At 41.6% G+C, this 55,465-nt stretch overlaps 4 protein-coding genes and 1 pseudogene across 4 annotated transcripts; 3 read left to right on the forward strand and 2 right to left on the reverse strand.

Annotated features, from left to right (window-relative positions):
- Nucleotides 1-559: 559 nt before the first annotated feature.
- On the forward strand, nucleotides 560-14,987 carry LOC113449066 (zinc finger protein RFP-like). Its single transcript, XM_026720011.2, has 7 exons — nucleotides 560-1,089; nucleotides 2,286-2,381; nucleotides 4,596-4,829; nucleotides 7,656-7,678; nucleotides 11,080-11,192; nucleotides 12,140-12,172; nucleotides 13,898-14,987. Exons 1-7 carry the CDS (start codon nucleotides 673-675, stop codon nucleotides 14,416-14,418), a joined length of 1,437 nt encoding a protein of 478 aa, XP_026575796.2. The 5' UTR covers nucleotides 560-672; the 3' UTR covers nucleotides 14,419-14,987.
- Nucleotides 9,639-10,161, reverse strand: LOC113449061 (small ribosomal subunit protein uS17 pseudogene; annotated as a pseudogene).
- Nucleotides 14,988-17,233: 2,246 nt separating the features above from the next.
- LOC113449065 (zinc finger protein RFP-like) lies at nucleotides 17,234-30,399 on the forward strand. Its single transcript, XM_087923333.1, has 8 exons — nucleotides 17,234-17,477; nucleotides 18,380-18,903; nucleotides 19,628-19,723; nucleotides 20,364-20,594; nucleotides 22,383-22,405; nucleotides 25,325-25,443; nucleotides 28,370-28,408; nucleotides 29,491-30,399. Exons 2-8 carry the CDS (start codon nucleotides 18,490-18,492, stop codon nucleotides 29,562-29,564), a joined length of 996 nt encoding a protein of 331 aa, XP_087779459.1. The 5' UTR covers nucleotides 17,234-17,477; nucleotides 18,380-18,489; the 3' UTR covers nucleotides 29,565-30,399.
- An 8,437-nt stretch (nucleotides 30,400-38,836) lies between these two features.
- On the forward strand, nucleotides 38,837-43,468 carry LOC148126755 (E3 ubiquitin-protein ligase TRIM7-like). Its single transcript, XM_087923138.1, is given in 4 exon segments — nucleotides 38,837-39,040; nucleotides 40,852-40,936; nucleotides 43,180-43,310; nucleotides 43,313-43,468. Coding segments are annotated over 4 exon segments (576 nt in total).
- Nucleotides 43,469-46,005: 2,537 nt separating this feature from the next.
- Nucleotides 46,006-51,007, reverse strand: LOC113449064 (vomeronasal type-2 receptor 26-like). The gene is made up of 3 exons (XM_026720009.2): nucleotides 50,705-51,007; nucleotides 47,271-47,397; nucleotides 46,006-46,916 (listed from the first exon to the last, which is right to left on the reverse strand). The coding sequence occupies exons 1-3, from the start codon at nucleotides 51,005-51,007 to the stop codon at nucleotides 46,006-46,008; spliced, it is 1,341 nt and encodes a 446-aa protein (XP_026575794.2).
- Between the last annotated feature and the right edge of the window lie 4,458 nt (nucleotides 51,008-55,465).

The raw sequence follows: 55,465 nt of genomic DNA on the forward strand, positions 1-55,465 counted from the left end.
CTGTAGAGAATCAAGTCCAAAACATGGTTAACAAAAACTGTAACTATAAGTCCAATCAACGCAAAATGTAGTCCAGCAGAGCAAGAGAAGCAATTCCAGATGTGAAGGAACAGCTGTGATTCAACCCAGTTGGGAGGATGCCAGGAACACAGATAACCAAAGTGAACACAAGATAAACTCACGTTTGTTCCCAGAAGATGCCACACTCAGCTTGCATTTCTTAAACTCATTCCCAGGTGTGGCTAATGAAGGGACTTAGGGCCCTTTCCTGCCCCGTAAGCCACATAACCTACATTGCTCTCTTTTCCATTCCATCCTGCATGTCCTAGGATGAAGAGAGGGTGGGCCTGAGTCTTCCTCTGAACTCCCTCTTCCTTGTTCTACCTCTCTCCTGCTCTGCCCAGCCAGACTTCGCCCTTCCCCAGCTTCCTCCACAGCCAAGGGAGCCACACTCCCACTCCCTGTCAGCTGTTCGTCTTCATCCTCAGATTCAGACTCTGACGGGGGCATGAGAGAGATTGTAATATGCTGATCTTAGTTCCTTTCTCTTCCATACCAGAATCTGTTCTTTTTCTGAAGCTCCAGAGCACAAGATACTGCTGTTAGCGCCTTCAGCTGTTGCCACCTGAGTGAAGAAATCAAACTAGCTTTTCCAATTTTGATAGAAGAGCCATGGAGCTGCAGCACATTGTACAGAAGCTGCGACGGGAACTAACCTGTTCCATCTGTTTCAAGAGTTTCTTCAATCCGATAACGCTTGCCTGCGGGCACAATTTCTGCCATGCCTGCCTTGTGAGTTACTGGGGCCAATTTCCCATCGAGACGGCTTGTCCTCGATGTCAGGTGAAAATTCCTCGGCTGAACTTTATACCCAACGTCCAGCTGGCGAATATTACAAAACTGGTTGAAGAGTTGAATGTGGATATCAAGAAAATCACAGCAGAGGGCCATGTGTGTCAGAAGCATCCTCCAACGCTCCAGGCTTTCTGCAGGAATGAGCTCGTCCTCTTCTGTTCGAGGTGTGATTTATCTCGGGAGCATCTGACTCACGATGTTGTCCCTGTGGCTGAAGCTGCCCAAGAGTACAAGGTGGGAATCTTTGATAGGCGCTGCCCATGTCAGTCATTGCAGGTCATCTAGACCAAGGGTCCCCAACCTTTGAACCGTGGCCCACTATCGGGCCTTTAGCCAGTCAGAACCGGTCCATGGAAGGGGCAAGCAAGCGCACATGGATGCATGCATCCCCTTCTCTGCCCCCCCCACCACTCCATCCGCAAAGCCAAAAAGGTTGAACTCTACTATAAGGTATTGAAGAGGTTGCTGTTCCCTAGGAAGTTTAAGTGAGCTCTGGGTCAGCTTTGGAAGCCATATTAGCACCAGAAGCTTCCACACCGCCACATTCTTGAGCCTGGGAAGATAGAATGAAGATTTTGATAAAGCTGGATAGCAAGAGCAAGAGCACTTAGACTTATATACCGCTTTACAGTGCTTTACAGCCCGCTCTAAGCGGTTTTTACAGAGTCAGCCTATTGCCCCCAACAATCTGGGTCCTCATTTTACCCACCTCAGAAGGATGGAAGGCCTAGTCGACCTTGAGTCTGGTGAGATTCGAACTGCCAAATTATAGGCAGCCAGCAGTCAGCAGAAGTAGCCTGCAGTACTGCACTCTAACCACTGTGCCATTGTGGCTTATATGATTGCACTTGTGTACAAAGTACACACAGATACACCCTACAAATGTGTGGAAGAGGTCAGTTTGTGAGTTTTGGTCTCCACAGGTAGGGATGATATTACAGTATATTTGCAAACACTGTGCCAGTGATTTGTGTTATAAAGCAACTATGGCTTATTTCACAAATAATATTTACCAGTTTCCCTACCTGTGCAACATTTAATAGAGTCTGAATCCGAAGGTGCTTTTTCAAGAGGCAACTGGATTTTGTTTTTCCTTGAAGACGTTTTGCTTCCTGTCTCAGAAGCTTCTTTGGACTGAAGAACTGAACTGAAGAAGCTTCTTGGATGAGAAGCGAAACACCTTCAAGGAAAAAACAAAAAAGTCCAATTGCTTCATGAAGAAAAACCTTTGGGACAACCGTGACCTGGATGACCGAGAATCTCCATAAACAGAACATAAAGAGGAGGTAAAGTTGGGTGGGTGAAAAAGAGTCAGAGAACTGGGACTGTTAGAATCTTTGATGATAGCCTCCTACTATTTGGCGATTATCTTGGGATGATATCCTCCTAGTATTCGATTATTATCTCAATATCTTTTTTTCTTCTTCTAGGGCCATTTGTTAAGTGTCATGGGGACTTTAGAGAATGAGAAAGAAAGGATTTCAAAACACCACACAGATGAAGAAACCCAAGCTGGGTCCCTGATTGTATGTGTTACTAAGAAATCGCTTTTCTTTTTAACGCTGTTTGAAATACTTGCCTAAAATAGTTCAGTCTTCTCCACGGATATTCTAAGGATCAGCATTTTGGAAATCTTGCAAAGTTTCCCTTGATTCCTGGAGACTAAATAGGCCAGTTCCATACTGTTTTCAACCATATGGAAATAATTTACCCTGGTTGTTTGCCAAGATGAGATTTTTTTAAAATGTTTATTTTCCTATCTACAACCGTTGGATTCTTTAGTGTTCTTCCATCCAAGTTTTCCCAAAGGTGTTTTTTCAAGAGGCGGCTGGATTTGCTTTGTCCTTGAAGATGTTACGCTTCTCATCCAAGAAGATTCCTCAGCTCAGTTCAGTTCTTCAGAACTAATGAAGCTTCTTAGACGAGAAGTAAAACGGCTTCAAGGAAGAACAAAGTCTAGTTGCCTCTTGAAAAAGCAAACATAAACATTCCATCCAAGTTCTCCGTAAACATTCCATCCAAGTTCTAACTAGGTCCAAACCTGTTTATTTTACTTTTTTAAGATTAGACAAGATTGACTTGGTGCTATTGTCTGCTGGGAAATGTTCTCTATAATGTGATGTGTTTGAAAAGCCACTAAGGTTAAACGAGGAATAGATAGCCTTTGGGTCTGGAAGGCAGGTAGCATATTAAGGATGTTGAATATACCATAGATGTCCCGTAAAAAGATTGCCATAAACTATGTTACCAACCTCTACTTCCTGAGTGCAAATATTCCATGCTGCTTGTCACCCTTGCAAGGTAGTCCAGACAGGAAGCATACCCAGATGTCCTAACTCTTCTTTATTTTTAAGTTTACATTAATAAAATCTTGCAAGTCTGAAAATACAATTATGCCCCATCACTTTCACAGCCTAAGAAAGGGGGTGAGAGGTCCCCTTCAGGATATATTTGCCGCACCCACATTCCTTCTGTGAGCTATGTTGCGTCTTTTGCAACTGTTCCATTGGGTGTACCATCAATCAATCAATCAATCAATCAGAACAGAGCTTGAAGGGACCTTGAAGGTCTTCTTAGTCCAGCCCCCTACTCAAGCAGGAGATTTTATAATCTATTCTATTCTATTCTTCCAGTCTCTTCTTAAAAATCTCTATTGATGAAGCCCTCACCACTTCTGAAGGCAAGCTATTCCATTGGTTACTTGTCCTCACCGTTAGGAAATTTCTTCTTAATCCCAGGTTGAATCTCTCCTTGATTAGTTTCCATCCATCGTTTCTTGTCCTGCCTTCAGTTGCTTTGGAAAATAAATTAACCCCCCTCCTCTTTGTGGCAGCCCTTCAAATACTAGAATACTGCTGTCATGTCACCCCCTAGTTCAGTAGTGGCTAACCTTTTGGGGCTCCAGTGCCAAAAATTGTGAGCGTGCCAGCGCGCCCGCACTCGCATGCCGGGACCCAGAATGCAATGCACCCCCCCTCCCCACACCCCCTGAGCATGCGTGTGCAATCCCCCACTCCCACCCCCTTACCTGCACTGCGTCTCACAGCTGATTTTTCAGCTGGTTTGAGGCCTTTTTCGGCCTCCCAGAGGCTTAGAAAAAGCCTCTGCAAGGCTTCTCAGGCTGAATTATAGGCTCGTTTCATCACTTCCGGTATTACAGGAAGTGACCAAACGGGCCTATAATTAGGCTTGAGAAGCCTTGCAGAAGCTTTTTCCAGCCTCTGGGAGGCCGAAAAGGCCTCAAACCAACCGGGAAAAAATCACCTGTGAGGCGCGGGCATGTGCCTGCGGCTCGTGTGCCAGCACAAATGGGTCTGCGTGCCACTTGTAACACACATGCCATAGGTTTGCCATCATGGCCCTAGTTGTTCTTTTCTCTAGACTAGCCAAACCCAAATCCTGCAACCGTTCTTCATATGTTGTTGTCTCCAGGCCTTTAATCATCTTAGGTGCTCTTCTTTCCACTTTTTCCAAAATTTCAAAATCTTTTTTATAATGTGGTGACCAAAATACCTGTCTCCCAAGGCCTTGTCCACATACCCTCAAATTGTGCCTCTTCTTTAATCGATGCTATGGTGACAAAATGCAAGACAACATCACAGAAATGTCACAAAGTACCTACTGTGCACTGTTTGTCATTGTGACATCTTACTGGTGTCTCTGTCTGTCGCTGAACGCCATTTCCAAGCTGATTTGGTTCCTGACCAAGATTTTTTCCTCTGTCCATCTGTTGCTTGCAGGAACTAATAGAAACAGAGAGGCAATTCGTTATCACTGAATTTAATGCAATACGCCAATTTTTGGAAGAACAAGAGAACTTTCTGCTGCTTAAAGTTTTGGAAAATTTAGAGAAGGGGATGCTGTGGAAAAAGGCTAAACATGCAGCCATCTTATTCCGGGAAGTCTCAGCTTTTGATGAAGTTATCCAGACAGTCAAGGAGAAGTGCCAACAATCGGCAGTTGAGCTTCTGCAGGTAAGAGATTCCAAAATTGGGACAAAGACACCTGAGAGAACAGCTTCCCCTAGATCAGGGCTGTCAAACTCGTGGCCCGCAGCCCAGATGCGTCACATGCTGGCCATGCCCACGTCCGGTTTAACAAAGGGGGAAAAAATCGTGATACGTCATGTGATACCGCCATGACAACGCAAGTTTGACACCCCTGCCCTAGATAGATCTGCATGACTGCTGCAATTCTCCTTGAAGGACTTCCTGATTCTGCAGTAGCCTTCTGATATTCATTTGCAATTCGCTGAGACATTTTTGTTTTGTTTTCATCATAAAACAATCTGGGTTGGTGGTCTCCTGAGTTCTTTTGCTCTATGAAATGTAATTACTGAAGTTATCCTGCTGTTACTGTTTCATTCTATATTGGCTTTTGATGGCTTTCTTTGATATTAAGACTAAGGGTTATGTTGTTGTTAGTCGCGAATTCATGTCTGACCCATTGTGACCCCATGGACAATGTTCCTCCAGGCCTTCCTGTCCTCTACCATCCTCAGGAGTCCATTTAAGCTCACTGCTTCAGTGACTCCATCCAGCCACCTCATTCTTCTATTGCCCTCAGTCTTTCCCAGCATTAGGCTCTTCTCCAGGGAGTCCTTCCTTCTCATTAGGTGACCAAAGTATTTGAGTTTCATCTTCAGGATCTGGCCTTCTAAAGAGCAGTCAGGGTTGATCTCTAGGACTGGCCGGTTTGGTCGCCTTGCAGTCCAAGGGACTCGCAGGAGTCTTCTCCAGCATCACAGCTCAAAGGCCTCAATTCTTTGGCGCCCCAGCGTTTCTTATGGTCCAATTTTCACGGCCATACATTGCAACTGGGAAAACCAATTTATAAAAGGTTTATAGCTTTGATAGAAAAAATAAATTATGTATTTTATATATAAAAATAAAGTATATATTTTATAGAAAAGGTTTATAGCTGGGTTTAAATCCATGATTCCCAACCTATGGTCCAAGAAATAAAGCTGTATGGGTAGGTGGTCCCTTAAACCCTTAACCATCCTTAGTGCAATCCAGTACATATGGAGGACGTTCAATTACGAAAAGCTACCGAGGCTTTCCCCCCACTTGGACCTAACTGTGGCACAACCATGCTCTAATACAGGGGTGTTCAGACTCACGGCCCATGAGCCAGATGTGTCACGTGCTGGCCCTGCCCCCTGCCCTGCTTAGCAAAGGGGAAAAAAGTCCGGATACGACATGTGATACCGCCGTGACAACACAAGTTTGACACCCCTGCTCTAATACCTTCTGTTCTTCCACTTTGTTCTCATGATGGTGCCTTCTCATTCTCAACCATTGGAGACACAGATACAGAGCATCCTTAGTTATACTGGTGTCAAAATAACATGCCTTATTCTGACACCATCTGTTCTGACCAAGGCTTCCTGAGACAGTAACAATCACACGCTATTCCCCAAAACCTTGTTTTTATTTCAACAGCTATGATTTATATGCAAACAGTTTTTGAATAATCCCACAGAAGTCTTCCACAGTCTTTCAGGATAAGGCTGATAAGCACCCACCTTTATCTCTCTTGAAATGCTGCCAGTGACTAAATTGCCAATTAGCTGTACAAGGCGAAACTGAGCACAAAGTCAACATAGAGCTTCAGATTTTAAACCAACCAGAACGAACAAAGTTGCTTCCTGCAAAGGCTCATGTCCCTTTTCTCCTCCTTTATGTCTTATGGGAGGGGCCAATCACCTCCAAGCCTTACTCCTAGGTCGCCCCTTTTGTCTTAACTGTTCTTGCCTTCTGGCAGCTCTGCGCAAGTGCGCACTGGGAACATGCTTCCCCTGTTCCTCTGCTTTGCTGCTGCCAGATTCTGGAGGCTCCGGAGTCAGCACATAACTCCCAGATGGCTCTGGCCCCATCTCTGTATCGGACACAGATCCCTCGTCCGAGTCCTCCCCAGCCTCCAGGACTGGCCCATGTTCCTCCCCACTGTCTGACTCTGACGCCAGCTCCTCAGGCCGCCAGTGGACCACAACACCATCCAAGAACAACCTCAAGGTGTGTAGAAAGTGCCACCTCAAGGTGTGTGGAATCTGCCAGGTTATTTCATTGATGATCTTGGAAGGGAGAAGCCTGGAATAAGGAGAGGATAGCCATCAGCAATGAGGGCAGTCCATTTCATGGGTATATAGTAGCTGTAGCTTTCTGCTGGAAGGCTGAATGGAAGGCCCTTCAATGTTTTGCCTGGGAAAAAGTCCATGGAAGTGGCTCAAACAATATTTCTTGGAGAAATATTGTAGAAGACTTCAGCATCTAAGATGGAACTATCTTAGCTTTGGACAGGATGCTCATTGACCATTCCAATGTGCCCCCTGTCCAACATGTAGATTAGGATACAGTCTAGCTTTGATGTTCTCAACTGGGCAGGAGATGAGTAGAGTTAAATGAGGAAGGCAGGTGCTAGAGTTGAGCAATAGTTCTTTCTGCAACTGAGACGTGAATGGAGAAGTTGACATCTTCATGTCCCTTCAAGCAGTCTGTATAATTGGGAGGACCTATAAATTGCTGATAAGTGCCTGTTTTGCATGCTGAACTGTCTTCTTTGATTTGGCCGCTTCAAGTTATGCGGATTCTCAGAATCCCCCAATCGGTATTGCTGATGCAGAGAATACTGGGGTGCGAAATTCCACATACCTGGAGAAGACAAAGGCTGGGGAAAGTTGATATAAAACAATACAATGGAAACATTTCCAAGTATTATTCCAGTCTGGGATTTGAAAGGCACTTTTAATATGAACAACCACCTAATTCCTTTCCACTTTAACTCTTTCTCTCTTCTAGGATGTGGGAAGCACTCTTAAGAGGTAAGCTGACTTCTCCCTAAATTGGAATTGTGGATGCAAGGAGAATGGCTAGGCACAGAGGACAGTCGATTTTGTTTTTATGTGTGTTATGCAAATTAGTGGAATAGTAGAAACCCATTTTTTTGGTTGATGCTCCAATTTGAGACCTTTAAAGAAATAAATTGTGAAATCATGGGATTCCATCATTTTTGTTTTGACATGTTAGAAATGAAAACAAGTGCATTTGATTATCACTATAAAAGTTTGCATAATTTGTTTAGACAATCTAATCCAAATTATACTGCACGTATTCAAGCCCAGTTACTTGAGTAGAGCAAGTTAACATCATGACACACAACTGTGACCTAAGTGATGATCCAGTGATCTTACCAGAAGATTAATGAGGATAATCTTCAGTGATGATTAAGAGAAGTCAACAAGAAGTCAACATGATAGATAACAGACAGGCCTTGGAGTCCACTTTGCATGTGGCTCTGGTTAAATATCAATTCTTGGGGGACTTTTGACTTTCTGAGTAGTTTTCCTTTTATTGAGTCTGTCATCTGCACCTCTGTAATGGTCTGGTTTGGCTCTGCAACCAAACAAGGCAGATACATACTTCAATGGATAATTAGAACTGCAGAAAAAACAATTGCTACCAACCTGCCTTCCATTGAGGAACTGTATTCTGTACGAGTCAAAAAGAGGCATGTGAAAATATCTACAGACCCCTCACATCCTGGACATAGTTTCAACTTCTTCCCTCAAAACGATGCTATAGGGCACTGCACACTAGAACTACTAGACACAAGAACAGTTTTTCCCCGAATGCCATCACTCCGCTAAACAACTAATTCTCACAACACTGTCAACTTATTTACTAAGAGTGCATTACTGTTATTCCTCTCATCCTTCCTAGTACCTACCTCTTCCCACTTGTGACTATATCCGTGTTGCTTGTATCTCTACAATTTATATTGTTTTGTTTCCTAGTATGATTTGATTGCTTATTAGTAACCTATGACTATCACTAAGTGTTGTACCTTATGGTTCTCAATGAATATATATTTTTCCTTTATGTACAGTGACAGCCTATGCACCAAAGACCAATTCCTTGTCTGTCCAATCACACTTAGCCAATAAGGAATTCTGTTCTGTTCTATTCTATTCTATTCTATTCTATTCTATTCTATTCTATTCTGTTCTATTCTATTCCATTCCATTCCATTCCATTCCATTCCATTCTAATTTTCTTCTTGCTTTTTTGTTTCTGCCTAGGCCTACTAGACTTTATCCTGTCCCTCTTACCTGCTTCATCCTAGATCACCATTCTTTGGCAAAATGGTGGGATGCAAATTCCATAAATAAATTAGGCTTATTATGAAGACTATCAAGTCCCATGTGATTTCTCAAAGGAAAAAGAGTAGCCAGCTGGAAGCATCTACCCAAATGTAGGAATAGGGATCAGATTTTGGAGAATGGGTGGACAGACCTTTTGAGTCTGGGATTACATTTTGTCTTCATATTTTACTTGGTTGATATGACTTCACTGGATTGAATGATGCCTGTACTTTGGAAGAAGGAGAGTTGAAGAGTTAATATGGATGCCTTGAGCCCTGTAGAGTATTTACCCCTTAAATATCATTTTTGACTCATATTTTCTTAAGGTTGGGTATTTGTATGTGGATCTTTGGTTGTTCGGGTTTTCTCCCACGTAAGATTCAAAGTATCTAGGCAACGTTTCGATGAAGTCTCATTCATCATCTTCAGGCTTCCGTCTTCGGCTCTGTGCTTCTCAGAGTGAAGAATCCCAGACTCTCACTCTGAGAAGCACAGAGCTGAAGACAGAAGCCTGAAGATGATGAATGAGACTTCATCAAAACGTTGCCTAGATACTTCGAATCTTACGCGGGAGAAAACCCGAACAACCAAAGATACACACACACACACACACACACACACACACACACACATATATACACACACCAGCTTCTTTATTGATACAACAAAAAGTACAAATAGCCTTTAAAACTTCTGGAACTGTTTTTTGGTACCAGCAGCCTTGGTCACCTTGAGTATGTTGAACCGGACAGTCTTGCTGAGGGGGTGGCACTCTCCCACCATCACACTATCCCCAATCTGCACATCCCTGAAGTAGGGAGACAGGTGCACCGACATGTTCTTGTGCCACTTCTCGAAGCGGTTGTATTTGCGGATGTAGTGCAGGTAGTCCTTGCAGATGATGATGGTGTGTTACATCTTCATCTTGGTGACCACACTGGAAAGGATGCGGCCCTGAATTGAGACGTTTGCCGGTGAAGGGGCACTTCTTCTCAATGTAGGAGCCCTCGATGGTCTCCTTGGGGGTCTTGAAGCCCAGGCCGATGTTCTTGTAGTAGCGGGGCAGCTTCTCCTTGCTGGTGTCGCCCAGCAGGACCCGCTTCTTGTTCTGGAAGATGGTGGGCTACTTCTGGTAGGCCTGCTCCATCAGCTTGTCTGCCATCTTGGCCATGTGGAACAAAAAGAGACCACGCGCAGCACGCCGGGAGGTTTATCCTTGCTCAAGGTTGGGTAGTTTTGAAAGGCCTTAACATTCTTAACAATCCAGTGATAATTGTAGTTCTCCCATACTTCAGGAAAGGCGCTGGGAACCATAGTTTGGAGGCTGGCTCTTTTAAAAGATATTCTTGATCGCCTATAATTTCAATTGTAACACATTCACTTCCCTCCTTCTGTCTATGGAGCAAAGAACAATACTTCATTTTTCATGTGAGTTTATTGAGCCCTTTTGGATCTGAGGACGTTCAACATTATAAAAAAAGATCTTGTCCCGGATTTTTCTATTCCTCCAAAGATGGCCTCAGCAAAGATTATACTACCTGAGACTTCTCAGGAAACAACTGAATGAAAACTGCTGGTAACCTTCTACCGCTGCACCATAGAAGAGTATTTTAATTTACTACACCTGTGTATGGTTTGCCAAATGCACAGTGGCAGATAGGACAGGGCTCCAGAGGGTTAACATCATTGCCCAGAGGATCATTGGTTGACCTCTCCCCTCTTTGGAAAAGCTTTATAGCTCCCACTGCCTTAAGAAAGTTCAAAACATTCTCAAAGTTCCATCTCATCCTGGGCACTCTTTTTTTGAACTATTACCATCTGGCAGATGGTACAGGATAATAAAAACAAGGGCAAATAGGCTGAAAAACAGCTTCTATCCTGGAGCAGTAACTATACTGAATTCTTCTGTATAATGCAATATTAATGCAATATCAGGGGTTTTCAATTCAGTTGTTAGAATGTGAAGGATAGGTGTTAGTGTTTTATTTTTATAGTTATAATGTACACTGAAGATGGCATTTAATTTCATTGTACGAGGTGCAACGACAATAAAGTAAACTAACATGTTTGTTTTTTCTTAGCTGTAAGGAAACACTTATGAATCCAGTAACGCTTCCTCCATGGGTGAAATTGGGAGCCTGGGATTTACTTGACTTCAATACCTTTCTAGGGACTCTCATGAAACAATTCAAAGGTAAGAAAAGGACTGAAACAAAACATAAAAATTGGTGATGGGGAGATGCTGATTGGTGCAGGTAAATGCTGGAAAACTAGAAGGGCCTTATCAGGAATTTAAGGTCCACTTGAGAAGAAAGTTTTAATTTTTGGAGGAAGTTGAACCAGTCACAATGGCTTAATCGGCTTTTGTTGCAGAACTCTGCTATCAAAGTTGTTAAGTGAAAATAAGATTGGCATGACAAAGGAATGGAGGAAGTCTGGAGAGGTACCAAGGATTATTTTCAGACTGAGATCCATACAATGCCTTTAAGAGACCCACTGACATTAAAAAAACAATTACAAATAAGAGTGTTTGCTTTGTGTGAGAAAAATCTGGATTCAATTTTTGGCATCTCCAGGAATTATTGGGAAGCACTTCTTTTCCTGAAATTTTCAGGAGGAAGGCATTTTAGGGAGTTCCTTAATATTTGAATTACACAATGTTTTACATTTGAAACTAAGTCTGCAGGTAATTTCAAATTCTGCTGAGGAATTGCAAGGCAGTAGGTATGTAACTGGACATCAGAACTTTGCTTGCATACTCATAACTAGGAATATGAAATATGAAAACATTTCATATTTAGAGAAGGCAAAGATTGGATTCAAGTATCATGTTACACCATGTTGTTTAACTGTGGTTGTTGATTAAACTTTAATTGAGTTCAAACACACTGAGCCAGAACCAGCATTATGACTTAGTCTGTGATCTAAAAATCTAATACAACTTGTATTGTATGTAACTCTTCTAATTTTTATAAATCATTTGGAAGGCTTGGAAACATTATTTAACATTCGGAATCTGCTCAACTGTTGTTTAGTTAGGTGGTCTTGAAATGCAGTGTCCATGATACCTTGACAGCAAATTATATTTTGTTCGAAGAAGTGTTGCGTTGAGTTACTTAATCTGTTTCTCTATTCCCTTAGATATGCTGGTGTTTGGATATCAGATTCAGAAAGGTATATCTCTGGGTCTGAAGGGTGGCTAAATCTTCACAAACTTCTTTGCTTATATTTCACATGGGCATTCACCATCTATCCATCCTGGGTCCAAAACAGGAATGAACCTGTTAGAAAAAAAATGAGAGATAATTTCAATGCTTTTAAATTGAAAGAAAACATAGCAATGCTGCCTAGTTCTGTGATTTCTGCCTATGCTCGTCGTTTAATGACCCGGTAAGCTCTTGTGGGGTGGAGTCAGGGCAACTGAATGGAGCTGAGTGTTTATTGGCCGGATGCCCTTCCGGTCGCCAGTGTGGAGTTTTTGCAGCAGATATATTCTCGTTGAACTCAGAGAGAGAAACATCAGCCTCTACCTAGGATCGAACGCACAGCCTCCTGATTGTGAGGCGAGAGCTCCACTTCTAGGTCACCGCACCATTTTCTGTGATTTCTCTGTGATATTAATATTTAATACAGGAGGATTACTGTTTAAATGTCCTCCTTTTGATCGTCAAACTACAACCCACATTTTTCAAGCCTGTGAGATCACAGCGTCATTGGATGGTGAACTGGAGGATGTTGCTGAAACCCAACATTTCTCTGGAGAGTGACAAATCCAATAGCCTCGTGATTCAGTGGTGGGATTCAATTTTTTTTACTAGTTCTGTGGGCTGGGCTGGGCTTGGCTTGGTGGGCGTGGCAGGGGAAGGTTACTGCAAAATCCCCATTCCCTCCGCACCCCACTAACCTGCTTTCCAGCTCCGTTCTCCTGTGCAGGGCAACCAAAGAAGACCCAGCTGATCAGCTGGGACTCAATGGGAGGCAGAGAGTAGATGGGAGCGGGGCCAGTGGTGGATGTCAAAGTAAGTTACCACTGGTTCAGTGGGTGTGGCTTGTGCAGGCCATGGCCACCGAACCACAGGCGCAGAGGCTTTCCTACTCACTTCTTGCTATCCCGCACTCTCCCTATCGCTGCAGCAGCTGATACCCGGCAATCTGCTGTGCCGCGCAAAGCAGATCTGTTTCAAAAGCAGGGAATAAAGGTGAGTATGAGAGCCCAGGTGGGTGGGCGGGTGGGCCCAACAGCAGCTCCTCAGAGAGAACCGGTTTGGTCTCTACTGATCTTTGGCGCTACCGGTACGCCAGTCAGAGGTGATATTTGCCGGTTCTCCAAACTACTCAAAATTTCTGCTACCGGTTCTCCAGAAGTGGTCAGAACCTGCTGAATATCATCTCTGTTGTGACTGCAACCTCTCCCCACTAGAGGTGGTATTCAGGAGGTTCTGACCACCTCTGATTGGCCCTGCCCCATCCATGCTCTGCCTCCTGAGTCCCAGCTGATTGGCTGGGTCTTCTTTGGTTGCCCTACACAGGAGAACGGAGCTGGAAAGCAGGTTAGTGGGGTAGGGAGGGAATGGGATTTTGCAGTATCCTTCCCTTGCCACGCCCATCAAGCCATGCTACACCTGCCAAACCACGCCTACAGAACTGGTAGTAAAACATTTTGAATCCCACCATTGCTCCTCATCCAAGTGTTTTCCAACCTGGATCCCCTTAATTCTTACCTACAATTTCCAGGAGGCACAAATCTTCCCCCTTTTTTTTCTTTTCCATTTCTGCTTCCTTGCGGTTAAGAATGAATCCCACCGCATAGCCAAAGGCGGTATTTTTATTAACGTGTGAGCTTTTGATGAGCAGCCTTCCATCTTAGGGATGACTTACGGCAATTGTGTTTCTTCGTAGCAAATGTGACTCTGGATCCTGACACAGCTCATCCCAAGCTCATTCTCTCTGAAGATCTTAAAAGCTGCTGGTTGGGAAGAAAAAGTCAAAACCTCGTCAACGACGACAAGAGATTTGACCTCATGCCATGTGTGTTGGGACGCGAGATGTTCGTCACCGGCAGGCATTATTGGGATGTTGCTGTGGAAAATGAGGGCGATTGGGCTGTCGGAGTTGCCCGGAGTTCAATGAAGAGAAAGGGCATTGAGGCCTTCCGTAATATGGAAGGGATCTGGGCAATGGCGAAGTGTTGTGGCAGGTTCTGGGTGTACATGAACCCTCCAGTTCTAGTTTCTGATCCAATGCGTTGGAAGATCAAGAAGATTCGAGTCTCTCTGAACTATGCTGGAGGCCGGGTGGCTTTTTGTGATATTGAAAGAGGAAACCTGCTCCATGCTTTCTCCTTAACTTCATATTTTGGAGAGCCCATTCACCCTTTCTTTTGGATTGGGAGGAAAACCCGTCTCTCGCTTTGCCCCTAAGGCAGAAAACCTACCACCAGATCCCTTCCGTCTCTAGATCTCTGGGGCCTCTTTCTTAGTATCCCTTTCCCTTTATCTCTGTTTTCTTCCTCTCCATCTCATCCTCAAGCACCAAATACTTGGAATGAATTTTCAGGCGCAAACTGGTGTGATGTGGAAGGAACTCTTACAAAGTTGCTATGTTCTTTTTAAAGGGAGCCACACCTGATGTGAAATCCACCAGCCTTGGAGGGATCAAAATTCCCAAGTAGTGCTGGAGGGTGCAGTGTTGAGGAAGACCCGTCTTAGCGATTTTATCATTTTATAATCTTTAATGGAGGCTTCCGATTAAAGTTTGAGTGCCGGGAGCAGTTCTTAATATGGAGAATTAAGAGCTGAACACAATCATTTCGGGGATGCTATTTTGAACACACGCAAACACTTGTGTTAATCACAGTGAGTTGATTTGTAGTTAAGCAGATCGGGATACTCACATTTAAAAACTGTTCTTTTGCATAATAAAGATGAAAACCAATTGGTTTTTTTTTTAGAATTTAATATGTGGTTTTTAATAAAGGATTATTATCCCCCATTGCTTTTGTGGTTCTTTTTAGTTTTCAAACTTTTCAACCACTAAATGCACATAAGCCTCTCTTCATTTTTAAAGAAACTCCTGTTTAAGCATCACCTCTGCCTTTTCTTTCTTCTGCCTTGCTATGTGTGAGGCCAAAAGTAGTTTGCTACTTCTTTCCTGGCTACTGGTTGTTCATTTCTCCCGTGCTTCTGACCCCAATCTTCCTCAGAGGGGGAAGGCAGAGGTTGGAGTAGGCAGGGTTAGCTATTCATTGTGTTTGCCATATTGGGGAATATTTGTAGCTCGGGTTTAGGATGAGGGTGAAGGTTTGCTCTTTACAGATCAACAGAGTTGGAAGGGACTTTATAGGTCATCTAGTCCAACTCCCTGCGCAAGCAGGAGACCTTACACCATTTCTGACAAATGGCAGTCCAACCTCTTGAAAGTCTCAAGTGATGGCACTCCCACAACTTCTGAGGGCAAGGTGTTCCATTGCTTGATTGTTCTGTCAGAAATTTTCTCTTTATTTGCAGGTTGAATCTCTCTTTGTTCAGTTTCCATCCATTATTCCTTGACTGGCCTACAGGCGCTTTAGAAAATCGCTTGAACCCTTCATCTCTGTGGCAGTCCCTCAAGTATTGGAAGACTGCTATCCTGTCTCCCTTCTCTTCACTAGACTAGCCAGGCCCAGTTCCTGTAACGGTTCTTCATACGCCTTAGTCTCTAGTCTCCTAATCGTCCTGGTTGCTCTTCTCTGCACTTTTTCTAGAGTCGCAGCATGTTTTTTTATAGTGTGGTGAGCAAAACTGGAGGTTCGTTCTCCGAGCTTGTGGGTTGGTTTCTGAACTTTTCATTACGAGGCTAGGTAACATCTTCAGCAGAGTTGAGGGCATCCCCTAAACTTCGCTGAGATGTTACATAGCCTGGTAAGGAAATGTTCAGAAACCAACCCAACAGGCTCGGAGAACGAACCTTCACCCTCATTCATAGCATCTCTCATGCTCTCTACAGCATCTTTTGAGCAAGATATCAGATCCTGCACTTAATCGAGCTGGGCTGATCCCCAATAGCTAATCAGACTCAGACCTAGATAATATATGGATGGGGGATTACAAATCCCATAATGAGGGTAGACTGGCAAAATAAAAAGACTTCTGAAAGACTATTGTGAAGCAGTTTTGTATTTTGTTTTGATGAATATCAAACAGTTGATGAATATCACAACATTTTGATGAATATCAAACAGTGATGGAAATAATACTCTTACTTCTGCTTTATTTAATTTTTTTACACTGCTTCTGGGAGAACTGCTACAAACACTAAATACAGTTATATTAGGGCTGTGCACGTCAGAACAAGACACCAGGAGAGTTTTCCCCCAAATGCCATCACTCTGCTAAACAACTAATTCCCCCAACACTGTCGAATTAACCACTAAGACTCTGTTACTATTCTCATCTTTCCTATTACTTACCTCTTCCCACTTACGGCTATATCCATGTTGCTTGTATCTTTACAACTTATATTTTTATTGTTTCCTAATATGATTTGATTGCTTATTAGTATCCTATGACTATCACTGTGCTGTACCTTACGATTCTTGACAAATATATTTTATTTTTTCTTTAAGTAAACTGAGAGCATATGCACCAAAGAAAATTCCTTGTGTGTCCAATCACACTTGGTGAATAAAGAATTCTATTCTATTTCTATTCCTCCATTCCCTACATTCAGGCTGGAGGATTATGCAAGACTTCCACAGAAACGATCCACTTTCAGGGCACGGGGTTGAAGGGAGACAAACGTCTCACACAAGGGTTTGTCTAATTTATTAAAAATTGCAAGCATGCTCAAAAATTACACAAGGGCTTGTCTAATTTACAAAAAATTGCAAGCACGCTCAAAAATTACTCCGCCTTCTTTTCAAACCCGTGGCGATCACATCCCCTTAATTTCTTCAGCCGCTCAGAAATGGGGGATTTGCCCGCCAAAAAATGCCAACCGACGACTTCACTTTACTGCAGAATCCGGGGCACTCTCCAAATAGACGGGATTTTACAAAACGAAAGCGGGAGAAAAGAATGGACCCCCATGGAACCCCGGTCTAAGAGGCTGCCGGCCAATCACAATGGTCGAATGAAAGGAAACTAAAGATTCCATTAGATGTAGCGCCGCCTATCTCGACCAATTAGCAATTGCCGAAAGAACTAACGAGAGAAGGGAAAGAAATAGAAAAGGGGCGAAGGGGGCGTAGCTCTTTTCCCATTGGAAGAAAAGATGATTAAAATACTAACTAGGTTCTCTTACAGAATCTACTAGAAAGGAGAGAAGAGGTTGAAAGCTGGTGAACGTGGCCGGTCGGGGGTTGTAGTTCCGTGGTCTTATCGAGGCGTGGAGGATCCTTTCTTACAAACTCCCTGGAACTGCTAAACGCGGCGGCACTCTCTTTGTCTAACGGAGTTTCCTAGCAGTTGCTTGTGTGAGCCCTCGGTGTAGCTTCTTTGGGGTAAGTCTGTAGTAGGATGGCGTCTATGGGTACCGAGAAGTAGTAGTTTGTGTGACCCTTGATGCGAAACTGGGTTATGCGCCAACCATCTTCCACAACTGAGTATTCTCCGGTTGTGTTTTCCTAGAGCCTCCATTATCCCCTGCTGGCACAGGTGGGGCACATCTGTCTCTTATTTTAATTCAGGAGTTCAATGCCGCTTACAGAACACTTCCCCCTCCCTCTCTTTATTCTCCACGACAACCACCTTGTGAGGTAGGTTGGGCTGAGGGACCAATTGGCCCCAAATCCCGCCAGTTAGGTGAACGTTGGTTTCTTTACTACCAGTATGATACCTTACTTCAGGGCTCTTCAAACCTGACGGCTTTAAGACTTGTGGACTTCAACTCCCAGAATTCCTCTTCCAGTCATGTTAGCTCAGGAATTCTGGGAGTTGAAGTCTACAAGTCTTAAACTTGCCAAGTTTGAAGACCCTTGCCTTAGATACTATAGTGTGGTTTGAAGGCATATATATTTATACTCTAGATAGCATAGGGTTTTTTTCTGCTTGGTTCTGACATTAGCAGTTAGGAAGCTAAGAGATATTCTTTTCTACCTCTTCTCCGCTTTTTCCTGGAATTAGGGAGATACTTCCTAACAGTGAGAACAAATAACCAGTGGAACAGCTTGCCTTCAGAAGTTGTAGGTGCTTCTTCACTGGACATTTTAAAGAAGAGACTGGGCAGCCACCTATCTGAAATGGTATAGGGTCTCCTGCTTGAGCAGGGGGTTGGACTAGAAGACCTCCAAGGTCCCGTCCAGTTCTATTCTGAAACTGAGGACATTTTGGAGGGATGGAACATCTAAGATGGAACTCTCCCTCCTACCCGTAGCTATTTTCTCTCTTCTTTTTCCTCATGCAGCTTACTTTCTGGTGGATCTGCTGCAGCTGTGCTTGCTAAAACTGCCTCGGGCTCTTGTGGAAACAGAGACCTCACACATTCAACTTTGCTTACTGTGAATTTCGGACGGCATGGCTACTGGGAACATTGGGAAGAAGCTGCAGTCAGAAATAACCTGCTTTGTGTGTTCGGAGTACCTCATACAACCGGTGACTCTTGAGTGCGGGCACAACTTCTGCCATGCCTGCATTGTGAAGTGCTGGGCACAGGTTTCCGATGGGACCTCTTGCCCTTGGTGCAGAGTAGCAGTTCCTCGGTTGAATTTTAAGCCAAACGGACAGCTAGCTAATGCCGTCCAGTTAATCAGGCAACTGAGTGATCAGGCAAAGCAGATGGCAAGGAGGAGCAAAACCTGTCAGGGACATGAGCCAGCCACGTCTTTCTGCAAAGATGATCTTGTCCCCATTTGCATACAATGTGATGGATCCCAGGAACACGAGGCTCATAATGTTATCTCCGTGGCACAAGCTGTTGAGGAGTATAAGGTGGGGGATTCAAAAAAAAATGCACTGTCAGCGTTCCAACTAACAAACTCCAAACCAATAAACTCGGAGACAAGCATTTTCTCAAAGTCCCATTTTATTAGAGTTGTCCTATTGGCACAACCCGAATCTGAGAGTTCCGGGTTTTCCCTTCTCAATAAAACAGAGGTCTTCAAACTCAACAGCTTTAAGACTTGTGGACTTCAACTCCCAGAATTCTTCCTCCAGTCATATTAGCTCAGGAATTCTGTGAGTTGAAGTCCACAAGTCTTAAACATGCAGAGTTTGAAGACCCTTGCAATAGAAAGTCAAAGATCCATCCCCAGCACCCACCAGTCCCATCACATGGCCCAATCAAACATGTCCCAACTAGGGACATTCCTTGAGTCACTCCAGGTGCAGTGTAACATGTCCTTGACTTCTAGAAAAGAATGTTGAGTCTAATCTTGCACCTCTCTCTGAAATCCCCGCTCCCATTTTCCCAGGCACAAAATATGGCAGCCTCGAAGCTTTGAAATAAAATATGGCTTCTAAGACTGACATATACATTGGTTTCATAATAATATCAGTAGCCTTCAGGAACTTGAGTAGAGAATTTGGATATGGAATAAGAGAGCAAGACAGCATTTAGAAAAAAAGTGCCTCTACTGCTTTAAAACTCATCAGCCAGCTGTCCGCTTGCATGTTACTTCTTGCATTGGCTTCCATTTGTTTGTTTCTCTTTCAGGGTCAAGTTTTAAGTTGCATTGAGAGTCTAAGGAAGGAGAAAGAAGTGATTATGGAGCATCTCTCAGACACAGATAAACAAAGTCAAGACCTGATTGTAGGTATTGCTACTACTGAGAAGTGAATAATCATGATATCCTGTTTTCAGTACTATCATAAGATATACATGTGGTCTCAGGACTGAACCGTGGGGCCCTTGATGCTCTCTGAAGTTGTTTGTTTGCTTGCAAACAACTTGTATCCTACTAGCTTACATCAGTAGTGTCAGATTATGTTATTGTTACTTAGTTGGGTAATGAAGCATCTGCAAGCAAACAACCATTACTGGGTTCTTTTTAGCAAAGCAATATCTCTCAGTATATTGGCTGGAGTGAAAGAGATCTTCAAGTGACTGAACCCAGGTGTAATGATTAAACATAAGAATCAAGGATTTTCTGCTTCAGTCTTATCTTTGGTGCTAAAGGCAGAGTATTCCCAAGCTAGTAGTTCCTTGTTACCTTTTCAATATAGGTAAATAAGCTAAAATAAGCAGGTTTTGATTCCTCAATATCTTGTGTGAACAAGACCATCAAGTCAGCAGGTTAGACGTGCACAGAAGCTGAGTGTTATCAAACTGGACTGCGTAGTTAGAACATTGTATGAACCCAGCCAATGATTGTTCTGTTGCAAGCGTCGTCCATTATTTTTAAGAATTAATAGATATGCTCACCTTCCTCTCAAAATCCTTTTTTCTGCAGCAACTAGTAGAAGCGGAGGAAAAGAAAGTGGTGGATGGATTCAATCATCTGCATCAACTTGTATTAGAACAAAGCACCTTTTGGCTTAGTAAGGTTGAAGAAGTAAAGATGGAGATCACGTTGAAAACCAATGATCAGATGGCTGTAATCTCCAAGGAGCTGTTTGTTCTTGATTACATCATCCAGGACTTGGTTGAGAAATGTGATCAGCCAGTCTTGGAATTCCTAGAGGTAAGAAATTTGGGACAGTAGGAGAGGGAGTTCTTGGACTCATTTTTCATGCTGGTTTGTTCCCTGATTATGGAATGAAAGTGATGCTAGTTAAATGTTGTTGCCGTTGTTACTGAGCTGGGAGAAGTGGCTTTCATGATAGAATACATCAACAATGAAGGACCCTGTCCCAAAGATGCTTTTTAAAGAGGCAACTGGACTTCGGACATTTTAAAAGACATTTTGCTTTTTATCCAAGAAACTTCTTTAGTTTCTTGGATGAGAAGCGAAACATCTTTGAAGAAAAATCAGAAAGTCCAGATGCCTCTTGAAAAAAACGCTTTTGGGACAATCGTGACTTGGATGACTGAGAATCTTCATCGACAAATGAAGGACCCCACTTTTAAAAAGAGGAATTTGATATATGGGGGCTCATTCATTCATCCATCTTGGTAAGCACACACAGAATTTTGGGAATATGTTGTGCGTACTTTTACAAAATGGTAGCCCAAGTGAGATGAGTGCATAAGAAAGCAGGATATGAAGCAGGAAGCTTGGTAGATACCAATGAAGATATCTACAGACATGTGGTATCTTCAGGCAGCATGTTTAGCACACCTCCCTTGCTTTGAAGCTAGAGTCTTCACTTTTGGTAGAGTCTTACTCTCTAAACAATGGACCTAAGTCCAGTCTTTGGCATCTGCAGGTAAGATTATACATCTGGGCAATGGCTTCCAGTGTTTAATTGGTAATAAATTAGATGGGCCAAATGGCTTGACCCATTCTTCCAAGAAGCATTGATAAGACGCATGTCTGAAAGAGAAGATTCTATGCAGACCTATACATTCAATTGCATCTCCAGGGACTCTGCTAAATAGCAAGAAAGCATATTGTAACCAGATATTTATTCTACACCTAGGAATCATTTAGTTCTACATTTAGTCCACAGAATAAGTTCAAAAACATACCTAATATTAAATTGTTTGGGTATATTTAAGAAAATGGATTCACCTTCCTATATTTGATTTATGACCACAACTGAGCCCAAAATTTGCTGCTAAACAAGACAGTTAAGTGAATTTTGCCCTGTTTTATGACTTTTCTTAAGTGAACCACTACAGTTAATGACATGATTTTGCTTATCAGAAAGTTGCAAAAGGTGATCATGCAACTGTCATAAATACATGCCAGTTACCAAGAGACTGAATTTTGATCACTTGACCACAAGAATACTGCAAAAATCATCAGTGTGAAAAATGGACAAAGGTCACTCTTTTTCAGTGCCGTTATAGCTTTTAATGGTCACTCAATGTATGGTTGTAAGTCAAGGACTACTTGTATTACTGTCTTACTCACTTGAATATTCAGGCTTCAGCCTGAAGATAACAGGACAGAATCAGTGAGTTCTTTCTCTAGTTCCCAGTTGGTGTAACCCAATTTGCAGAATATGTTTAACCTATTTTTTCCCAATAACTTTTTATTTTACTTTTTAAAGTTTGAATATTGCCTTTCAAAATCTGGTTTCTCTAAAATGGCCACTGGATTTCCCTAGTCTTTATGGATGAAGAGTTTCAGTGTATTCATGTCCAAACTTTAAAGTATGCCTTTAGAATCTTAGATATGGAATCTGGGCATTGCTAAATATATATTGCTGAACTACAGTTCCTAGCAGTCTTTGTATGCTTAATGATGAGAGATATTGGTTGCTCTAGCCGTAACAACATTTAAAAGGCTTTTTAGTTATTAGCCCTGCTTTTAGAAGGATTTTGGACAAGTGAGTACTGATGGTTTCTTATTTTTTAATTTTAGAATGTCAGAAGCATCTTGGAATGGTAAGCTGATCTCCTTGAAATGGCCAGGTCAATATTTATTTTGTATGTGGATGGATGGATGGATGGATTGATGGATACATATTGAAAGCTGCCTGGTTTTCTGATATACAAAAAAATGACATACTTCATTTTAATATACCAATTCATCTACATGGGATTATAATAAGCAAGTGCAACCAATTTTGCTTACTTTGGAAATTGGGGTGACAATGATTTGAAGTTAAATGGTTTGGCTGAGACAGAGGATATGTTGTTTTCAAAGAAAAGTAGTGTGAATCAGAGTTGGATAGAAGCCTTGATACATATCACTATATAGCTTGGTGTTCGAGTTATAGGCATCACAAAGATTAATTAAACTTATTGACTGAATAGTGCATTAAATGTTCATGATTACATGAATAATGGTGCTCAATTAACATTTGCAAAGGCAACAATACCATAGTTACAAGTGGAATAGAAATTTGTATTTTTGCTCTTATTTTGGCCCATTTTTGCGTATGGCTGTGATGGCTATTGAAAGTTGGGATGGCATTTGGTTTCCTAAAACTTGTAGCCCATTTTTTTTCCTGGTTTCTGCACTCTATTATTGAATTTTGGCTCCCAACTGATTCTTACAATATTTATCATCATATGTAGGGAAAAGTCAGGTTGACTGATCTGGTTTAGCAGCTCTTGTAAGATGTCACTTTTCATGAAGCCCCAGATGTACCTATGAAAATCCACCAAAATTCAGGATTACAAGATCTGGATTTGGGAATAATTGTATTTAATGCAGTATGGTTTCCCCAGTTGTGGCTTCTTTTCCTGCTTTATTTCTTCTATGCATCAAGGAAATGTAGAGAGAGAAACTCTTCTGTCTCTCTGGAGAAATTTCTGGATTGGACATACTAAAATGAGATCTGTCTTCTAAGTCTAACTCTAGTTTGTCCCTCACTTTTAAAGAAAGCTTCTGAGAATTACAGGCTGGATTGACAATTGACTATGGTCTATTTTTCTACAGCTATAGGAGAAGAAGAACTTTGAAAATCCAGTGGTTTTCCACCAGAGATTAAACATGAAATTTGGGGATTGCAGAACTTCAGTGCTTTTCTGCCTGGTGCTGTGAAGCAATTTGAGGGTAAGGGAAGGGCTTTGCATCATACTTTTAACTCGATGCCACAATTGGAAAGTCAATCATAGTTTACAAAATGGACTATAGGTATTACTCCCTAGGCTATTGTCCAGTTCATATCTTTCCTCATTAACAATAATCTCAAAACAGTCCATTTCCTCTTGTTTGGGGATGAGACCATCTGTGGGAAGGGAGGAGCCTGTGTTGATTGAAGCAGAGAGGGAAGAGCTTAGAGCCTCTTCCACTGGTCTCATTCTGAATAATTAATTTACTTTTTTGGTCCTTTGATGTAGGGAAACTTGTGTTTGTTGGGGAAGGAGAAAGTAAACCATTCTGATAGCACTGATAATGTTATATAGTTTGGGTAGTGAAACGTCTACAAGAAAACAACCAAGCTCACAGAGCACCAAGGACCTCTCATTTCAAACCTGAGTCACCACTATTGTCCTTTATTGGAAAAAAGTTTTTGCTTATTGGCCTAAAACATGCCTCATTTAAAGCAACCAAAGCGCTATGAAGATGTGCATTAATCAATTCTCCATAGGAATGCACCGCCATTTCTAGAGATTGTCCAAAAAAGAATGTCCAAGGTATCTTTGAAATCAAATTTAGCAATGTCCTATGGTAGGTCTGGATTTGTCTTGTTCTTCCTTTTTTATATTTTAAATATTCAGTTTTAGATTCATCCAAAAGTGGTGCCATTATAAAGAGGAGAAATTTTCCCAAAACAACCACCCAAGTGTTTTTAAACAAAGAAAAAAAAAAAGTTTCCCAAAAGATGCAAAGTCACCAAACAATCCAGATAGACTATTTCATTTAGCACTTTTTCTCTTCTTCCATTTCTTTTCTGGGGTTGCTATTAAATCACAAAATTCCAATTATAGTATGTCTTTTGAAGTCTTATTAATGTTCAAATGGCTCTTTAAAATTCTAGGCAGTCTGCTCCTTATTTTCAATTTCTATTTCAATTTTTTTTCCTCTCCCTTCCCACTCACAGCAAAAAAGAAAAATTTTCTTTAAATATTTAGAAATCCATATCCCTTTGGCATTAGCATAGTCTTTAGCATTTAGCATACCTTCAATGCGGGTTTCCGATTTCTCTCAAAGCTGTTCCGTTTGGAAGGAGAGTGAAAAGAAAAAAAGTTTTCCCTTTGATATCCATTTGCTGCTTACTCAGTCTGGGAGCAATGTGTCTTTAGTAGGTGTTAAATACCAGGATACTTTCACTGTTCCTTTGTCCCGGTCAGCAAAATCAGTTTCATTTCTTCACAAACCCCTCCAGCACATTCCTTTTCCCGGCTGGGCTCTTCTAAATGGCGGCCATGAGACCGCCATTCAGTTGCCATCGGAGAGGGAGATTTAGCCGGCTAGGGAAGAGAGATGCGATGTCTCTCGTCCCTGCCAGAACCCCCCAGTCTTCACCACCTTCTACAAAGGTGGCTTAGCCCCGAAGCCAAATGGCTCGAGGTACTCAGGCAGTGAACAAGATGTCACTTTTCATGAAGCCCCAGATGTACCTATGAAAATCCACCAAAATTCAGGATTACAAGATCTGGATTTGGGAATAATTGTATTTAATGCAGTATGGTTTCCCCAGTTGTGGCTTCTTTTCCTGCTTTATTTCTTCTATGCATCAAGGAAATGTAGAGAGAGAAACTCTTCTGTCTCTCTGGAGAAATTTCTGGATTGGACATACTAAAATGAGATCTGTCTTCTAAGTCTAACTCTAGTTTGTCCCTCACTTTTAAAGAAAGCTTCTGAGAATTACAGGCTGGATTGACAATTGACTATGGTCTATTTTTCTACAGCTATAAGGAGAAGAAGAACTTTGAAAATCCAGTGGTTTTTCCACCAGAGATTAAACATGAAATTTGGGGATTGCAGAACTTCAGTGCTTTTCTGCCTGGTGCTGTGAAGCAATTTGAGGGTAAGGGAAGGGCTTTGTCATACTTTAACTCGATGCCACAATTGGAAAGTCAATCATAGTTTACAAAATGGACTATAGGTACTCCCTAGGCTATTGTCCAGTTCATATCTTTCCTCATTAACAATAATCTCAAAACAGTCCATTTCCTCTTGTTTGGGGATGAGACCATCTGTGGGAAGGGAGGAGCCTGTGTTGATTGAAGCAGAGAGGGAAGAGCTTAGAGCCTCTTCCACTGGTCTCATTCTGAATAATTAATTTACTTTTTTGGTCCTTTGATGTAGGGAAACTTGTGTTTGTTGGGGAAGGAGAAAGTAAACCATTCCGATAGCACTGATAATGTTATCTAGTTTGGGTAGTGAAACATCTGCAAGAAAACAACCAAGCTCACAGAGCACCAAGGACCTCTCATTTCAAACCTGAGTCACCACTATTGTCCTTTATTGGAAAAAAAGTTCTGCTTATTGGCTAAAACGTGCCTCATTTAAATCAACCAAAGAGCTATGAAGATGTGACATACATTAATTAAGCATGCAATCAACTATAGCAGGGGTGTCAAACTTGCATCGTCATGGTGTTATCACGTGATGTATCGCAACTTCCCCCCCTTCGTTACAGCAGGCGTGGGCATGGCCAGCATGTGACACATCCAGCCCATGGGCTGTGAGTTTGACAGCCACTATAATACACTGCTCAAAAAAATAAAGGGAACACAAAAATAAGACATCCTAGATCTGAATGAATGAAGTATTCTTATTAAATACTTTGTTCATTACATAGTTGAATGTGCTGACAACAAAGTCACACAAAAATTATCAATGGAAATCAAATTTAGCAACCCATGGAGGTCTGGATTTGGAGTTACACAAAATTAAAGTGGAAAAAAACACTACAGGCTGATCCAACTTTGATGTAATGTCCTTAAAACAAGTCAAAATGAGGCTCAGTAATGTCTGTGGCCTCCACGTGTCTATATGACCTCCCTACAACACTGGGCATGCTCGTGATGAGGTGGCGGATGGTCTCCTGAGGGATCTCCTCCCACACCTGGATTAAAGCATCCCCCAACTCCTGGACAGTCTGTGGTGCAACGTGGCATTGGTGGATGGAGCGAGACATGATGTCCCAGATGTGCTCAATTGGATTCAGGTCTGGGGAAAGGGCGGGACAGTCCATAGCATCAATGCCTTCATCTTGCAGAAACTGCTGACACACTCCAGCCACATGAGGTCTAGCATTGTTGTGCATTAAGAGGAACCCAGGGCCAACCGCCCCAGCATGTGGTCTCACAAGGGGGTCTGAGGATCTCATCTCGGTACCTAATGGTAGGCTACCTCTGGCGAGCATATGGAGGGCTGTGCGGCCCCCTAAAGAAATGCCACCCCACACCATTACTGACCCACTGCCAAAACGGTCATACTGGAGGGTGTTGCAGGCAGCAGAACATTCTCCATGGCGTCTCCAGACCCTGCACGTCTGTCACATGTGCTCAGTGTGAACCTGCTTTCATCTGTGAAGAGCACCACCAGTGACGAATTTGCCAATCTTGGTGTTCTCTGGCAAATGCCAAACGTCCTGCACGGTGTTGGGCTGTAAGCACAACCCCCACCTGTGGACGCCGGGCCCTCATACCACCCTCATGGAGTCTGTTTCTGACCGTTTGAGCAGCCACATGCACATTTGTGACCCACTGGAGGTCATTTTGCAGTGCTCTGGCAGTGCTCCTCCTACCCCTCCTTGCACAAAGATGGAGGTAGCAATCCTGATGCTGGGTTTTTGCCCTCCTACAGTCTCCTCCACATCTCCTGATGTACTGGCCTGTCTCCTGGTAGCACCTCCATGCTCTGGACACTACGCTGACAGACACAGCAAACCTTCTTGCCACAGCTCGCATTGATGTGTCATCCTGGATGAGCTGCACTACCTGAGCCACTTGTGTGGGTTGTAGACTCCATCTCATGCTATCACTAGACTGAAAGCACCGCCAGCATTCAAAAGTGACCAAACCATAAGCCAAAAAGAATAGGAACTGAGGAAGTGGTCTGTGGTCACCACCTGCAGAACCACTCCTTTATTGGGGATGTCTTGCTAACTGCCTATGCTTTCCTCCTGTTGTCTATTCCATTTGCACAACAGCACATGAAATTGTCAATCAGTGTTGCTACCTAAGTGGACAGTTTGATTTCACAGAAGTGTGATTGACTTGGAGTTACATTGTGTTGTTTAAGTGTTCCCTTTATTTTTCTGAGCAGTGTATATACTGGGCTTCCAGTATATTAGCTGCTTGCTGAGAAGCCCTGGTCAAAAAAAAAAAAAAGCAGAATGTGCCTTATGCTCCTTTGGCTCATAACATTATACAATGTCTACCCCTTTATGTTTGTAAATTACAGCATGGCAGCAAATGTTTTTCATTCAATAGGTTTGATGGTTTTTCTGGGTGACCTTCTCATTACTTATCCCATCAGGTCAGCATGGCAGCTCTATTATCTTTGAGATATGATCAGTGAACATAAACAATGTGGTTTACTGGGCCACTGGTCCCTTTCTGATTCTTCACTGTGTTGCTGCTCAAGATCATTTTGGCTTTTTGTGAATGTTTTGTTACAGGAACACTTTAAGCTATTGGAGGGGGAAGGCATCTGATAGGATTGGTAGCTAATGCAGCTCATATGTATGGAATGGGGCAGCAACTTTTAGTACCACACTGGTGTGGCCAGTGTGAGATAGTAGTGAAGATGCTGGACTCAAACAGGTCCATAGAAGGTCGCTGAATGATTTGGATCAGTGTTACTTTTTCACTGTCTGCCCAACTTATTGTGAGGGGTAATTTTATAGCTGGAAATAAAAACCCAACAACCAGCAGAGGCAGTATATACTGTGCTGCCCTAGGATACAAATCTAATACATGTTTTTCTTATTCATTTCCAAGAAACCCTGGAATCCGGATATCAGCTGAAGAAACAAAATGGTACATATCTGGGGTTTGTAGACATCAAATGGACATTAAGGGGGTAGTGCCCATTTTTCTTGTAGACAGTTGAGGCTATTTTAATACAACTTTTAGAAAGTGGCATTATGGGTTTTTAAAAGAGACCTTGGAGGTCTTCTAGTCCACCTCCCTGCTCAAGCAGGAGACTATATCATTTCTAACAAGTGGTTGTGTTGTCTCTTCTTGAAAGCCTCCAGTGATAAAGCACTGAATGGAGAGGCTGACTGCCACTAAAGGTTTAATATGTTCTTTTCAAGAAGAGGGCAAGGGGAAGGATTTATTGAAAAGGGAGTTGGCAAAAAGACCATTACTGGAGAGTAAGGGAAAAACCTGATTCCAATTTTGGGGTGATAAAAGTTTTTAAGAAAGGATTCCCAGGAGGACATGGAATACAACAGAAACCGGTGCATAACTATTGAATTATGGGTTATGTATGGCCCAGGTTTATTCTGTTGGTGACTTTTTAAGATGTTATTTGATTTCACTATACTATTCATTGAATGTTGTTTATAGAGAAGCCCTCCAAGGATTTTCTCCCAAGAATTGCAAACTGGTTTGTCCATAAGGGATTACAAATCTCACAAAATACTGAAGTTTGCTGTGGAGAAGGAAGACCTATCACATTAAAATACAAACCATCAATCTTCTGAAATACTACCTGGTGGCAGCCTTTGAACATTTGTGGATTCACTTGCTTGGGAAAAGAGCAGGTGTGCCAAAACACTAAGATAAGAGACAGGGAGTATGAGGTAGACAAGAGAGTGAAGACTGAGATAAAATACATGTGCCTTAAGTTGAGTTCAGGTCCTAGTTATAATAATTGTTTTCTTGCCAACACTGCAAAATGCTTTGCCATTGTTTTCCTTCTGGATGTGTTATTGACTTCGCAGTTTAGTCTTCAACCCTGAGATTTCATGGTGTTCTCCTAGCACTAGCAGATTTAACCCTGCTTAATTCTGCCACTATTTTTTTTTTTGAGAAGCAACCTCTAAATCTTCCAAATCTATGTTCTTTCATGCCTGCAGTTGGGCTTAGTTTTTTTTTACCCTTTTCTCTTGCAGAAAATACCACTTTAGAGCCAGACCCAAGTCAAGAGAAACGCTTGAGGCTAGAGGAGACCTGTCAAGATCTATGAAAGATTTGGAAGGCAGATGACTTCTGAGGAGTCACAGTAGGGTGTCTGCAATGTAGATTTTCAAGAGCTTTGGTAAAGGAAAAGGCCTTGTTTGGAATGAAAGGCTGGTGCAATTTCCAGCTGGAAAAATCAAGGAAATACAACTGTGTGTTAATTCTCAGGGAAATCTTTTAAATCTATTCACCTTCTCCAGAACTTCATTTTCTAGAGGCCTTTTATCCCTTCTCCTTATTTCCACTTCTCTTTCCACCTTTTCTTCTTCAAGGCCAAGCAGCCTCTGATCTTCCTTCAAAGCATCTGTGTGTGGAGGAGGTTAAAAAAGGTCATGATAGCAGCCATGACTGTACAATTGAAGGCCCATTCCTTTTTGTGTGTGCGCTCAGTGTGACCCATGTAAAAAAGGATGGGACTCCCAATTCTATGGTTGTGGCTGCCATCTTCCCTTTTTGACCCCTCTTGCAAATGCCCCTGCTTTCATTTCAGCTTCCTTCCCTAAACAGGTTTATTCATGGAGATGTTGCAGCTAAATGTGGCCTGAATAAAATTATAGATTTGGATCTGGGCATCTCTTACATGTTCCTTGATGGGATCCCTCATCAATGAAGAGTTTCTCAAAAGATTCCTTGTTAAGGGAGAGCATCCTGACATGGAGAAAGGAAATGATTTCACTTGCAGTCAACTCAAGTGAAAAATGGGACACAGTAGTTCTTTTAAAATGTACTAATTTGTCTTGGATGTTCCTTTTCGAAAAACCTTGATCTTTATTTGTTTTTAGTATGGCTTTAATAAACTGTATTGTAAACTGAAAATAAACTATACACTACCTAACACATAATTATAATGGATTGCAAATAAGGTATAATCATTGGTATTTCCTAGATCCACTGTTGTGGGAATCACTGTTGTGGTGAGCAGATATTTCAATGGCTTTGGGAAATGCAGTATTAATTATTTGGAGACATAAAGATATCAGGTTGGAATGGACCTTGAAGGTTTGCTAGTCCAACCATCCCCCCATGGTAGAACTTTTCATAACCATCCTGGAAAAATAGCTGTTCAGCCTTTGAAAATCTGTAGTGACAGAATAACAGAATGGCAGAATAATATATTTGGAAGTGACTTTGGAGGTTTTCTAGTCCAATCCCCTGCTCAAGCAGGAAACCCTATACAATTTCAGATAAATGGCTGTCCAATCTCTTCTTAAAAACCTCCAGTGATAGAGCATCCACAACTTCTGGAGGCAAGTTGTTCCACTGATGGTTATGTCAGGGAATTCCTTAACGGTTCTAGGTTGCTTCTCTCCTTGATTAGTTTCCATCCATTGCTTCTTGTCCTGCCCTCAGGTGCTTTGGAGAATAGCTTGATCCCAATTTTTTTTTGTGGCAGCCCCCAAGATATTGGAACATTAAGTCTTTCTTTTTATTAAACTAGACTCCAGTGCTTATTATCATTTCAGCTTATCTTGGTATATCCGCTCCCCACCCCTGGGGCTGATGAGCATTTTAAAATCTTCTGTACATCCATTTTCATTTCCTCAGAGGGCCTCTGGGTCAAACGATGCTGTTAGAAATAGATGGTGATAGATGTGATATTTTGTTTTTGTTGAAAGCTTGAAATGTAAGGAGAGAGAATTAAAAGGATGTGCTGACATACCCCAGCCATCCATTGGCAGGGACCCTGATGTGTTTGTTTGCTGAGTGAATGGATTAACAGATTAACAGAATTGGAAGGGACCTTGAAGGTCATCTAGTCCAATCCCCCTACCCCACCCAAGCAGGAGATCTTACACCGTATCTGACAGATGTCAGTCCAGTCTCAGTGCCCAAATACAGCAAGAGCTGTCCATCCGATTACTGACCGGCCATTCCAGTTTGTGTCTGCCTTTGAATGCCGACGAGAGGCTGAGGATACCTGGTAGACCAAGGGTCTTCAAACTTGGCAAGTTTAAGACTTGTGTGACTTGCAAAGTGTGAAAAAGGCGAAATATTTAGGCATTTGGTTAACAGCAAGATGCTCTTCAGTCAAAGATAATTACAACAAATTAATAATACAAATTAAAGAAGAATTAGAAATGGGGAAATTACAGCTATCATTACTGGGAAAAATCATGGCAATTAAAATGTCTACCAAAAATACTGTATCTTTTTCAAACTCTACCAATAAGATTGGATAAAACCTTTTTTAAAGAATTAGATCGAATAATAAGTAAATTTGTTTGGGATGGGAAAAAAGCCTGGATAAAATTGAAACTATTACAGGACAAAAGAGAAAGGGTGGCTTTGGATTCCCTGACTGGGAAATGTATTACCAGGCTGCGGTTATGGTATGGATTAAAGATTGGATCAACTTGGAAAATAGAAGAGTATTGTTGATAGAGGGCCACAACTTGCAGAGAGGGTGGCATAGTTTTCTATGGGATGGGAAATGTAAACAGCATCCATATTTTCAGAGACAGAAGATTAGAGATTCATTAATTTGGACATGGAACAAGATTAAAAAGAACCATTATACTAAAATACCAAACTGGTTGTCAACTATGGAAGCACAAATCTACCCAAATGCAATGGATCTGGGAAAAAAGAGGACTTATAAAGACTTATTAGACACACAAGAAAGATTAAAAACGAGACAAGAATTACAGCAACAAAACATAAAGATAGATTCATGGCCATACATGCAAATTCAGGTGAGATACAAAAAGGACAAAGAACAATTTGGTTTCTGCATGGAAAAGCATCAATTAGATGAAATTCTACAAGAAACAATTCTACAGCATACAGGGAAAATCAATATAAAATGTTCTACAGATGGCACCTTCCTCCTGCTAGACTGGCAAAAATGTTTAACTCAAACCGTTGAAAATGTGGAAAAGAAAAAGGCACTTATTTCCATACCAGGAGGTGAAAAAATATTGGAATACAATTAGACAATGGCTAGAAGAAATCACAAATCCGAAAATTGAATTTAATCCAGAATTTTTATTAGGTATAATAACACAAAAATGCAATAAAACAGATAAGTTACACATTTTAACAGCTGCAAGGATTTCGTATGCACAACTCTGGAAAGAAAAAGGCATGGTTATAAAAAAAAAAATAGATTGTATAGAGAGGGACAGGCTAACGATGAAAATACAAGACAGAAGATTCAATTTACTATAGGGCCTGGGATGCCTGATATGAGTGGTTTAGAAATAAAAATAAAATAAAATGGAAGTTAAGAAAAGACTGAGGGAATATGTAAATACACCAGAGAGAAGATTGATGTATAAGGATAAAAGATATTGATTTATAGCAAGTTAAGATGTAATGGTAAAGGAATAAGTAAATACATATATTGAAAAATGTAAGGAGATACAAAAGATGTCTTGATGTTGATAATGTTTTTTTTAATTTTAAAACTTAATAGAATTTATTAAAAAAATAAAAATAATGCTCCTGACGAAAAGAAAGGCGAGACGCCATTGGACAATACAGTCACCCCTTTTATCCAATCAAAATTGAGCAACACTTTCCCCTCCCCTCTCTCACAGGACGTGTGACAGATTAAAAATAATGCTCTTGGCGAATAGAAAGGCAAGACACCATTGGACACAGCTGTCCCCCATTTCACCCAATCAGGATAGAGCAACCCCTTTCCCTTCCCCTCTCACAGGCGGGGGACGGATTAAAAACAATGCCCTATACGAAAAGAAAGCTGAGACTCCATTGGACAGTGCTATCATCCATTTTACCCAATCGGGATTGAGCAACACTCCCCTCTCAAATACATAGGGAGGGTGACGTTAAGAACATAGCCGAGGCGCAGAGGCTCTCGGGAGTTTTAATTCAATAGGGGCGTCTGGGCGCTTCGTCTCTGAAAGGCAGAGAAGCTGAAGTCGTTTCATGGGACTTTCGGTTTTACTGGGTGGGGTTTAATTCCTATCGCTTGCAGACCCACTTCGTTAACTTTGCCTTTTTGCCTTTCCCTGGACTTGCTCCGGGCTTTGCGGGGTAAGCTAGGGATGGGTTTGGCAGTCCTTCCCTTTCACTTCCTTGTTCTGCTTTGGGGGAATGATAACTTGCTAAATAGGCGAGTAGTTTAACACCAGCTCCAAAAGTTGCTTGCCCTGATTTAACAGCGTGTAACGATATACAGTCATAGAAAAAAAAATTGACCAGCCAGGTGCTTCCAGTATGCTGGACTGAGAATCTTATCCTGCTACAAGTAGGGATCTCCAAACTTGACAACTTTGAGACTTGCGGACTTCAACTCCCAGAATTCCCCAGCCAGCATGGCTTGCTGAGGTATTCTGGGAGTTGAAGTGCACACATCTTAAAATTGCTAAGTTTGGAGACCTCTGTGCTACAGGGAAAATATTTGAACAAATGATGGAAATTTAGGTCTGGGAGGTCCCCACAGAAATAAACATACATTTTGCTATTAATGGCATTGCATTAACTAAATATTTAAAAAATTAAACCTTCCTGATAGCAGTTTCAGTGTATCCTGATTGCTAAAATGCAAATAAATTGAAGCTATTTATTTTTACCTTCCTTTCTCTCTAGGTGAGAATTGTCTTCTTCCTTCTGGATAATACTGTATCAAACTCTCTTTTGAGTTTTTAATCTTTTTTAGATTAAGCTTCCCCTCTTTCCAAAAGCTTGATGCTAGATTGTGGTGTGTCTAATCTATTACATAAAAGCACTGATGATGTTACCTGGTTACCTCATTACCCAAATGAAACATCTGCAAGAAAGCAACCAAGCTCAGAGTGCACCAAGGACTCATTTCAACCCTGGGAACAAATATTTTCCTGTATTGTTGTTGAATATACCATAATTGATGGAACTGATTTATGTCAGGATGTAATCATGGTTTAAACATCATAGTGCCTTAGTTTGCCAAATTGATTTAGCCTTGTCCAAACAAACCTCAGCCTGAACAAATCTGGTCCAATGATGGATGACATCCCCATGGAAACATGTGTCTTGGAAGCAAACTGCTCCATTTGTGGGCAATATTTTAAAGACCCTGTAATTCTTAATTGTGGGCACATTTTCTGCTGAGATTGCATTATGAGGTTCCAGTGCTGGAAAGAATCTTTATCAGAACTTGCCTGTGCTCTGTGTCAACTTCAGAACTTCAGCCAAAACCAGCAACTGGACAATATGAGATTACTCAAGCAATTAAGAGATCAGGCTGAAGGAGACTCCAAATGTTGTCAGCAACATCAAGAGCATTTGGAGCTGTTCTGTAAGAATGACCAGGTCTTTGTCTGTTCAGTGTGTCGTGGATCTGAGGAGCACCAGAGTCACACTGTCATCCCTATTGAAACGGCTGCTCTGGAGTTCAAGGTAGCGATTTTCCATTTATTATACTAGCATTGGAAGAAATATCCAGGTCCAGTTCCAAGCCGGGAGAAAGGCACTGGAGACAAAATGGAGGCTGGAGGCTGATTGGAAAGAGGGTCCATTTATTGTTGAAGCAGAGGCACATGGGTGGTTCTGGCCAGTGGACCACATGGAATTGAGAGTGAGGGGTTTTTATACCTTCTCTTGAGTTTTGCACTTGGGCTTCCTGTTCCTGTGCAAGAACATGTATTCTACTGGCTGTTCTCAGACTCCCATGGGACCATGTTAGGGGTTATAGCTGAGGTTGTTTGAGCTCCCAGGTTTGGTTGAAGTTTGAACTGCTGAGATGATGCAATGAAGAGGCTTGTGTTCTGAAAGGGTGTTGGGCAATTCCTATTGTGGCTGAGGGCTAATTCTACCTTTGTTCAAATCTTGCTGTAGGGAGTAACGGATCACCAAATCTGCATTTCTAAAGCTGCTCCAAATCAGTATCTGCCTGGGGTGATGGTGGGGCAGGAGGGAGCTGAGGGTCTGAGTTTCTGTCTCCCTTAAGATTTTTGTTTCTCTTTTAGGGGAAATATTTTATCCTGCCACCCGTTCCAAGGCCATTATAACTCTGAACAGTTGTTAAAATGACTTGTAAATCAAGGACTATCTGTAAAGGATTTTCCCAGACTGACTTCAACTGATTAGATAGTTTTATAGACACAGAAATGAATACTAACCTCCTTTCCCAAAGGTGCTTCTCTCCACCCCCACAAAAGGCACCTGGACTTTCTTTGTTTTTAAGAAGAAAGTCCAGTTGCCTTTTGGGGGAAAAAAAAAGCATCTTTGGGACAACCATGACCAGGATCTGAGAATCTCTAAAGACATTTACTAACTTCCTGGTGTTATTTTTTTCCCCTATCAGGATTTATTTTGCAGTTGCCTGAATGCCTTGAAAAAGGAAAGAGATGAGATTTTGCAACTTCTGTCATCCATGGACTACGAATGCCAAATTCTAATAGTAGGTGACATTTTTAACTGGGAATGATAATAGTGCCTTTGAGTCCATTTTTGTTTACTTCTGGTGATGTAGGAAGTTAGTACCTACCCCTCTCTTAGAAAATTGAAATATCCTAGGAAATATTAAAAAGGAAGAATATTTCCTCTAAAAAGAGTAGAAACTCAGAAGCAGAAGCTCACCTCAGAAGTAGAAGCTCATCGCCACCTTTGTTAATGGGTGAGCCATTAAGGCCTGGGCCAGAATACTTTAAATAACAAAAATCTCCAGGTAAAACCTTAGCAATTGCCCAATGCCCTTTCAATGCATCATCATTCAGCAAGGCTCAACCAAACTTGGAACTCAGGACAGCCTACAGAGTTGCCCCTGCATGGCCCCATGGGAGTCTGACAACCAATCAGAGTACAAGCTCCAATTCAAATCCCAACTAAGGTTATAAAACCCAGGCACTCTCAGCATCTCAGCTCTTCTTGACCTTCTCTTCTCACCTTGAAGCATGTGATCATCCTTCCTTTTCACTTTGGAGCTCCAAGACACATGGTCCTGCTGTCCACCATTAAACCATCTTTCCAAATAGCCTCCATGTTTCCAGTGTCTTTTTCTCCATTTGGAACTGAACCAAGAAGGATATTTCTTCCAACGGTGAATACAAGCTCAAGTCCATGGCCTGTACAGTTTCCTTGGGAAGCTTTGGGAAGTGATACTTGTCATGTTTTCCTAAGGCTGAGAGAGAGTGGGACTGGCTCAAAATTCCCCAGCTGGCTTGGTGCCTAAGACAGGGTAGAACTCTATCTCCTGGTTTCCAGTCTGGTGTTTTTACTCACTACATCAAAATTGCTCTTAACTGGGAAATGAGTAGCTGTAATTAAACCATGGTATTCCCTATGACATTGTGGAAGTGAAAGTTGGACTTTGAAGAAGCAGATCAAGAAAAGAAGAGTGACAAAGAGCAACAAAGATGATTGTGGGGACTGAAGGCTAAAACATATGTAGAACAGTTGCAGGAATTGGGTATGTTTAGTCAATGAAAAGAAGAACTAGAGGTGACATGATAGCAGTCTTCCAATATTTGAGGGGGTTCCACAAAGAAGAGGGGCTCAACCTATTTTCCAAAGCACCAGAAGGCAAGATAAGCAATGGATAGAAACTGAAGTAAGAGAGAAGCAAAACTAAGGAGAAATGTCCTGACAGTAAAAACAATCATCCAGTAGGACATCTTGCCTTCAGAAGTTATGGGTAGTCCAATACTTGAGGCTTTTAAGAAGTGACTGGACAGCCATTTGTCTAAAATGGTATAGGGTCTCCTTTTTAAGCAAAGGGTTGGGTTAGAAGACCTCCAAGGTCCCTTCCAACTCTGTTATTCTATATTCTGTAAAAGTATTGACATTCTGAACTTTTCTGTTGGAGAAGGCTCCTGAGAATACTCTGGACAGCCGGGAAAATGAACCAACAAATCATTGAATAAATTGATCCAGAGTTCTTACTCAAGGCACAAAGGATCAGAGTCAAATGATTCTTCTTTGGAACTCTTATGACCTCTTCAAACTTGGCAAGTTTAAGACTTGTGGACTTCAACTCCCAGAATTCCTGAGCTAACATGACTGGGAGAGGAGTTCTGGGAGTTGAAGTCCACAAGACTTAAAGCTTGAAGTTTGAAGACCCCCGTCTTATGCAAAGACATGACTCTCTGGGGAAGGCTCTAATGCTAGGAAAGGTGGAAGTGGTCAAGTTTGAAAAACATTGGTTTAGAGTACTATGTGAATCAGGATAACATGTATGGAGTCATACCTTGCAATCAATTTCACTTAATCTTGGTTATTAAATAAACCACACCAGGCAGGCTTAGCATAGCCCTGAACTTAAAAGAATTTTTAATATGGATTTAATATGGATTAGCATGATGTGCCATCCAGTTGCAACTTTCACCCACAGAGAGAGGCCATTGATTTAAGAATGCAGGAAAAGTGTTCAGTTGCCACTGTCAAACCTTTATTGACCAGGAATTTAATGTTCCTATTGAAAGTCTTGAGGAAGCATATGTGTCAATGTCACCATTGCCTCTGCAGGCCTTCAAGGTCATGGAAAATTCCTCAGGAAACACCCAAAGTCCTTGAGAAGACCTCCAAGGGCAATGGGTGGCTATTTCTGCACTTCTTTATCTTGTCTAGGGTGTGCCAGCTTGTCTGGATGGAGTGTGCCAGTGCTTCTGGGTGGAGAAGTGGACAATGTAGCAAACATATGAGCATCAAAGTGTGTTCAGCCTTGCTAAGGGAGGCCCGTTTTTATTCAGTTGAATAAACACGTAAAAGGCTTATCAAGTTACATACCTGGAATCTGTCATTTTTTTTATACCAAGCTATACTTGAAACAGGCTCAGGGGTGTCAAACTCAAGGCCTGGAGGCCAGATCCAGCCCGTGGATGCTTAGATCTGGCCCATGGAGCTGCCCTGGAAATAGCAAAGAACCAGCCTGCAATGCCTCTGCCATCGAAAACGGAATTTGCAAGGGCCATGTGTGGCTCCCCAAGCTCTTCACTGGCAGAGGGTTGCAGGAGGCCACTGCAGCTGAAAACTGAGATTGGGAGCCCGTTTTTGCTGGCAGAGTGCTTGGGCCACTGCAGGCACCCCCCCTAACACAAGTGACATGCTGGCCATACCCACCCCAGCCCCCCAAGGCCCTCAATGAAATTGAGTTTGACACCCCTGCCTTAGCTTGAGAATATGTTAGTCACGTTATCTCCTCTGTATGTAACAAATGCCTATTTCAGCAAAGTTTATGAAGAAATTTAACACAAAGTGTTTTGACTATTCAAATATTGTTTTTTTTAAGTTAAAGGTGATGGGATTTGCTACTGTTTGTAAATGTGTTTTTTTTCCCTTTGGGACAGATTGTCTCTTCTTTGGTTTGTTATAGAAGTAGGAAGCAACAGAGAAGTCATGAAAGCTCATTTTGAGGAGCTGTACCAGTTTCTTAAAGAACAAGAGAGTTTTCTGCTGTCTGGGATGGAGGAGATTGAAGATAACATAGCACAGAAGAAAGAGGAGCATATTAACCAGGTCTCCAAAGAGCTCTGCCCCCTGGAGGCTGTCATCTGGGAATTGCAGGAGAAATGCCAGCAACCAATAAAAGAACTCCTACAGGTAAGACAATAGGGTAGAAATTATTCAGAGTTTTGCAGTGTTAATTTAGTGGCAGAAAAATAAACACAGATGGCTGATGCTTCATTTCACATCTTTATAAACATAATAAGTAGATTTTACAAACTAGTTGTAGATTTCTCCAATATGGAGCAAATTCAAACAGAAACATATTGCAAGTTCAGACCAGAGCTCCAGGCTTCAGCAGGCAAGCTAGTTTCTCTTTTACTTTAGTTCAGCAGGCAAGCAAGAGGAGAGAAGCAGTTTCATTCTAATAGACAGACTCAGAGCTTAACATAGCTGCAGAGCTGCAGAGCTTAATATAGAGCTACGCCTAGGTTACTTCTAGTTTCAGTTTCAAAACTGTCCTCATTGGCTGATTTAGTTGCTATGCGTATTCATTGGCTGACCTTGTTTCCATGCTCTATTCTAGTTCATGAATATACTCTGACAGAAATGGGCAATAATTCTTGCATCTATCCTTAGGAAGCGTTCCTTGGAAAAAGAATGGTATAAACACAAAATATAGGGAGTGTGTGAGAGATGAGTTGGTGTCTCCAATTCACTCTCTCTACCTCCATTTGGTCCAGTTCTTCTCATTTAATGTTTCTGAAGATTAAGGACACATTATGAATATCCAGGATGTGAGAAGTACACATTGAATGGCACTGAGACCTCTCTTCTTTTTCTTTCCATCCATTCTAGGATGCTGGAAGCACCTTGATGAAGTAAGTGACCTTACACTAGAAATAGATCTTCTGTAGGGGAGGAAAAATGACTTGGGTCATTCTGGATCCATGTAAAAGCGAACCAGAAGGACTGTAAAATTGTCTATTGATTGAGGGTTTATGCTGAAAGTCTGTTGAGTTAATTCTTCAACTCGATCCTAAATTGTGTAAAGTAGAAAGTAGATTAGGATCTACTAATGGATCATAGTAAATGATATCCTTACCTCTTAATGGTCCAACAGTAGCAACAGCTACAAAAATCATTCTTGCATGTGAAAGGACTCAAACAATAGCTTGATTTTGGTACTGGCTACATATCCCAGATTGAATGGATGCTTAGAAGACATCCATGGTGAGTTCCTAAAGATTAGATTGTTAACAAAGTGGCAGAATATCTGATTAGGATGCAGAAGGGCACAGATTTGGTTTCTGGGTAGATCTTAGAAGCCTCTGCCTTGAAACTTGGAGAATGACTGCTAGCAATCTTCGATTTTAAAACAATCTTAGTTAATGTACTGTTGAAGTTGCATATATATCTTGCCATCTTAAAAGATGGCATTTCCTTTTGGGACTCCTTGTGTGAAGATGGTCCCTTTCACCCCCCAAAAAGCAATAGCAATAGCACTTAGGCTTATATACTGCTTCACAATGCTTTACAGCCTTCTCTAAGTGGTTTACATATTGCCCCCAACAATCTGGGTCCTCATTTTACCGACCTTGGAAGACAGAAGGCTGAGTCAACCTTTAGCCTGGTGAGATTCAAAGTGCCAAATTACAGGCAGCCGGTGATCTGCAGAAGTAGCCTGAAGTACTGTATTCTAACCACTGCACCACCATGGCTCTTATGTAATCATAGCAGTTACTGGAGTGACATCTTACACTAAATTGTTAATACGACTATGTATATTAAGTGAATCTAGCCATTGTAGTTTGGATAAATGTAATGTATGGCTAACTATACATGGGATGCGGTGGCTAAGATGCTGAGTTTGTTGATCAGAAAGGTCAGCAGTTCGGCGGTTCCTTAAAAAAAAAAAAGCCTCCAGTCCTTTGTTTCCTTGTGGCTCTTCTCTGCACTCTTTCTAGAGTCCCAACATCTTCTGTAGGAATGCTCATTATTATTATTTTTCTGCCCCAGATGCAATAAATATTGGATTTCCACTGCACAAAGGTAAGTTTCTCGGGCCAAAAAAGATCATATTCATAAGCCTGATTAAATTTTGGCCCTGGGGCTCCATCAGGTGTGTTGTTAGTCAAGTCAAGATGTTAGCTACAATGGTGGGATAATAAAAAATCCAATTTTTAAATATGAACTGTTGACACCTCGTTTTGTTTGTAGAAGTAGGCATCCTGGTGGTCTCTTCCAAGTCTATAATCCTAGGATGCAAATATGGGTCTTCTATGAGAATTTGGAAAGGGCTGTAAAGAGTGTCACAACTGCTTAAGTTAGGAGGATGTAAAAGTTTGGCAGTTTGGTGGTTCGAATCCCTAGCACCACATAACAGAGTGAACTCCCATTCCTTGTCCCAGCATCTGCCAACCTAGAAGTTCAAAAGCATGTAAAAATGCAAGTAGAAAATTAGGGACTACTTTGGTGGGAAGGTAGCAGCGTTCCATATGCCTTTGGCTTTTAGTCATGCCAGTCACATGACAACAGAGACGTCTTCAGTCAGCGCTGGTTCTTCAGCTTTGTAACAAAGATGAGTACAGCTCTCTAGAGTCGGAAACGACTAGCACGTATGTGCAAGGGGAACCTTTACCTTTAACCTTAAAAGACAGGTAAAAAGGATAGAGAACCATCATTGTCTTTTCAACAATGCCTCGTATTTTTTTAAGGGTACCTATGGAACTTTACCCATGGAACAGTTGAAGTTTAGAAGGAATGTTTCTGAAGGATATTGAAGAGCACAAAACTCAGAAAGGATTACAGATAGTCTTTGACCAGAGGTGGATATTCAGCAGGTTATGACCAGTTCTGGAGAACTGGTAGCGGAAAGTTTGAGTAGTTCAGAGAACCAGCAAATCCCACCTCTGACTGGAGATTTTAAAGTATCCTCCCTTGCCATGCCCACCAAGCCATGCCCACAGAACTGGTAGTAAAATGTTTTGAATCCCACCACTGTCCTCGACTGACAGCTATTCGTTTTATGACTGTTCAGAGTTACAATGGTACCCCCAAAAGTGCCTTATGGCCATTTTTCACATTAACGATCCTTGCAGCGTCCCTGTAGTTGCATGATCAAAATTCAGATGTTTGGCCACTGGCTCATATTTATGATTTAACAGATAATCAGAGTTGCAAGGGACCTTGTAGGTCATCTAGTCCAACCCCCTGCCCAAGCGGGAGACACTACACCATTTCTGACAAATGGCAGTCCAATCTCTTCTTGAAAGTCTCAAGTGATGGCACTCCCACAACTTCCGAGGGCAAGGTGTTCCATTGGTTGATTGTTCTCACTGTCAGAAAGTTTCTCCTTATTTCCAGGTTAAATCTCTCCTTGTTCAGTTTCCATCCATTATTCCTTGTCTGGCCTTCGGGTGCTTTAGAAAATAGGTTGACCCCTTCCTCTCTGTGACAGCCCATCAAATATTGGAAGACTGCTATCCTGTCTCCCCTGGTCCTTCTCTTCACTAGACTAGCCATGCCCAGTTCCTGCAACTGTTCATTGTATCTTTTAGCCTCTGGTCCCCTATGATGGTTATAGTGTCCCTAGGGTCATGTGACAATCTTTTGTGACCGTCTGACAAGCAAAGTCAAGGGGGAAGAAGGATTCATTTAACAATAGTAATAGCACTTATATACCACTTCATAGTGCTTTTACAGCCCTCTCTAATCGGTTTCAGAGTCAGCCTCTTGCCCCCAACAATTTGGGTCCTCATTTTACCCACCTCAGAAGGATGGAAGGCTGAGTTCAACCTTGAGCTGGGTGAGATTCGAACTGCCAAACTGCAGCTAGCAGTCAGCTGAAGTAGCCTGCAGTACTCTACTTTAACCCCTGCGCCACCTCGGCCCATGTTACTAGCTTAAGAACTGCAGTGATTCACTGAACAACTGTGTCAAGAAAGGTAATAAAAGAGGGCAAAACTCATTTAACAAATGCCTCACATAGCAACATAAATTTTGGGCTCAATTACGGTCATAGGTCAAGGACTACCCTGTATTCCAGAGTCATATTCTGTTTATGAATATGTTTAGGCCAAGGTTCTTCAAACTTGGCAAGTTTAAGACTTGCGGACTTCAACTCCCAGAATTCCTGAGCTAACACGATTGGAGGAGGAATTCTGGGAGTTGAAGTCCACAAGTCTTACAGCTGTCAAGTTTGAAGACCCCCTTGTCTAGGCTCAGGAGATGAGTTTTGCTCACCTCTGGTGTTCTGTTCATGCTTCTTTTTTTCTTCTCCCTGCCCTTTGTAGCTCAAGTGACTTTGGATCCAGACACAGCTCACCCCAAACTCATTATATCTGAGAATCAGAAAAGCTTGATCATAGGAAACTGGCCTAGACTTCATTCCCATTGCTCTAAAAGATTCGATCAATGTCTTTTCAGGCTGGCATGTAGAAATTTAACACAGGCAGGTACTACTGGGAAGTCACTGTAGGCAGTGAAGATGGCTGGGGCCTGGGAGTTGCCAAGGCCTCCGTGAAGCGCAAAGGCATTGTTTCCCTAGATCCCAGAGAAGGAATCTGGGCAATAGTGAAGTAAGGAGACCACGGTACAGTTCTCCTCCCTCCTGATTTCCCCACCCTGCCTATGAAGTGGGATCTCCAGAGGATCTGAGTATCTCTGAATTATATTGGAGGCCAACTGTCCTTTTTTGACGCAGATAGAGGGATTCTGTTAGCTGTCTTCTCGGGGGCTTCATTTTCTGAAGAATCACTTCACCCTTTCTTTTGGCTTCAGAGAAAATGTCAACTCATTCTCTGTCATTAAAACAGTTCAACCTTGCTTGTAGGCCATGCATTTCTCAACACCATCACCTCTATAATTCTCAATCCAGATCTCCATTTCCTTGTACCTCATTTCCACATCATCCTAATCTTTCAGCTACTGAGGATTGAAACGGCTCAATTTCTAGGTTTATGAGGGCCCGATTAGTAAAGGAGCCATCCTCGATCTGGTATGTTGGAGAAGAACATCTGGAATTCTCAACATTGAAAATCCAGTCCACCAAGAAGATACCTAGTTATGGATGGGTGACTTAATGGTGCTCCTCACTAAATGAGAAGCTTCTTTTCAAAATCTCTTGTGAAGAGAGACGGTGATCCTTAACTCGGGTTTTGTCAGGGATTAGTAATGTTTGAAGAGTTGGGACCCACATTTCATGTCTCCCAACCTTCTAAGGGCCTGTAGGAGACATTCTGATGGGCTATGAACAATGGATGTCGCCAATATTTCCTGCTGTTTAAAGCTTGGAAAGGGAGTAGGAGGCCTCTAGAGGCAAACCATTTTCATTCCCATTTGCAACTATCCAAAACCTGAAAGGCAAGATACCTCCCAGGAAAATCTAGCCATTTTGGACAGGGACTGTATGATTTAAGCATGCTGGCCATGTTGTGAGAGTTGTGAGCTGCCTTCTCAATTTTTCTCACTCTCTTTCCTATAAACCAAAGGAATATAGTTACCTAAAGCAGCAGCCCTCAACCTTTTGGGCAGTAGGGTAGGGACCAGTTCCATGGAGGGTGTTTTTCTGTGAACCCGAGGGAGGGGCATTGTTTCACTCACTTGCATGACCCAATTCCTGGTGGCCCACAGACCAGTGCTGGTCCGTGACCTGGAAGTTGGGGACTCCTGACCTAAAGAATGGAACTGACATTTGGGAAAGTATTGTGATTCCCTTTATTGCTCTGTAACAAACTAGCTGATTGTAGAGCAGAACCAAATAGTACTTAGAAGACATGTTCTTTGCTCTTTTTTATACTGTGTTTTTTTACATTTATGGATATTGAATGTTCTGCAAAAAATTAAAGTTTCCTTTTGTTGTAGACTTCCTGTGCTTTCCAAAATACAGAGTTCTCTGCATCTAGAACCCCTTTTGTTCTGGATGATTGCTCCATCAAGGCATATTGAATAATCTAAAATGGTTTGTCTCATATCCTTACACTGCCTGCAAAATAACAAGCTGAAATAGTTGTTCCACAGAAAGGGGCAATGCACATGTGGTAGGACTAAATATACCAGTTTCATACCAGAAAGAGTTGGCACAGTGGTTAAAAATCAGGTTAACTTTTATTCCACTTTCTGGCTTCATTGAACAAGGATTTTCTGTATCAAAGAATTCCAGTTCATAATAAAGTTCTTGTGGTAGGGCACGGACAGTGTCACAAGATTCTTTCTGGTTTACTACTGAAACTGATCTTGTGTATTTTATTGATGACTTGGATGTTCTTTTATCAAATTTGCAGATAACCCCAAAATGACTGGAATAGCTAACATGGGAGGAAACTAACACATTCAAAATTATTTAAAACTGATAAAGGAAATTTAAGCTGTATCAACAAATATAGTTTCCAAATGACAAGAAATAATACTTCCAGTTTCTTCTACACTAATCAGAGCGTGCCTTGAATATGATAGCTACTTCTGAAACCACAGAGGAAAAAAATTAAGAGTAACTGAAGTCAAAGGAAGAAATGAGGTTGACCAGGGAAACAGGATACTGTATTGGAAGGTTAAAAAGGAGTTTCAGGCTAATAGTGTATTTGTGTGTATTATGGGTTGTTAAAGTTACTATACTTTTAAAAAGGTGCAGAGGTGACAAAATTCAAAATAGTCTGAATATCACTGTCAGTTTTTTTTTTATCACAGCCAGGTTGCCATAATGTGCCAGGCCATCATGCATCATGTATATATTGAAAATTATCTGTCTATCTTCCTACCTCATGTTATCTACCATGTCTCCAGTCTTTCATCCACCTAAACAATGGGATTCCCTTTTAGAATTCACTATCAGGTGCTCCTTGGTGTTCACATCAGGTCTCAGAATACCACAGTCAGATGTTTTTTATAATAACCAGATTGCCATAATGCACCAGGCCCTCATGGAGTTTATCTGATTTAGCACTAGCATTTTATGTGAATCCTGTCATAAATCATGTTTTAACACTGTGTCTGACTTATCAAATAAGAGGCACCAAAATATGGCTTCATGTATATTTTATCTTTATTTACCTCCTATTTTTCTACCTTCCCTCTACTTCCTACACAACTGTCCATCCTTCCATCTACCTGTATGTAAAACATTATGTTCCCTTTTTAGAATTCACTGTTAGGTGCTCCTTGGTATTCATGTCAGGTCTTAGGATAATGATGTAGCATTTGGGAACAAAGATGCAGCCCATTAAGCCCAGACTGGAGGCCAGAATGGAGAAGATATGCACAGCCATCATGTATTTTCCTTTGGTGCTCAGGTAGGTTGGGACAAAGGAAATCCAAACACTACAGAAAACCAACATGCTGAAGGTGATCAACTTGGCTTCATTGAAGGTCCCTGGCAGCTTGCGTGCTAGGAAAGCCACCAAGAAGCAAATTGCAGCCAGGAGGCCCATGTAACCCAGTGCAATATAGAACATGATGATTGACCCTTCATTACATTGCAGCAGGATATACCCTGGTTGGGAATGCATGTCAGAGTCTGGGAATGGGGGAGAGATTCCAAGCCATATCATGCAGATGCCCACCTGAATCCCAGAACAGGATACAACAATAGAGTTGGCCAGAGTCTTTCCCAACCATTTCCTCATCCTGCTGCCTGGCTTTGTGGCCAAAAATGCCACCACCACCATGATGGTCTTTGCCAGCAGTGAAGACACAGCAACTGAGAAAACAACACTGAAGATGCTTTGTCGAAGAAGGCAGGTCACTTTCTTGGGGCGTCCAATGAATAGAAGGGAGGTCAAGAAGGAAAGGAGAAGAGCGATCAGAAGAATATAGGTCAGGTCCCTGTTGTTGGCTTTGACTATGGGAGTTTCTCTGTATTTAGTGAAGATTCCCAAAACAAAGGCAGTGATTAAGGAGAAAGCAAGGGTAAAGGAAGCCAGGATGAATCCCAATGTTTCTTCATAGGACAAGAAGCTTATACTTTTGGGGATACACTTATTTCTCTTCTCATTGGAATACTGGTCATCTGGACACTTGTTGCAATGGGCTGCATCTGAAAAACATTGGCTATGTGTAAGTATTTGTGCAACTGTAACAAAAAAAAAATGCAACTGAAACCAATACTTTCTACAATACCTAAAACATGTTTTTGAAAGTGATGGGTAGGATAAGGATATTGTGAGAACTGGAGAATTTATTAAAAAATACTTTCCCACTATACTTCATGAAAGTCTATCTAGGATCATGAGAAAAAAAAAATCATGAATGATGAACAGTGTGTAATAGGGAAGACGTTCTATGGAACAAGGAGCTGAATATGACTTGAAAGATGAAAACGTAGTGCACCATTGTCTTTTGAATCCTATTAGAGGTTCTTGGTTTCCTTTTATTCTCCAGAGCCACCTACCTTCTTCCACTGAGAATGTTCCTTCCATACATAGAGAACAGTCATGGCAGCAAACAGGTGCTCCTTCTTTCATGAGCTTGGCATATCCTGGGTAGCAATTTTCTGTACATCTAGAAGAAGGCACTGTCTTAAACATAAAAATAAAGATAGAAATTAAGGCACCACAGTAGAGGTATTTTCAAGAAACTCATGAACCAAGGAGCTCAGAAAACAATTGGAGAAAACAAGGAATACTGATATAACAGTTACTGATGTGTTACTGACCCCCCCCCCCCCCAATCTCCTTTCTTTTCTAACTGGAAGAGGTACCATATAACATTAACTTTTCAGGAAAAGAATCCTGGGATAAATTTGAAAACTAGTTATGATGTGTGGGAATGCTATATATATATTGTAATTTCCTTTCAGTCTTTGCTTTGGTAGGAAACCCCCAAAATCTGGCTTTCTTTGTCACCGCAAATGTCCCTGCATTCCTCTCCTCTTGCTGAACATTGTATCATCATACATAAATGACTTTTCACAACAGCCAACATTTCTCCCAACAGATTTTTTTAACCTGACACCTTTCATGTAATTCAATGGACTACTCCAGTGGTGGGATTCAATTTTTTTTACTACCAGTTCTGTGAGCATGGCTTGGTGGACATGGTGTGGCTTGGTGGGAGTGGCAGGGGAAGGATATACTGCAAAATCCCCATTCTCTCCCCAGCCCACTAGCCTGCTTTCCAGCTCCGTTCTCCTGTGCAGGGCAACAAAAGAAGACCCAACCGATCAGCTGGGACTCAGGAGGCAGAGAATAGATGGGGGCAGGGCCAGTCACAGGTGGCATTTGCTGGTTCTCCAAACTATTCAAAATTTCCACTACTGGTTCTCCAGAACTGATCAGAACTACAGGTATTCAGCAGGTTCTGACCAGTTCTGGAGAACCAGTAGCAGAAATTTTGAGTAGTTTGGAGAACTGGCAAATACCACCTCTGACTGGAGATTTTAAGGTATCATTCCCCTACCACACCCACCAAGCCACGCGTACAGAACCAATAGTAAAAAAAATTGAATCCCACCATTTGTCAGAACCTACTGAATACCACCTCTGGGCTATAATACCACCTCCCTTCCCTTGAACCTTTGTCTTTACTATTCTTGAAAAGAAGATTGTTATTTTGTTGTTTATTACAATATCATGTTTCATAATGTAGACAGCAAGGGCTTCAATGCAATTGGTAGTGTAGCTGGTTTCCCGTTTGTGACAAACTATTGAAAAATATTTTAAAATTATGTGATATCTAATGAATTACTGAGTTTTAGTTTCTCCTATTTGGAGATCTATTCAGCTACCTTGTTAAATGATGTTGGCCATTGGATGGCACTCTGATTGATGGAGACCTTGACTTCAGAAGCAGTTTCTCTTTCTACACTCCCAACCTTCACTGCAGGGTAAGATTTTTGGGGAAACATTCTCAAATGTATGATATCAAAGTCAACTGCAGGAACTCCATTTTCATCCAAATAAATGCTATCATTGAAAATGTTATGAAGCTGAAAGTTTCTCATGAAGTGATGAAGCTACAAAGACATAGAAAATCACACAAGGAGCAAACACATTCCCATTCGAACCCTTATTCAATGTTTTTCTGGCTATTATTCTGGAAATGTATTGAATAATTTATATGTTAGCTCAGCATTTTGGTTTTAAAAGGATGATTGGGAATTTTATTGGAAGCTTCTTTTGCTCCTTTCTCTTGAACACAATATTTTTTAGATATGCCTTTCATTTTATTGAAGGAATCAATAAACTGACTTGTTAAACCATAGCTCAGCGTAATGATTTTAAGGAAAAATTAAAATTAAATAATGCTGGAAGTTTAAATTTTTACTGAACTTATTTCTGATGCAGAATAAAAATACTTGAAATGCTTAGGTTGGAGATTCTTATTTTCATAGATATAAGTGTGTAACAAACTGCTCTTAAACTGTAAATCAACTGATTCCTGTAGTGGGATAGATCTGTATTTTAGCTATCTATTGCTATCAGAAGCTGATCTGAGAATTGCTGGAGTAGCCTGAAGCTTATTTAATTTACAAATTGGGGAAGGGGAGTACTTTGTCACCATGGAGATACCTGTCATTGCAGCATCCCAAATTAAACTGGTTTCAGTTTGCAAGTGTTATCTTTATAATTTCTCTCACTCACTTACAAATACTACAAACTGGGAAACTGCTGTTTGGAATATCACATCCTACACCCAATTTTAATACGTATGAAGTGAAAGGGGAGCACCAGTGGAACCTCAAAGGAGAAGGCTTACCTGCCATGGCTGCACAATCGGAGATGACTGATGGTCTCCAACCAGCATCCTCCTTTTACTCAGTTGGGAGGAAGAAGCAGCACTGAGGACTGAGGCCACAGCATGTATTGCTCTGGAAATACCGGAGCCATCCTCAATTATCATTCTATCAAGCGCCTTAAGGGGTGGTAATAGCCTACTCTCTTTTTCTGTACATCTTTCCCAAACTTTTTTAGACCATAAAGGCTTTGAATAGGAACAATGAAACACTTCCTTTACAAACTCTTTATCAGAAGAGGAATATGAATTAAAGTTATAATATTGTCTCCTGTTTGTCTGAGTGAAGAAGGAAAACAAAACATGCTTACGATGGAGATCGAGTTTGTTGGAAAGCATTCTTATGCTTAATTTTGACAAAGTTGTTGCAATCCACACTTTTCCCTCAATGAATATATTCTTCTTTTCATTAATGATTATGACTGTTAGTAGCATTGCTGTGGCATGAAAATCTAGTTGACATACTATAATTTTTATGTGGATATTAATAAGGAGAAGGAACATTTTTTTTTGTTCTTGCACAAAAAAATCTCCAGTATGTATATTCAGATTTGCTGCTGGGATGATTTGTGAGAGGATGATGCAAATCTGATTTTTTACAGCTAGAGTTTCCAAGCTTCTTTTAAAGTTTTCTCCTCTTACATTGTCCTGAGAAAAAAGGCCGATCCACGTCCATCGGAAATGCAGGAGCAGCTGGACAATAGCTGAGTAGGGAGGCTCTTGTTTTGGGATCATCCGATAGAAAAAAGGAAAATGATGACTTTGCTGAATAATGTGGTTGATAGCACCACAGTTGATCTGTGAGGAAAGAAGATAATGGTCCCTTACCAATAGCAATAGTGCTTAGACTTATATACCACTTCACAGTGCTTTATAGCCCCCTCTAAGTGGTTTACAGAGTCAGGATATTGCCCCCAACAATCTGGGTCCTAATTTACCCACCTCAGAAGGATGGAAGGCTGAGTCAAAACTGAGCCTGGTGAGATTTGAACTGCCAAATTGCAGGCAGCCAGCAGTCAGCAGAAGTAGCCTGCAGTACTGCACACTATATATTGCGCCACCACGGCTCATAAGATCATTTTAGCTTCCTACCTGTGGAATTTTGTAGATGCCCAAGACAGTAGAAATATGATCAAAGAGTTCAGAATCTGTCTCTTCAAAAACTGCCAGGAGATTCTTTTGTCTTCCACATCTGTAATTTGGGACGTGCTCCTGCCCTGTAGACAGCAAGTCTATCATGACCTCATATGTTACTCTTGCATTGAGGAAATTATCATAGATGTTGTAGCCCAGGGTGATGTTGGGTAGGAGTCTAGGATTCTGGTTGATCTTATGAACAGCCGAGAAGAAGAGCAGGAGGTCATGGAATATTGTCGACTCGCTGCAAAATAACATCTACTGTATAGAATGACTCTGAGCAGCTCAGAAACATTGATAAAACATGGTTAAAACTTACTCCTACTCTGGAAGCCAGGCAAGGCATTCTCACAGTTTCACCCACCGTAGCCCAATCTTTGAGGAAGTGAGTGAGTGAGGTCTTTGTACCAGTGGTGCGATTCAATTTTTTTACTACCAGTTCTATGGGCATGACTTGGTGGGTGTGGCAGGGGAAGGATACTGTAAAATCTCCAGTCAGAGGTGGGATTTGCTGGTTCTCTGAACTACTCAAAATTTCTGCTACCAGTTCTCCAGAACTGGTCAGAACCTGCTGAATACCACCTCTGCTTTGTACCCCTCCAAAATTCTCAAAGGAGAGTTTTGCCACATGTGCATATAGGTTCTCATAATGTTACATTATTTCTTCCTCTTGGAAAGTGACGTATGAATGGATTCAAGTACTGGATTCAGTCAATAAGTGGTATTATCACTAATCAACAAACTATCTTTAGAGCCAATGACTGTTTTGTGGTTAAATATTGATATCTTTGGAGTTAGTGCCTTTTAGTCAAAAAATCTTCAATGTGATCCTCAATAGTTATAACATTAGCTTATTATGTAAGGTCTCTAACCTTTGTGAATTTAGTCTTTAAAATTATTATTATTATTATGAACCATGGTGGCACAGTAATTAGGGTGGAATACTGCAGACTACTTCTGCTGACTGCCGGCCACCTGTAGTTTGGCGGTTCAAATCTCACTAGGCTCAAGGTTGACTCAGCCTTCCATCTCTCCGAGGTGGACCCAGATTGTTGGGAACAATAGGCTGACTCTATAAACTGCTTAGAGAGGGTTGGAAAAGCACTGTAAAGCAGTATATAAGTCTAAGTGCCATTGCTACTTAAATCAAAAGTAAAATGGAAACCACAAAAGCCTATAAAATAGGTAAAAGGCATCAGTTGGAAAAAATGTTGGAAATGGAGGCAGGAAGGACAGAATGCTAGATAGGAAAGGAGAGAAGATTGTGGTAAGCAAGCTCAAAAAGTCACTGTGAGCCATTTGACTGTGAGATTCTGGGCAATTATATAACTATGAAATATAAATAAAAATATATATTCTCTGAATCTCTACAGTATCAAGGAAATGATTTTCAGAAGAGAAAGAACCCCATCCAAGAAAGAGTTAGAAGGGTTCTAACAAAATTGGTCAATTAAAACAGACCCTGCAAGAGGACTGAAAAGGCACTTTGCAATGCTCAACTTTTAAAGATCCATCCTGTGCCCAGAATCTTTTCCCTTAAAACAAATTGGGAGAAGCACTAATGACCTGTCCTTTTCAGGGTGAGAAGTTGGGAAAAGAGAAAACATTGGGGAGGGTAAACTCAATCACCAGAATCTTGTAGATGCCAAATTACCTTCTCAATCTGTAGGTTGGTGGCTTGGTGAAAACATGTGGGTAAAATTGAGAAATTATTTTAGAAGTAATTCCAGTAATCAGGTAGTCTCCTGGCTTCTGGAAATTAAACTGCTTCAATCCTTCTATTGCCATCTTCAATGAACATTTTGTCTGCATTGTTGCACAGGGAAATTGGGACAGAAGCAGAAGCAGAAAAAGCTGCATTTTTTTTTTTAGCAGTAGCACTTGATGTGTGTTGATGGAGGTCCTACATTGCTCTCTCTTTCACGGTGTGGGGTCTCAGAACTCACAAAATGAATTCTGTGCTGTGAAGATTTTTCCAGTTTTCCCCAGATCTGAAAAAGGAACCCACAGTTTCAAACTAGCACAGTGCTAATTCCTCCTCTTCACTCAGCAATGTTTGAAGTAGATACAGGACAGATGCTCAGTTGTTGCATATTCCCTTTTTGTTGGATTGCATTAAAACTAAATGTGGTGGTGGAAATCCCATAAGTCTTTTTTTAAAAACTAGAACAAATCACAATGATTTTAGTAATTAGAAGGGGAAATGGGAATGACTGGTGTAACAGAGGTGTGTAGTTGGAGAAAATAATTTTGCAGGGCTCAGGGGTATAATCCGAATTTAAGCATCAGGAGGGGAACAATTCAGGGACCTTTGACTGCCTTTTACCTTATAAACAGAGGTGGTATTCAGCAGGTTCTGACCAGTCCTGGAGAAACGGTAGCGGAAATTTTGCATAGTTCAGAGAACCGGCAAATATCACCTCTAACTGGAGATTTTACAGTATCCTTCCCCTGCCACACCCACCAAGCCACACCCACAGAACTGGTAGTAAAAAATTTTTTGAACCCCATTACTGCTTATAAACCTATTTTGAGGTCCTAAAGATTGTCATGTGGTAAAACAATGGAATACTTTGTCACTAGCCAGTGGGGACATTATAATTCACTTTGTCTGGTACTGATGAGGCCTTCTTCCTGAACAAAGGTAAGACACTCCAGAAAGTTATCCCAAGATCATGAGATTGTTTTTCATGAAGACTTTTCTGAATATTGCCCTGTATGGGTTTGTAGTATGAGTAGGCACTCAGGGATTGACTGATTATAGGCTGCCATTTGGGTATCAACAACTAGTGACGTGATAGCTAGACTTTCTCCAGTGTGACACAACAGTGATTGGTCTCATTCGAGACAACGACGAATCTGCATACAGACAGGAGGTTATACAACTTGCCTCATGGTGTAACCAGAACAATCTGGAACTGAACACACTCAAAACTGTAGAAATAGTGGTAGACTTTAGAAGAAACCCTCCCATACTACCACCTCTTACAATACTAGACAACACCATATCAACAGTAGAGACCTTCAAGTTTCTAGGTTCTACTAAATCACATCACCTAAAATATGACCTAACATCAAAAACATCATCAAAAAAGCACAACAAAGAATGTTCTTTTCTGTGCCAACTCAGGAAGCTCAAACTGCCCAAGGAGCTGCTGATACAGTTCTACAGAGGAATTACTACTATCATCTGCACCTCTATAACTGTCTGGTTTGGTTCTGCAACCCAACAGGACAGACACAGACTTCAGAGAGCAATTAGGACTGCAGAAAAAACAATTTCTACCCACCTGCCTTCAATCGAGGACCTGTATACTGCATGAGTCAAAAAGAGGGCAGTGAAAATATTTAGAGACCCCTCACATCCTGGACATAAACTGTTTCAACTCCTTCCCTCAAAACGATGCTGTAGAGCACCGCACACCAGAACAACTAGACACAAGAACAGTTTTTTCCCAAAAGCCATCACTCTGCTAAACAAATAGTTCCCTCAACACTGTCCAACTATTACAAAGTCTGCACTACTATTACTGTTAATCTTGTCATCACTCCTTATCACCCATTCCCTCCCACTTGTGATTGTAGGACTGTAACTTTGTCTCTTGTATCCTTATGATTTATAATGACTGTTTTCTAGTATGATTTGATTGCTGATTGTACCCTATGACTATCATTAAGTGTTGTATGTTATGATTCTTGATTCTTAACGAATGTATCTTTTCTTTATGTATACTGAGAGTATTTACACCAAGACAAATTCCTTGTGTGTCCAATCACACTTGGCCAATAAAGAATTGAATTCTATTCTATTCTATTCTATTCTATTCTATTCTATTCTATTCTATTCTATTCTATTCTATTCTATTCTATTCTATTCTATTCTATTCTAATTCTATTCTATTCTACCTTATGATTCTTGATGAATGTATCTTTCTTTTATGTACACTGAGAGCATTTGCACCAAGACAAATTCCTTGTGTGTCCAATCACACTTGGTCAATAAAGTATTCTATTCCAATATGGAGCCTCTGCAACATGACCATTTAAGTATCTCAACGACAACAGGAGACTCTAATTCAGTCCACCCACCTTTTCTGAATACTGCCCTATTTGGGGACATTATTCCAGTCTGGTATATATTGAGACCAGTCTGGTATAAATCAGCACATGCTGGGAAAGTCGATATTGTTCTGAATGAAGCTAGCAGAATTATTACCGGATATCTTGAATCAGGGTGTCAAACTGGATTTCTTCGAGGGCCAGATCAGCATTGGAATTATCCTCTGTGGGCTGGTGGGGGGGGGGAAAGGACGGGAGATGGAATGGACACCTAGTGCAGCACCCTGCTGGCTAAAACAGGGCACATGGGGGCATGTGAGGCCACCTCTGTCCCGTTTTTGGCCTGAATGACTTCCTGCAGCACTTTACAGGTCAAAATGGGGCATGGGACCCTTGCATGGCCCATTTTCAGTCTCCTTGCCTTCCAGCAGCACTCTGATGGCCAAAAATGGGCCACACAGAGACCTCCTGTGGGTCCCGCGCTACCTTTTTTCAGTCTCCCTGGCCTCCAGCAGCATTCTACTGGGCAAAACTGGTCCACAGCCCATTTTGGGCCAGCAGAGTGCTGCAAGAGGCCAGGGAGGCCAAAAACAGGCTGCAGGGGGACTGCACCTGGCCCATTTTGGCTGGCAGAGGCACTGTGGGCCTGTCCTTTAA

The sequence above is a fragment of the Pseudonaja textilis genome, chromosome 2, assembly GCF_049901715.1.
Source record: "Pseudonaja textilis isolate UNSWEBS1 chromosome 2, rPseTex1.2, whole genome shotgun sequence".
Taxonomy (NCBI): domain Eukaryota; kingdom Metazoa; phylum Chordata; class Lepidosauria; order Squamata; family Elapidae; genus Pseudonaja; species Pseudonaja textilis.

What these genes read in the sequence shown, in the direction of transcription:
- LOC113449065 (XM_087923333.1), top strand. Translation starts at nt 18,490, where the DNA reads ATGGCTACTGGGAACATTGGGAAGAAGCTGCAGTCAGAAATAACCTGC. An exon ending in AACAAAGTCAAGACCTGATT is followed by an intron (nt 19,724 to 20,363) that starts GTAGGTATTGCT and finishes TTTTTTCTGCAG; the next exon opens with CAACTAGTAGAAGCGGAGGA. An exon ending in CAGTCTTGGAATTCCTAGAG is followed by an intron (nt 20,595 to 22,382) that starts GTAAGAAATTTG and finishes TTTTAATTTTAG; the next exon opens with AATGTCAGAAGCATCTTGGA.
- LOC113449064 (XM_026720009.2), bottom strand. Translation starts at nt 51,007, where the DNA reads ATGTTATTTTGCAGCGAGTCGACAATATTCCATGACCTCCTGCTCTTC. An exon ending in GCATCTACAAAATTCCACAG is followed by an intron (nt 47,398 to 50,704) that starts GTAGGAAGCTAA and finishes TTTATGTTTAAG; the next exon opens with ACAGTGCCTTCTTCTAGATG. An exon ending in AACATTCTCAGTGGAAGAAG is followed by an intron (nt 46,917 to 47,270) that starts GTAGGTGGCTCT and finishes AATGTTTTTCAG; the next exon opens with ATGCAGCCCATTGCAACAAG.
- LOC113449066 (XM_026720011.2), top strand. Translation starts at nt 673, where the DNA reads ATGGAGCTGCAGCACATTGTACAGAAGCTGCGACGGGAACTAACCTGT. An exon ending in CCCAAGCTGGGTCCCTGATT is followed by an intron (nt 2,382 to 4,595) that starts GTATGTGTTACT and finishes TGTTGCTTGCAG; the next exon opens with GAACTAATAGAAACAGAGAG. An exon ending in TCTCATGAAACAATTCAAAG is followed by an intron (nt 11,193 to 12,139) that starts GTAAGAAAAGGA and finishes CTATTCCCTTAG; the next exon opens with ATATGCTGGTGTTTGGATAT.